Here is a 72089-nt window from a genome sequence, read left to right on the forward strand (position 1 = left end):
TCTTCATGTCAGTAGCCTTGGGATCTCTCTGAAGTCTTCCTATCCTGGCTATTTCATCGATTTCTGGTTGTATGACTTCGGGATCGGGATCGGGATCGCCGTGATTGTGAATGTTCTTCTAGCTTACATCCTAACTCCTACATCTTACACTGTATTTCTTGCATCTTATGACGCATTTCTTGTATTGCATGGGCATAATCTACCGGTCCTATACCGACGATGCGGCGAGCTCCAATATTGTGCTCAAACCCTGGGGGCACTTGATGTTCTTCGGTGGAATTGGAGTTAGTCTCACGACCATCCTCGTGGTGCGGTTCCTTGTGAGGTGTGTTTTTGTCAATGGTGGATTGAATTTTGTGATCAGCCATAGTATGAAATAATTTTAGGGTCTCCATAGATGGTGTCAATGTTCATAACTAGAGGTTAATATGAGTTTATGAGTTATCGAGACTCCGAGATGGATTGTTTTCACACTAGGCTGGAATGGCAACCTGCAAAGGCACTTCAAAACTTAAGTTAGTAGTGCGCTTAGTAGGGATAAAAACTGTGTGTCTTACCTACTTTTGGAGTCCCCGTTTTATATCTCTCTTTAGTATTCGTTAAATATTTATTACTTTGAATATATGTTTTATTCCGTTTTGCCGTATTGTCGATTTAATAATCTATTGGTACATTATCCATATTCTTTGCGTGATGTCCGTAACGTATGAATCTGTGTAATTAGATTCTTGATGCTTATTCTTGTCCAAAACAGCCTTCTACATCAAAATAATTGCCTTAGTGTTTTGTTTGTTAATATGGCATAGCCACAATAGCAACTACTTTAATGTAATCACAAAAAAATCTCCGACCATGTAATGAAACTTACCACATACACAACTCGTCAGACGTTAGATTCGATAGTTACGAGCCCCAATTGAGTTGGAATGAGAGGAAATACCCTCAAATTATGATAGTATTGTCATCTCCATTTTTTAATTCATGTAATAGTACAACTTAAATTGTTTATTTCCTTAGATTTTTATGGTTTCAGCACCACTATTAAACATGGGGGCTTTTTTATATAAATAAATAAGAGAAATACATTATTTATCGAAATACGCACCAAGAAAAATGCTTCTAGAAATACATAGGACCAAGTCAGGGAGGGCATCCACGAAATGGAGTTGCACTCCAATCCCTGTCCGGCGCCCATGAAATGGATCTGACAGCCGCAGGAGGCATATCAGGGTCGGCGACCACGAAAGGGGGGGAACCAAACAAAGAAGGAAGGGACAAAAACCATAGTACACCAACTCCTGTTTCTAAATTTTCTCAATTGATAATCTCTCTGGCCTAAAATTGGCCACTTTTTCCACAAAGACTCAAACTTGAGCAACAAATTCAACTTCTTTCTTTCTTATAGCTATTTTTTTTTTGTCTCTATGTTGAAAGCTCCAGATAAGTAAGCTGAATATAAAGTTTGAAAATTTTCAAGGAATCTTTTTACAAGGTTCAAGTTTTCAAATCTGGGTTTTGCTCATTTGTCCTTATCTTCCTGAGTTGCAAATTCTTTGTTCCTCTCAGGGTCTTCAATTTTCTGGGCTTCTAATGGTTTGAGGCTTTTGAGAAGATAGTTATGGAGGTTGGGTGAAATGGGTGGTGGAGGGTGGTTTTGGAAATGGGTTTTCCTTTTTAATGAATGCATTGTTACTACACTGTTATCACTTGTAACTTCATGATTGTTAGGTTAAAGGAGGGAAGTGAAACTTGAAGGCGAATTGCTTGAGTACTATGGTTTGAAGGAGCAGGAATCAAACATTGCAGATTTACAAGGGCAGTTATAAAATAAGATGGTGGAAATATATATGCTTAATGTAACCATTGATTCCTTGTTGGAAGAGAGGAAAAAGCTACAAGAAGAGCTCGTAGACCGAGCTTCAGCTAGGGACGAACTTGAGGTGGCTAGAAGCAAGATCAATTTGCAGATGCCGCCGGCGAGATGGACCCAATTCGCTGTCGCTGCCCCTGATGTGGTCCAACTCGTGTGCACCAGGACTGAGATGTTCCATTTCGTGCATGCCAGGAGCGACTTGGGGAGCTGCATGCCTTCTGTTGCTTGTCAAGCCTATTTCGTGGTCGCCGGATCCGGATTGGAGTGCAACTCCATTTTGCGGGAGTCCCCCTGAATTGGCCCTGCATATTTGGGAAAATATTTCTTCTGCTGTGTATTTTGGTAAATAAATTTTTTTATATTATTTATATAAAAAAGCCTAAATATGGATATCCAAAAGAGGTTAAAAAATTTTGATATGGAAATAAAATGAGTGATATATTTTAATATGGTAATTTTTTGTGTTTTTTAAAATTGGGGGAGTACACAAATCGAACCCTCCGATTTGTGTTTAAAAAGTTAAAAAAATTCAGAGTACACAAATCGGAGGGTCCGATTTGTGTTAAAAAATTTGAAAAATTCAGAGTACACAAATCGGACCATGCGAGTTGTTTGATTTTAAAATTTTGCTTAACAAATCGCATGGTCCGACTTGTGGGTAGACAAATATGAATTTCGGAAGCTAGAAAACGGACCCTCCGAATTGTTTGTTGTTATCAATTTTTTTATGAAAGGAAGAACTCGCATGGTCCGAGTTCTATTCACTAACACCACATGACTGTAAAGCACCTAGATTCCTCACATCTGAGTCTAACACCACTTTTTCCTCCATATTCAAATTAAAAAGTGTCCAAAAGAAGGATTCATATATGCTTTTCAAATTGAGACAAAATCCAAGCAAAATAGAACACAAACATACTTGTAGAATGTTTTGCTTGTGTTTCTTTTTTTCATATTTTTAGTATTGTTATTTTTGGGATTTCATAAAAAATAATAAAAACAATATTTTTTATTAATAAAATCACGTTTTGAATTTCATTTCCTATTTTTATATTTTTTATAAAATTATAAAATAAAAATATTAAAAATAAGAATACAACCAGTCATAAATTATTCACAAACTTTTTTCACATTCCCTCTCATTGTCTTTTCTTTACCAAATGCATTTTTAGTGATTTAATTTCTTATAATATGTATATGATGGCGTCTGATTTAATGCTCTTTGAAGTTTTGGAGTATTAAAACTTCCTTTAAAAAGTTAAACAAAAGTTAACACTTATATTTATTTTTTGTCTTTTTTATTTAAAACTTGTTTGGACTAAGATTATTATTTCGATTTGTGCCATTTTAAGTCCGTTATATTTTTGGATTAATATTCTCATATTAAATTATTATAATAAAAAATTATTATAACATTATTATAAAAGGTTTAAAAAACTGAAAAGTCAAACATATTTTTTGGTATTAATTTTAAAAGACTAAAATATTTTTTAAGATTAAAGTTATTTTATTTGAATTTTAAAATTTAATTTAATTTTAAAAAGAACAAAACTAAAAAACTTATATTTAAATTTAAAAAGATAAAATTATCTTTTTTAAAGATTAATTTTAAAATTATAAAATATTTATTTAAATATTAATAAAAAGACAAAATTATCTTTTTGGTATTGACGTTGTTTAAATGCATCAAAAAACTAAAAATTTAAATAATAAAATTATTTTAGAATTAGATTTTTTTAAATGAATTAAAAAATATAATTTTAAATTTTAATTTATCAAATACTCTTATAGATAATTTTATAAAGTCAAAAATGTCCTTATAAAAATTAAGGACCGACTTACAAACTCGAAAAACAGATTATATAACTTTTATCTAACCTTAATTTCACTTCAATTATCATTCGGCTTTTTTTTATTCATATTTTTTTGTTGTAGAAAATTTTTTTCTTTTATTTAAAAATCTAATTTTAATTTGGATTGATATCATTTAATAAATTTATAATGTTAAAATTTAAATTTAAATTTAAAAGACTAAAATGCACTTTTTATATAATTTTAAATGATAAAAATACTTTTTAAATAATTAAAGTTATTTTATTAAATTAAAAAATAAAAATTTGAATTTGAATTTTTTTTCTTTAGTAACTAATTAAAAGAAACAACACAGAAATGTGAATTTGAATTTAATTAATAGAACCAAATATATTATTTAGTATTAAGTTTAAATATTAAGATTTTTTTTAGGATTAGATTACTTAAACGAGTTAGAAAGTAAAATTTTAAATTTTAATTTAGAACACTAAAATAGAAGAAAAATTAGAAGACTAGAACAATTAAAACAGGAGAACAACAGAGAAGTACAACAGCATCACCACTCACACCACATGGGAGAAGTAGGCAGCGAGTGAGGCGAAGTGCCTCCGAGACGGCGGCGACGCGATGATAGAAACGATGAAGGAGATACGACGTTGAACGAGACGCCAGTGACAGTGATGATGGATTTGGTTAGAAATGAGATTTGAGAAAGAGAGCTATGAGGTAAAATAAATACAAAGAATTTTTTTAATTTAAAGCAGAAGAAGTAAAATAAATATAAGGAAAATAATAAAAATTTTAACTGCGAAAAACTAATTTAAAAATATTTAAAAATAAAAATATATGGAGTATTGATTTATTAAATAATTAAAGACTTTATAGACTATCGATTCACCAAATTATTAGGGAGTATTGTAAACATAGTCATATTAAAAATAATACGAGTATATTAATTTTTTTAATTTATAATTAATGATTTTAAATAGTTTTTTTTTAAACTGAATAAATATAATTAATTATATAAGTATAATAATATCAATACGTTTATTTTTATCAAATTAAATTAAGCTATTAATTAAATTATATTTATTTAAAAAAAATTTATAATTTTAATTTAAAAATTTTATAATTTTAAATTTTAAATTATGTGAATAAAATTAGATTAATTAAAAATAAAAATATACCAGTACGATTTAGATCGTACTGTAATAAATTTATGAAATTCTAAAATAAAATAAATCTTAAAAGATAAAAATAAAAAAAATGTTATGGGAAACAATAATTTTTTTATTTTATTTCAGTAAAAAAATTAACACTAATAAAATACTAAACTTAAAAAAACGTTGCTTAATAAATAAATAAAGATGAGAGATTAATATTTTATGATTATTTATATTTTTTATTTAAAAGTATAATTTTAAGTTAGTGTTAATTTTTTAAATATTAATTTTTTTTAAAAATATAATTTTTTGATATTAATTATTTAATGATATTATCAATATATAATAAAAGTTCTATTAATAAAATATTTTTTAAAATATTGTGCCAATACAAATTATAATATTAATAATATAAAAAAAATTTTAAAACTCCAAACAATATAAAAATATTGTAACATCCACCATGTATGATAACCCACTTGACTTGTCTTAAAATGGAGATTAATCACTGTTTGTCAAAGATAAACACGTTTTGGGAAAAAGAAAAGGGAGAATATATTTGGTTCTCTTCCATGGATAAGGCAAAAGCTGAAAAGCCGGTCCAAAGAAGGAAGAATGTAACAAAGTGTCTTCTCTTTTTCTTATTGCAAAACAAATGTCTTTTACGATGCGGATAAAAAGTAGCGTATACGTGGCTAACTATTACCGGCTTTAAAAATTCTGATTCTCGTAAAAGGTAAAAAAGGGAACGTAAAATAATTGACATAAAATGTTTGGTTCGGTAGAGAGTAGAGACTTTGGTATGGGTGACAAAGCCGGTCGGTCCATTTCAATCCACCCCATTTCGTCTAAGTTTGTTTCATAAACGGGACAGGCTGTTTCGTCCCATTAACTAAAATAGGTTTAAAATATTAGTCTATTTTATTTTATGGCGGATTAGTGAGTTGGTGGACTAGTCCGTTTGACTCTATTTTTTTTTACAAAATAAAATTCATTAAAATTAATCAAAAAATAATAATTAAAAAATTAAATACAAATAAAAAATAGTTAAATTATAATATAATTTTTTTATTATTATTTTTTTATTTTTAATTTTAATAAAATTATTTAAAATAATATTTATCAATAGAATCATCTTTATTTTAAAAATAAGTCACATAATTTGAGCGTATATACAAAATTGTAAAATAAAATAAATAAAATTAATAACTAAAGGAAGAATGAAAACAAAAAATGAAAAAAAAGTGTTTAAAAATTTTATAATTATTAATTTTATAATAGTAATCACTATTTTATTTAATAAAAAAAGAAAAATAAAATCTTCGGACCGGCGGACCGGCCCATCCCGCCCCGCCAATTTGGCGGTGCGGGTTTGAGGAGTTTTTTTAATTTGACGGGCTCTAAATCCTAACCCAACCCGCTTTTTTAGCGGGTTTAGCAAATCGATCCGATTGGTTCGACCTGTTTTGCCACACCTAAATTTTGGCATAGTGATAATTTCTTTGTCTTATGAGCAACCAAACCACACCTGAATTTGAATAGGAATATTAAAAAGTGTTGTGCGTGAAAGTATATCAATATTTTGAAAATCGAATCGGACCAGCTAATAAAGCTGGTCTGACTGAAAATTATTTGCCTCTTCAGTTCAGCTCATTAAAAAATTTGTCAATCTAAAATCTATTGAAGAATTGTTAAATTAGTTAGTTGGATTGAATTGAAGTCCGGTTAGTTTTTTCTATCTTGTCCTAAATGATATTGTTTGAGATTTATAGGAAAAAATAAAAATTGAAAAAGAAAAAAAAAACCCTCACGAACCTTCTTTTCTTTATTTTTAAGTAATGTTTGTTTTTAGAGATTTAAACTGAAATTAAAAAACTGAGACTTAATATTATATTTAATTATTAAAAATTGAAATTAAAATTTCTATTTTTAAATATAATATTTTAATCTCTTCAATACCTCTAAAAAATAAAAATATAAAGAACCCAAATTTTTGAACACAAAATTTAAAACTTTAATAATATTTTTTTTTGAAAATATCTTCATTTAACATTTTAAATTTTCATTTTATCCCTTCCACCATCTCCACCTCAGCACCTCTTCAACCTTCGCTCACTTTATCCGGCACCTACTCCCACCATCTCCTCTGTCGCAGCCTTCTTCTCCTTCCAGCGTCCTTCTTACTAGTGAGCACAGCGATGACGGTGGCAAGCACAACTTTCTTTCCCTCCCCAATAACATTGCCACCTCTCTCTCTCTCCTCCTTCTTCCAACCATGATGCCTTCTTTTTCTATTTTTGATGCTTTCTCTCTTTGTCACCACAAGAACAGTACACTCACTTTCTCTCCCTGACCCTGCAAAACCAATTCTCGTCGGATCTACCATAAAGATTCAAGTTTCACGAAGGCATAGAAAAAAGTGAGCCCAAACATAGAAGTCAAATTCACCTACTTTTTATTATTGTAGCATTTTTGCTTCAAAATGTATAATATAATAGAGAAAAATTCTAAACGGCTCCTAATAATTACTTCGAAAGATAACGAGGTCTTTAATAAAAAAATATTCTTTTCGATCCCTGATCTTTATTTTTGTGGGACTGATTAGTCCTGTACCAAAAAAAATTAATGTTTTTTTAGCATAAGAGCTAATTAGTCCCATAAAAATAAAAATGAAAGGTATTTTTTGTTTGAGAGCCTCATAGTCTCTTCAAGATAATTGTCAGAGATTGAATTGGATATTCACTCGTAATAATATATTCAAAATATCTAATTATGATTTGGAACATAAATCTAAAATTCAACACAAGAGTTGTTGTCAATGTTAAATGTTTAGTGTTCCTATGTTAAATTTTTAAGATAAAGTTAATAAAACTGATTATTAGTTGTGTGATTTGATACTTTTTGTTCAATATAAATTCAAACAAGAAGCAAGAAAAGACAGAAACCAAAGAGCAAAAGCTACACCAACAATATAGATTAAGAAATAGATGTGGGTTTCATTAAAAATTCAACAATAGAAATATATTTGACAACACTTCAACGAGTGATGCTGTTGTAATTTTTTCCAATTTTGATGTAATGTGTTTATTATTCAAATGGTCCAACCAATGCTGAGGCTGATCCTGGTGAAAAAGATGATGATGATGATGGAGAGAAATTAAAATTTTTTTAATTAATATGAATATTTAAATAAGAATTTAATTTTGATATACTGTCAGTGAAATAGTTTTATACATGCATCTAATTATATAATATTATATCAGCAAAAATAACTAGTTTTCATATTTATTTCATGAATAGTCATCCAAAAGAATGGATGTAATTGCACAATTGTGTAAAATATTGCCATATACAGGTCAAGGATCAACAAGTAAGGTAGAAGATGATTACTGGGTTGTTTATGCAAATCGGTGATGGTAGAGAAACTCAGCTCTAGAAGGATATATGGCTGCGTGGTGGTTCTCTGAAAGATCAATATCCGATACTCTTCTCAGTTTCAAACCAAACAGGATCCGTTATACGTAATTATGGGTTTTTGGAATGGGTTAGAGTGGAGATGGAACTTCCAATGGAGGTGAGAACTATTCCAACGGGAGTTAGATCTAGTGAACCAGCTCTATGATACTTTAAGACTGGTCAAACTTGCTTATGACAGAGAGGATAGAGTTGTATGAAAATTTGGTAAACAAGGTGTATTTTCTACTAACTTCTTTGTGCAGGTGTTGCAGGCGGAAACGTAGCAAGTTATAGCTTTACTATGATAGTTTGGAAGGTGTAGTTCCACCAAGAATTGAGTTGTTTGTCTGGTTTGCTCTGGAAATGTCAATACGAAAGAGGGGTTGAGTTGGTTAGGGGTGGTAAACCAAGAAGATGTTGTATATATGTTATGTAATAAAAGAGTTGAAGATGGTCACCACTTGTTTATTGGTTGTAAATTTTTTTGGCAGGTTTGGTGTGCATGGTTGTCTTTTGTTGAAAGGGAATGGTCGTACCCGGTGACACTAAAGAAATATTTTCAAAGTTGGATTGAGTTACCAACTCGTAAGGAGGAGTGCAAGAGATGGATGGTGTGTTTCTGTGCGATTATCTGGAGTATTTTGTTAGAAAGGAATAGAAGAATTTTTTAGAATAAAGGAAAAGGGGTTGAGGATATTATCCATCGGTCCTTTATGAACTATAAGGAGTGGCGTGGATATCTTTTGTTGTTGATGACAATATCGAAGATGATAAAAGGATATCTATTAGTGTTTTTTGCTTTGGTTGCTTTCTTTTATTTGTTCTAGGTTGGTGCTTTTTATTGTTTTCTTATGCTCCACTTGTTGTGTTGCGCTCTTTCTTTCAAAAAAAAAAACTTTACATTATCGATACATTAAAATTAAACTCTTTAAATAATTATACTTGTTTTAATATCTATATTTATCTTAAACTAATTAAAATATTAAAATATAACTCATTTTCATATACTTTATATCAAACAAAATACATAAATTTCTCTATTTACTAATTTTTGTCTCTCGTCCGAATACATAACTCATTTCTATATTTGCGACTTGTGTTATAGTACTAGAAGAAATGTTGAATGTAAAAGAGTATTTTTTAGAAGTCTATTAAAATAAGATAGATTTAAGCACAATTTAAGATTTTTATTAGTATTAGTAATTTGATTTAGTTCATAGTTTTTGTGGCATAATCGAACCGATAAAAATAGGGGGGAAAATAATCAATTTTTCGATTTTTTTGTTCAATTAGCAAATTTTGTTTTCGGTTTGGTTTGATTTTAAATATTCTAGTATGTAATATATGTGAGTTTGTGATGTTGTAATGTTCAGAATTAAAAGTTATCTAAAAAAATACTCGTTAAAATTAATAATTAGAGCATGAATAAAATATTATTGAATAATGTCTTTAAATTTATTTATTGTTAGATCATTTTGAACTTTTGGCAAATATCTTGTATCTTTTGAAATTTTTTAATTATTTTTTGTTTTTCGAATCTTTGTTATTGTTGATAAAATTTTTAGGTCTATTTCAGTGGTTCACACAACGAATGGCTATTAATGACGATTCTCAGCTGCTCACAGAAAAACATTAAGAAGATTATTTCTTCCAATAGTAGGATGTAAATGGAACAATTTTAGTATCATACTTAACTATTAGATTTTATAGTATTATTGAAAATTTTAGAATGTATATTATTAATATAGAAAAAATTTATTGTCATATCCCTAAAATTTTAAAAAAATTATAAAATTCAATAATTAAGTATTACATTAAAATTTGATTCATATCTTAAAAAATATATGGCAAATGGAAATGAGCACCTCATGTGAAAGCTTTTGACAAAAAAGAGAACATATATATGTCACTTTTTCAGTTTTTTGTAATAATATACATGGCATATATATAGACGGATTAAATAATCAGATAGCGAATCTAGGGTACGGTGTTTATTGTTTAAAGAATAATTAGAAACCGATTAAATAATCAGACGGCGAATCTGGATTGTTTATCAAAGGATAATTAACAAAATGATAAACATTGTAAATAAATTTTTTAGTCAATAATTAATTAATAATTTTTATAAAAAAATATAATTTTTTAACTTCTATTTATCTATTACTTTAAGAAAAGTCTAGGAACTAGTCATTTTTGTATTTTATAGTCAGTATTTAACCATTAAAAGAAAAGTGAGTAATTTCTCATTATTAAATATAATCTCACATCATTAAAAAGACTATTAATGACTAATTGATAATTACAAAACATAAAAGTTAGTGTCCCTAACACTCTCATTACTTTATTAACTGATTGTTGATAAAAAAAGAAAAACAATTGTATGGTAAAACCAGTGACGAATCCAAAAAATTTTGATAGTGGGGCAAAATATAATAATAATAATAATAATAATAATAATAATAATAATAATTTTTATAATAAAAATATTATGTGTATATAAAAATTAATTATTAAATTATTCATTAATTATTATGTATTTATATATAAATATGTGTATTGTTTAATTTATTTTTAATATATATTTTTATTTTAATATATATATACAGGTGGTTATTTTTTATATACATATAACATGATTAATTTTTAAAATATCTAATTTACAAATTAAAACATTATAATAGTTATTTTAATAATAACATATAATTTAAAATTTTATTATTTAGATTTCATATTTTAAAAAAATATTAAGTAATATTTTTCTTAATAATATAATTAAAATATTTGTCTTTTTATATAGGATAATGCTACATATTTATGTTTTTTTTGTTAACCAAATCCATCCAAGTTAGTCTAAGATAATAAAAATTTGTTATGACTAATATTATTTCAAGTCTTATTATTTAATTTGGTTAGACATAGTTCATAAAAAGACTTGAATGCGTAGTATTACTCTTACATATGTATAAGTAAATACTTATTTAAAAATTCACTTCTCATACAATTAGAAGTCAATTTTTATTGATATTCATAATTGAGAAAGTTCTTTCAATTAATGCAGCTGTTATAAAAAAAATGAAAACTAATATAAAAAAAGATAAATAATACTCTTTTGAGTCGATTTATAAGAAACAATATAAATTTTATTTAAATTGAAAATTGATAATTTAATAACATCTAATATAAAATTCTTAAATTAATTATGAAGTATCAAAAATTAAATAAAAAATTATTGTGAGGTCAAATTCAATAATTTAGTGGGGGCAAATAAATATTATTATCATATACTACTAAAAAAATTTTCAAATTGTAGTGGAACAGTTGCCCCCACAGTGATATACATGCATCCGTCCCTGGGTAAAACTGTTATGAAAATATGTATAATAATTTGTTGGCAAATTTTATGATATAGAAATAAAAATTTTTTTACACATTTTATCGTAACATAAATTTAAAAGTGACATATATGGAATAAATTTTTATAATGGTCTTCGAGATTAACGCCGTACACCAAAATCGTTTTTGATATTCTAATTGCACCAATTATGTTTGTGAGATTGAAAAAATTGCATCATAGTAGTCACTGACCCATTTTCTGTTAATGACGCGTTGACGTGGCTTGATGATGTGAATCTTTGATGATACGTGTTACCTCATGGTTTGACCACGTGTAACGGTATGATAATGTGTCGGTCAACAACACGTGGCATGCTGACGTGGATGTGTATGTCATGTGTCACAGTGCTATTTGTCCACGTGTCATCCACTATGTTATCGTTACATGTGCACTAAATTGGTTTCTTACTTTGCATCAAATGACTCATTTTAGTCTCTTAAATTGAATGCTGTGTACCAAATTAGTCCATTCGTCAGTTTTTTCTCATTTTTTTATAAATTTAAAATTCTCAATATTTTTTATTCACTAATTTTAATTATATTTTTTATTATACATATTTTATAATAAATTTTTTAATTAATAATGTTAACTTGTATTATTAGAGTACATGTTAACTAAAACCAAAACTTTATTATTGCCTCTTGTGTTTATTTGTATCTGTTTTAAGTCATGGTTATAATAAGTACTTATATTGATTAATAGAGTAATATATGAAAAAGCTCTCTAACTAAGTTATAGATAAAATGAATTATTATAATCGACAGTATAAATCTATCTTATTAATTTAGTGAGAAGTTAATTATATGAAAAATCGGACATTCTTAAAATGGATGGACATAATGAATTTATATTAGTTAATAAGTGCCTTATCAAGTATTCTTAAAATATTTATTAAAGTGTTAAATATTAAAAAAATTGTATTAAGAAATATTATTATACTCTTAACTTACACTCTTTATTAAATCAATATCAATATGTCACATAATTATTTTAATAAAATATTGTAGAAAAAAAATTGTATAATTAAAACTAATATTTTAAAAATATTTTATAAAAATACTTGTATTTAAATATCTTATTAAAAGATAAAATTAAAATTAGTGTATTCAAATATATAATGAGAATTTTAAATTTATAAAAAAATGGGAAAAAAACTAATGAAAGGACTAATTTGGTGCATCACATTCAATTTCAGGAATTAAAATGAGTTATTTGATACAAAGTAAGAGACCAATAATTTGGTGCACATGTAAGGATGAGATAGTGGATGACACGTAGACAAATAGTATTGTGACACGTGGCATAATCTGACATGTGACAAAATAGCATTGTGACACGTGGTATACTCATCCACGTCAGCATGCCACGTGTTATTGACCAACACCTCATCATACCATTACACGTGATCAAACCATAAGGTGACATGTGTCACCAAAGGTCCACGTCATCAAGCCACGTCAGCGCATCGTTAATGAAAAATCCTATGGTGCTATTTTTCTAATCTTAAAGACATAATTGGTACAATTGAAATCTCAGAAATGATTTTAATGCACAGTATAAATCTCAAAGATTACTATGGGAATTTATGATTTTATTCTACATATATCTCTTATTATTATTACTTTATTTAGATTTCTCTAGACAAATGCATACAAATTCAGATTTTGTCTTTTGCAATTAAACACAATGATTCTAATAAAACTTTAATTAAAGATATATTTTTGTTGTATTGAGTAAAAAAAAAAATTTTTAGCTGTAATGGATTACTATTAAAAGAATATATTTTATTCTGTTTACTTCATCAATAAAATTAATTAATTTTTATTAAATATTCTAAGTATACGATAAATAATGTTAAATACTATAAACAGTAAATATTAAAAAATTAACTATTTAAATTTAAATTTTAGTCTCTAAATTACTGTATACAACATTTTTTTATATTTTGCATAAAAAAATTAATAGGTGTTATTTTTATTTTGTGAGAACAATTTTAAAAATTTTTGTCATTTGATTTATGGATTAGTTAAAACAAAATTCCTTATAGTCCATAAATTATTATTTTTTTCAAATTAATTTATAATACTTTGATATTTTTATTTATAGTGCGAATGATAATTTATTTAAAATTACAAATATTTTGATATTTTAAACTCCGAATAATTAAATTAGTTGCATTAATTGTGCAACAACTTAATAATAATCTTACTTAAACATTGATGTTAAATTAATGCAGATTTTTTTGTGTAGAAATAGTTTTATTTATTTATTTGGTTTTTAAGTCATAACCTAGCTAATAGATTTCTTTCTTCTAAAAAGAGTGTTCTGTTTCCGTCTATCTCACATGAAGTCGTTTATAGTTTTAGGCTCTATACACGACAGGGCTACAAGATTTACGATTCTAAATTAAAATATCAACATATTATAACTTAAATTGAAAAAAAAAATGCCGAGTAGAAAAAATCTTTAAAGGTGCCCTCAAAAAAAAAAAAAAAAATATCTAACATCTATTGGATCGTAGCTTGATAACAATCTAGTGTAATTAGTCGGACACTATTTTTTCTAAATAATATCACTTGTTAAAATTAAGATGTTTAGTTTAACTAGGATATCAAATGAAAAAAAAAAAAAGAGTTTAGCGTTGTATACAATAATTTAGAATTTAAAATTTCACTTTAAATTATTATTTTTTGATACTTATTGTATGTTTGGAGTATTTAGTAAAAATTTATTAAATATTATTTGTTTTTTTATAAATTTAAATATTATTAGTTTATTAATAATAATAAAATAATTTTTTTCGAATCTAAAAATCAATTGTACATAACCTTATAATAAGATATGACAAATTTTTTGGTGTCTATAAATATAGTAGCGAATTTGTCAAACTTATCTTTTATGATAAATTTTAAATATTAAAAATTATTTAATTTTATATTTTTAAATTAAATATTAACTTTTATCTTTATTTAATAAATTAAATAATTATATATATAGACAGCATAGCATACACCATAAAATATTTATTGAAACAAAAAATGTATCTTTATAATATCTATGTAGCGAATTTGTCTTCAAATTACAGTCTAAAAAATAGTATTTGTCTTAGCCCAAAACATCTAAAACAGTCTCTTAATTAATTTTTTATTAAAATCATTAAATTTAGTTATAAAAGACAAAACTTGAACTTATACTTTTATCTGTGACAGGTCTAAATACAACAGCAATAACAGAAAACACATATCACTTTTAAATTTGTGCCACATTAATTCTTTATGTGTGAAAAAATTTTTACTTCTACACTATAGCAGCATTCACCTCATTTAAAAGATGAATTTGAAGAATGAAAAAACTATGTTTGCCTCCTAAAGTTTATATTGGAGCGAGTAATCCATAAGGAAGGTTATCAGGTGTACCGGGAACATCGGTGTTCCAGTTGTTTTAACGGTTGATTTAAATTATAAAAAATATATATAATATATATTAATTAAAATCAACGGTTAAAACAACTGGAACACCGATGTTCCTAGGTACACCTGATAACTTTCCCACATAATATGATTTAGTATTATCCGTATGATCATATGTTAATATCGTGACAAGGAATTGCTAATCATTTAATTAAGCACTATACAATACAAGTCATGTCACAAAACAGTGTCATATCATTCAACCACATCCAATGAAATGAAGTCACGTGTATATAGAATTTTAGCATTAATTGTGTTATGCACAATCAAACAAGTCTGCAATTGACCTATGAGATTGGGAAGCAAAAGGAACAAGTTGGACACTTGTAGTTGTGAGTAGTTTACAATAAATCGTGGCAAATTCTCATTAATTATAATGTTTTTGCCAGCTAAGATGTCTCTTGACAGTTAACACTAGCTAAACCGTGGTGGTTTTTTATAATGTATACAATTTTTTGGTTCTAAGCTAAATCGTGATAGTTTGGTTTTAACTTTTAATTTAAATCGTGATATCTTGATTTAGTTAAAAATCTTAAATCTTTTAGTTGTAACAATTTATATTCATTCAAAAAAAAAACGTAATAAAATTTCATTTAAGACATTTATGTAATATTGTAACTAGTTTAATTTATATATATTAATTATTTGCTGCTCAACATTAAAAAATTGATTGATGTAGCTAATAATTCTTTTAAGGGTATTCGTTAGAATATTAAAATATAAAAGTTTGATCTTTTTTATTATATTTATATCCTAAAAAAATTCAAAAAATTTATGTACTTTTTATCTTTAAATATTAATTATTTTTTTTATTATGTACAAGTGTAATAACTCGTACTAGCAACGAAAAGAATAAATAGTCATTTCTAACCATAAAAAATTAAAGCGTTGATAATACTCACTACAAAAAAAAATTGAATATCGTCAAATTTACCAACAGACATTAGCAACAGAATTACTAGCGGATTCGATTTCAGAAGATAAATTCGTCGGTAATATTTGAAGGAAAAAAAATTGGTGTGAACATTACCAACGAAATTACTGGCAAATTTATCCACCAGTAAATCTCAATTAATGGAATATTGAGTTTTGGTCAGGTGCAATACATTACCGTCGGATTTATTCACCGATAAATCCGACAGTAAATTTGTCCTAAACTAGAATCGCCCGTCTCTCTCTCTCTCTTTATATATATATATATATATATATATATATATATATATATTCAACTATTGTTAATATCATATTAATAATAAAAATATTTAAATTAATAAGAAATAGAGTAATAAAAAGTATTGTCAACAGGATAATAAAATCTAATAAACTAATAATGAACTAAATATTAATACTCACTTGATGATGGAGTAATATGAACTTCTATTATAATTTAGAGTCTTGAACCAAAATACAAAGGACTTTTAATACAAAGATTACAATGAAAGTTTAAAAGTGTTTCAGAGTATGAGAGCTAGGATGTGTGTAAAATTGTGGATGATCTACAACTAGGGATGTCAATGGGGCAGGGCGGGGCGGGGGATGTCTCCCTGCTCCCCATCCCACCCTCAGATTTGCTCCCCATCCCCGCCCCCATTCTCCGCCGTGGGGGAATATTGCTCCCCATCCCCATTCCCCACGGAGCCCAATTCCCCACGGGGATCCCATTCCCCATCTACATAATAGTTCTAACTAATTATTAATTTCCATATGAATAGAGCTGCAAGTATCTATCTTATACAAAAACTGCAAGATTTTATACAAAAAGTCTAAATGACACGATGGTGACTTCTTTCGAAATAACGCAATGGGGGGACGCAACGATGAGCCAAAGGAAAAAGCAGTGGACGAGGTGGGAGACGCGACAACAGAGAGGAGAATGGACATGACAGCAGAGTTACGAAAAGGATCGCCGCAAATAGAAATTACGACGCAGTAAGGGTGATGGCATGGTGAAGTGTGACGATGCGGTGAGAAGGGTGACGAGGGGGTGGTTGCAGAGAGGTTGGATGGAGTATGGACAGCCTTAGGGATATCTAAATTGAAGAAGGGTTATGCACATAAAGATTAGGAGTTTTGGGTTTCTATATATATGTGCGTGTGAGAAATGACTAAAAAACATATATGAGAAATAAACTATTAAGAATAATTCAAGGAATTCATAAATTTCGGGGAATAGCAGGAACGGGGCAGGGATCCCCGCTCGGGTCCCCGCGCCTGCTTCGGGGGAATTTTATCCCCCATCCCCATCCCCGCGGGAAAAATTCCCCACAATCAGATCCCCATTCAGGGCAGTCCCCGCAGGGATCCCCGCGTCTCGGGGAATTTTGCCATCCCTATCTACAACCCCCTCCCCCTCCCTTTTTATAGTGGGCTACGCCCTCTATTCTTTTACATTTTAAACCCTAGTTTTGCTAATCCGCTTGCTCTTTCTGTGGGCTAATTCAGAGGCTCTGTCTCCGAGTTAATGTCTTATGTTCTAGTTTTTTGAAAACTGGTAGCTGATTTTGTCTTTTCTACTGTGATTCTATTGGAATCCTGCTGATGACTTTTGTTCTTTTCTGCCAGCGATGCTTTTGTTGCTTTCTGAGTTTGGCTTGACATCTTTTTTCTTGATTTTGTACAAGTGTCTATTTTCTGATTTTGGGACTCTTTATTTTTTTTATTCTTCAAATGGATCTTGGATATCTAGTATGTACAGTCTTGGGCTGGACTAGACTTCTTCATCTTCGTCTGTTGGCTTTGCTTTTATTGCTTTTAGAGAATTATGAATTTCTTCTTCTGAGGAAGCTGCTGCAAGGGCCGCCATAATTTGTTTTTTATGGGCTAGAAAGCGTGTTTCCTTTTCGAATGATATTTTTTCGAACTGTGAACTGTGGCTTGGGGGTTCTGCTCTTTTTTGGAATATAGTCATCCAATTATCAATTGCTCTTTTACTAATTAAATTCAGGTCAAATTTATTCCACCATCTCACTTTTATGTTTCTAATTAAATATTGCATGCTTGAAGTGTCTTCATATCTTGCGGAGTCATATTCCCAGGTCATTACCCAGCATATTCCCATAGTGGAAATGAAGGAAATCAGCTTATATCCATCCAGAAATGATGTTTTGTTTTTGAAATATTCATAAGCCACGCTGGCTTCTTTTGGAAAAATTGCTTCTATTGGTCCAAACTCTTGAAACATATCTGGAACCATTTGAAAAACTGTAGAGAAATTCCTTTGCGGAACCATATGAACCAAGAGTGGGGATTTGGAGAAAGATACAAGGCATTCCATCAGGCATCTATATAATCATAATAGGAATAGTGTTGTGGTTCAAATTTTCTAGTAAAACTTTTACAATGAAAGGGAGGTTTTTCCCATTTTGATAATGTTATTACTTTCATAATCTTAATTTTTGAGAATATTGTATTTGTGGTCGGGTCTTTATTATGAGTTAATTCAATAGATCCTGTGTCTACTAAGATAAACTCATAAAAGGTTCGGATTTTTTGGATGTTTGTTGGAGGGTAATGAAAAGTATTTAAAAGAACTATTTTATAAAGGGTTCTTCTATCCATCTTAAATCACTCTTTCTCTAAAGCCATTATTTTTAGAGATATTGGCTTTTCATGGTAAGGATATTCTTCAGATAATGGTTTAGTTTTAAATAAATCTAATAGCTGCAATAATGTATATATGTTAACTGTAGGAACCTCATATAAGTTTTTAGTTGATGCTGATGATTTTTCACTTTTAACAACTTGTGACATCGTCAGGGGTTTAATAGATAATTGTTTAGCTTGTATTGAAGTTGCTGGTTGGTCAAGAGGTTGACCAGAATCTTCACTGCTTGCATGTTTCTTTCTTATTTTTACCTTGCAAAAATTCTCTTGTTAGAAAATCAGGAAATGTATTTGATTCTCCTTTAATATGCTCCATAGAAAAATCAAAACATGATAATATAGCTTGCCATCTAGCAAATATTTGTTTAGAAACTAGATTTTTAACATCATTCTTTAATACACTAGGAGCTGCTTTGCAATCAGTTCTGATAAAAAAAGTTTTATTGAACAAATCTTTTTGAAAACATGAAACACAAAGGAAAATGGCTAATATTTCTTTTTTAATGGTAGCATAATTTTTTTGGGCTGAATTCCATACACCCGAATGATATTTAACTATTTGTTCTTTTGAGGAGTTTGGAAGAACTTATTTAAGTATTCCTCCACATACCCTAATTTTGAAACATCTATTTTTACAATTAGACTTGCCTTAGGATCTGTTATGCTCAAACAAAGAATTTTTTATTAAATATTTAATTTTTTAAACTATTTTAGACATGTCTTCTTTTCAAGGAGGAGGCTGTTTTGTTAGCCTTTTATATAAAGAGTCACATAAAGTTCTTATTTCTGGTAAAAATTTGGCTACATAATTAAGACATCCTAAGAATCTTTGTAATTGTTTCTTTCGATAATTTTATTTGAAAATTTTTCTGCAAATTCAACAGATCTCTTAATCGTAGTAATTGTTCCTTAAAAAATTTCATATCCTAAAAACTTTACTTTTGTTATAAATGTATTAATTTTTTTTCAAATAGGACAAGACCATTTTTTTTTATAATATTAATAAAATTTTCTATGTGTTGAATATGTTGGTTTATTCTTTTAGAGTATACAAGAACATCGTCTAAGTAGACTATGATAAAATCTACATATGAATAAAAAATATTATTCATAATTTCTTGAAATTCACTTGGTGCATTTTTTAATCCTTGGGGCATTACATTCTATTCATAATGTCCAAAGGATAATATAAAAACTGTTTTATATCGGTCTTCTTTTTTTACTGATATTTGATAGTATCCGAATTTTAAATCAAATTTAGAAAATACAGTAGCCTTACTTTGTCTTTTAATTAAGTCATTTTTTTTATAAGGGGTATCTTATCTATTTTAAGACTTTATTTAAAGGTTTGTAATTAATTACTAACCTTGGAGCTCCTCTTTTAATTTCTGAAGCTTTCATTACATTGAATTTAAATATTTAAAATTATATATTAAATTTTTTAAATAATTTTTTTAATTAAATTAAAATATAAGTTTATTGTTGGATTTATTGTCGGTTAAATTCTCTGGTAATTATTAATTAATAATATATTACCGCCAGATTTATTGAAAAAAATCTGATAGTAAAAATTATTGACAGAAAATTTTTTGTTAGTAATTAGCAGCGGATGAAAAAATTTGCCGATAAACAATTACTGGCAAGGTTTATACGTCATATTTATTTCAATGCTAAATTCGACGGTAAACATATTACTGACGAATTTTTTTGGTAAATCCATCGGTAAATCCGACAGTATTCGACAAATTTTTTGTAGTGACTAACCATAACTAATTTAAATAAACTTTGTAATCATGAAAGATTATATTCATTTGACATTTCTAACCAAAAGTTAGTCTATGAAATATGAACAGACTAACTCTCACTCTCTCTTTCTGTCTCTCTCTACAACAACAACAAAGAGTAACAGTTTTTCCTTTGCAACCTATTAAGTATTAACCATCCTTCTCTCAATTCATAACATTATCCTAAAACAAAAACATTCATTCACATATTCTCACACTATTACTATTCATCATGCATAACTCCGCTACTGTTAACCACAAACCATGTTCTCTCTTCGATTTAGAAACCCAAATCTATTGCTTCACCTTTAATTTCATTCTCCTGGACCAGACACATGCTCCTCTTCTTCTTTCCTCCACTTCAAGTCTTCAACGCACGTGCGCCAAAATTAAACGCACCATTTTAAATTGAAGGTCAGGGCTTTCGCCTTTGTGACTTTCATCAATGACTTCAATAGAGCGGTTACGTTCTAGAGTTTCGATTGGCTTCACTTCGTTGAGGATTGGTTCATTAATATTCTGATACATCAATGACAATGGAAGTGGTGATGGAAATGGAGGACGTGTTGAGAATGGTGACAATGGAAATGAGAATGAAGCAAGGAAAGATGGTGATTTAGAGTTTTGATTTGGTAAATAAGATGAGAAGAAGGAAAGTATTCAAAGAGAAAAAAGGGATTTGAATGACATTATTAACAGCGTTTTTCATAGACAAACGTATAGTTAGAAATGTCAAACGAATATAATCTTTCTTATATACAAAATTTATTTAAATTAGTCGTGGTCAGTATTGTGAGCGCCTCAATATTTTATGATAAAAAATGACTATTTATTCTCACAAAAATTATCTTTTAATCAATATTATTATATAATTTGAAATAGATAATATATAAGATTAATTAACTCAACTGAGCAAGAAAGGAAAAATAATATAATCCCAAAATAAATTTGACCACATTTAAAAATTTAAAAGATAATAATCACAGTTGTCATAATATTCGACTATCATGACTCCATAAAGAAATTCTATATATTTTTTAACCCGTATATTGTCTTATGTCCAAAGTAAAATGACTAAAACAAATATGAAGCACAATATGCCTTTACACTCTTTATCTCTTAGTGAAAAACCTGTGTAATGTACGAAAATATTATTTTAAATTAATATATGATGTATTGTATACCATAAAATGTTTGATAAGAAAATGTCTTAATATAGCTAAAATTATTATTTAAGCAATTGCTGTAAAAGATAGTGTTGCAAGTAATTCATTTATAAGAGTATTATTATTATTATTATTATTATTATTATTATTATTATCTAATAAAGTCACTAATTTATAATAAAAAATTAAGTCAATAATCTTTTGTAATAAAAGATACTTTATATATAAATACCACAAATTATATTTCTACTATATTTTTTTGCCTATATTTATACAAATTTTATGTAGAACTTTTTTACAAAATAATTAACTATCAAAATAATAAAAATTTTCACCATAAAATAATCAAAATTTTTTATACAAAAGAATGAACCACCTCTATATTTTTATTCATATTTCAATTATAAATATAAAGAGAATTCAATAATATAATCTATAAAGTTTGATTTTACATGTACACATATTTAATTTGATTATTATACTATTTTTATGAAGTTTGATCATAAATAATTTTAAGTTATAAAAGAAATCTATTGCTACATAATAAACACATAAAATTATTATATGTTAGTAAGTGAAAACTCACATGCAGTTGTTTTCAATTCTTAATTTAATATAAAGATAATTATATGTGAGTGTTCACCATATTACTAAGGTAAAATATATCACAACATCAATGATATTCAAAAAAATGTAGTTTAAATTTATATTTATCCATTTACATAAATTGGGATAATTAAATACTTTTAATTTATATTTTAATATTGAAAATTAGAAAAACTAAAGTATATTACGTGAAAGGAATAATAATAATAATAATAATAATAATAATAATAATAATAATAATAATAATATAGTAATAAATTTGTAATTATTTTTTAATTATGTAGATATTAAATAAATAAATAGATCTTATAAGTAAAAATCACTAGTTTATCTCTCTTTTCGGAAAAAAATTCTGTTAAATTATAAGTCCCAATAATTTATTTCACTACATAATTTCTGTGAGTATATATTTAAATAGGTCATTTAGAAATTTTACATCGAATGTTTTGGTCTTAAAAAAAATGTTATTATGTTGAGATTTTTGAACTTTATAAAAATAAGATATATAAATCATTTCGTCACATTTTTAAGAATTTATTTATCCGAATAAAAATAATAAATCTAATTAATGTAGGAATTTATATGTCTTATTTTTATAAAATTTAAGAATATAATAAATTTTTTTTATAGACAAAAACTTATGATACAAAATTTTTTAAGAATTTATTTAGGTATATACTCTAATTTCTATAGTTAGGGATTTTAAATTTGCTCGAATTTGGGATTTGCGTAAGAAGGAAAATTGTCGAAGTGTTGATCGAGTTAGTCGAGTACCTGAGCCTGAGGTTTACACACCATTTTTCTTTTTCCTTTTTTTTTTCTCTTTCTAGGTTTTCTCTTTTTAAAATTGCATTCGGAAAGTGACTGCTACCTTTTTAGCTTCAGCTTCAGCTTCAGCTTCGGCCTCCATCATATAGCTTTGCGCCTACACATTAACAAAGAAAGCCTCTTCTACCACCCCATATCTAACCAACTCACATAAACATAACCAACCAACTAACTAACTAACCATTTCACAAACACAAACAAAAAATGAAGTACGTTTTGATCAGTGGAGGAGTCGTTAGTGGCCTTGGGAAAGGCGTCACAGCAAGCAGCATAGGAGTGGTTCTCAAAGCGTGCGGCCTCCGCGTAACTTCCATCAAAATTGGTTACACCTCTCTCTCTTTCTCTCTCTCATCAATGCTTCTTTTTCTTTCCACTTAAAAACATTCTGTTTTTTATTTATTCATTTTTATTATTATTGTATGCAGATCCGTACTTGAATATTGACGCTGGCACCATGTCTCCCTTTGAGCATGGAGAGGTTTTTGTTCTCGACGATGGAGGAGAGGTTTCTATTCTTCTTTCTTTTATTAATTTGAATTTGAATTTGCATGTCTTGTAGTTGCTGTGCCGTTGGAAAATTACTTTATTTTAGTCGTTTTTGGTTTGACTTGGAAAATTGAAAAAAAAATTAATTAAAGGTGGATTTGGATTTGGGAAATTACGAGCGCTTCTTGGATGTTACGCTTACGAAGGATAACAACATCACCACGGGGAAAATATACCAGGTGCTTGTGGAAGTAATTGTTCTGTGGAAATTGATTTTATCTTCTTCTTTTTTTTTTATATATTATTTTTGTGGTTTAACGCTTTTTTGTTTTGATCAGTCTGTTCTTGAGAAGGAACGTAGAGGAGATTATCTTGGAAAAACTGTTCAGGTGATTTTTAGTTATATATTTGTCGTTACTTGTTTGTTTTGCTTGCAGGGCTGCATGTCGACTCTTATTGAGTTTCATGGTGTTTTGAAACAGGTTGTTCCACATATCACTGATGCCATTAAGGATTGGGTTCAATCAGTTGCCGCAATTCCGGTCGATGGGCAGGAAGGGCCGGCAGATGTTTGTGTGATTGAGCTGGGTGGTACAGTTGGTAAGTTTTTTCTTCCCCCACCTCCTTTTTTTTTTCTTTAAATTAAATATGATTCTGTTTATGCGGCAATATCCACTACAGTTGATAAAGGAGGAGTCTGTTTTTCTTTATGCAGGGGACATTGAATCTATGCCATTTATTGAGGCTCTAAGGCAGTTGTCTTTTTCAGTGGGTATGACACTAGATTAGCATGTTTATGATTTTAGAATAACGTTACTCGATATATTTTCATACTATTCACTGCCTTTTTTTTTTGGTTTTGTGGAAATTATTGATTAATTTAATTTTATCATTGGCTTATTATTCTATGGTGAGAAGCATTTTCAATTTTCTATTGAGAAAAAGCATTTTCAATGATTCCTTAGTTATATAAACTTCTATGGTTACCTCTTGTGCAATTCATATAATCTTGGCAGGGGTTTAAAACGTATTTGATAACTTCAGTGTGTGGACATTTCTTTTTCAGGGCAATTTGCTGCATGATTCTTTTATTTACATGCTATATCATTGTTCCAGTTATGTATAATGGTGTTGCATCACTGCATCATTAATTTATTATGCATAATGCTATTGTGTGGTTCAGTGAAGTCATTAATTGATATGATTCTTTTTTTTATAAAAAAACTTTTTCTCTACGTGGCTATGAAGTGTATGTATCTTGTCATATAATACATCTCTTGCATTTTTCTCAATATTCTTTCTCAGGGCCTGACAACTTCTGCCTCATCCATGTTAGCCTGATACCGGTTTTGGGTGTAGTGGGAGAGCAAGTAATACTTAGTTATTTGTGGACTACTGTTGCATACTTTTATTTAAAACAGATTTCTTTCTCATTTATTGTGTACAATATCCTAATTCCAGAAAACAAAGCCTACACAACACAGTGTCAGGGAACTTAGAGCATTAGGCCTGACCCCTCATCTCTTAGCATGTCGCTCTGCAGAGGTATGTCATTCCATATTTTGGTACCTGGTTGTATTTCAAAAGTCTTACTCTATGTAACAATTGTTTGCTAGAGTCTTATAGATAGCGTACATAAAAAATGCTTTCTGATCTCTTTTAATGGTATAAACGTTTGTTATAAAATTCAGATTCTACTTTGAGCATTGAATATAAATGATAAATATTTTCTTTGCTGTATTTTTCATCTTAACTGAATTATGTTTGACCTTAATAGTTTAATGTTGAACCTTTGTGGAGCAGAGTTATTCCTCCTTCTAATTCTAGAGTAATAATGTTTGATTCTCCATCTTAGTAATAATGGAATTTAGATGCATTATTGAAATTTATTGACCTTTTATTCGTGCATGTTTTATATTCAGAGATACTAGAAAATATGCTCATACTAGTATTTCACCAAATAAGTAATATAATATTCAGGGGATGAAAATTTTTGCTAACATTTTCATTTGAGTTCTGTCCAACTTCTACTACAATCATTATACATATACAAGGGCACATGCTCTGTTATTGACCCTTAGACTTTGGTTTCCAAAATTATTGGTTGTAAATACCTTAGAAATTATGAATCCGATAGAGCATTTAAATTTCTTTACAATTTTAAGCCGATAGGGTAAATATGTTTGCAGAGAAACTGAGTGTTGGTATTTTAGGAAATATTCACCAGGTGTCAATATATAGTGTAATGTACAGTTTAATCATCCGAAACACATACACTTCTTCAATTTTCTTACAATTTCAAGTATAGCGCTATTTCTCAAGCTACTTATTAGCTTATCTGGATATGGCTTTCGTGATGTAGGAAAAAGTAGTAGGAAATATGATGGTAAAAAGTAGTTCTTTCTTAATTAATTCTAGATTTGGGAAAACATGGAGGTTACTTGAATTTCCTTAAGTTGTAGGAAATTCCCAGTGTTTTCCGGAATCCTTCTATTTTGACGTTTGTGTCTTTGGTGTTATTTTGGCTATATTTGTTGCTGAAAACCTGTTACTCAATATGGCAGCCTCTTCTGCAAAATACAAAGGATAAACTCTCACAGTTTTGCCATGTTCCAGTAAGTTGTTGGTGAACATAGCTTGGCTATTATCTGAATAATGCTTCACTGCATCAGATATTGATGCATATCTTCTGCATGTTCCCTTGCAGGTTGAAAATATACTGAATATCCATGATGTACCGAATATTTGGCATATTCCCCTATTACTTAGGGTGGGTTTCCAGCTAAGTATTGGTTCGGTTGTAGCTGGACTGTCTTGATTTGTTTTGTGTAATGTTTTTCTTTTTGATTGGCTTCTATTTTCAGAACCAAAATGCTCACCATTCAATTCTGCAGCAGCTGAACTTACTGGAGTGAGTTATTTATTTAGTTTCTATCACTGCAGAAAGATAAACAGTTTTACTTGTGAATGTTGTCATGGATGCAACTTATGGTAGGATAAAATCCGTGTCATAAAATATGTAGCAGTCTAGAAATGGCTGTTTTCCACTTTCCCATCCGGAAAAATGAAGAAAACTAACATTCTTAGCCCATTTGTCCACCCAACCTCACCCCATGCCTGCAGTCTCTCTCTCTCAATGAAAAAGATATTCACTGTTAATCCTAGCTGTATACTACATGCAATAGTATTCACGCTATAATTTTATGAAAGTAGTCCAATAGATAGTGGGTCTATATATCTTGGGGCCATTTGGGATCTTTGCATAAGATTTCGTTTGTGACTGTGCAATTTGTCTTCTTGTGTAAGCATTATTTTCTATTAGCTACCTCTCTAGCTTTTGAAAGTCCAAGTAATGTTCTGTTAGCTACCTCTCTAACTTTTGAAAGTCCAAGAACTCTTGCAGCAAATGCCATTATAGCTGAAGTGGAATGGACTTAGCCCTCTTCAGTTCGTGGTTTTCTAAACAGCCAAGGGAAAGAGAAGAAAACTTATTTTACTTTAAAATCAATTGATAAATTCCTTCGGAGATATCAAAGTCAACCCTTTCATAAAGTATTACATTGCTGCTTTATTCCTGTAACTACTCTAGCATGAGCGGTGCCCATGCTACAGTAAAATTAACTCTAATCTAACATAACTAAATGCATTTCCAGATTATACAACATGACTGGAGTATGAGACAGCAGGATATATTCGTCTCTCTCAATATAGTTGATTATGTTTGGGCACTACATGGTGGATATGTCATTATCTGTTTTTTGGCTTTAAAGGAAGATAATAATAACAGGAAACTTCAATCTAATTCACCATCATAATTGTTTTTCAGAAAGGCTACATCTCCTGCTTTACAGCAATGGACAAAGATGGCTGAGACATATGATAATATTACTGATTCTGTTAGTACAATATGTTTACTTTGCTGTTGATTTACCTAATGTTATTATAATATATTGTTCAGTGTTTTAGAGCCTATTTGACATTTACAGGTGAGGATTGCGATGGTGGGAAAGTATGTTGGTCTAACAGACTCATATTTATCTGTTATAAAGGTGCGTTTTATACTTTTACTTATGTTTATACATTAAGATCTGGATGAAGTGTATTTGATGGAGAATTTGAGCAAAGATTATTTGGTATATTTATATTTAGCTGTCAGCATAGTTTAGAAAATGAGGCTGAGGAATTTATAGACTACCTGGTAATTACATTCAAATTTTTGTCTATAGTTTTACTGAGTCTTGCTCTTTCTATAAATCTGATGCCCTTGTCTGCTAGTAAAAATTTGGACATTCTTACACAACTGTTGTTTTTAATTGTTTAATTCCTGTTTTTATTTCTCACCCTTTCTGGGTACATTGTCTATTCTGTTGTTCCACATCAAGTGTAAGCATTGTTATATAGATCATCAACTCACTTATATTTTGTCTTGGTAAGGTAATTAGCTGTTGCTTTTTTCCAGAGATGGACTATAACTCAATAATAGGGAGTGGCTTGTTGCTATTATCACAATGGAATACACTAGTTCTGTTTTGTCCCCCCCCCCCCCCCCCCCCCCTCTTTTTTTTTTTTTTCTTTTCCCCCTCTCTCTCTCTCTCTCTCTCTCTCTCTCTCTCTCTCTCTCTCTCTCAAAGGATCTAACTATGTTTTCAATGTTTGTTGTGTCTTCAGGCCCTTCTGCATGCTTGTGTTGCATTGTCATTGAGGCCATCAATTGACTGGATTGCAGCTTCTGACCTTGAAGATGACAGTGCTAAATCTGTAATAGTTCCTTTCAAATTGCTTCTCAAGAAATTTGGTTATTTGTCATTGTGAACATAACAACAATTACTTTATTTTGTCATTACTTGTTCAGACACCACAAGCATATGCTACTGCGTGGGAGACTCTCAAGGTATGTGTACTGTAGCACATGCAGTTTATGGAATGTAATTAATTATATTTGGAGTACCATGGTAGATGCTTGGGGATTTTTTTTTTTTTTTTACCTTATTAATGTTGCTAGATATAGCACTTTGTTGATACCTGTTTGTTATTTGAGACTATCAATGGAATTGTCAGACCATCTTTGAAATTGGATTCATAAACAAATATGTTGCACTTGAATCAGTAGTCACATACTCAGTCATTGTTGGAAAATTGTCACTTGCAGAGGGCAAATTGTGTCTTGGTTCCCGGGGGTTTTGGAGATCGTGGTGTCAAAGGTATGATGCTGGCTGCCAAATATGCCAGAGAGAACAATGTTCCTTACCTGGGCATTTGCTTGGGAATGCAAATTTCTGTTATCGAATTTGCTAGATCCGTAAGTATCATTTCTGTTTTGCTTTAGAACTGTATGCTTTTGTTGCTGTATAACTTGACATTCTATCTTAGGTTTTGGGCCTGGAAAGAGCAAACAGCGTAGAGTTTGATGCCCAAACACCAAACCCCGTAGTGATTTTCATGCCAGAAGTATGCATTTCTGACCCCCTCACCCTACCTTCCCCCCACCCCAACCACCACTATATTTGACATTTATTTTCCATTTTCTTCTTATAAACAGGGTTCACGGACACATATGGGCAGTACCATGAGGCTTGGATCTCGAAGAACACTTCTACAGACACCTGATTGTATTACTTCTAAGCTGTATGTGAAGTAGCTATCTGGTCATGTTTTATTATTTAAGTGATAGTTGAATAAATAACAAATATCTAGATGTAGCTGCCCTTTAGTTAGTTATCTTTTCTATTACGAACCTATTCAGTTATAACTTATAAACCAGGTGTATACATAATTCTACTTGAGCGTATCACTGGTTTGGTTGGTTCTTGTAACTAATTTGCCAACCCGGCAAAGCAAGAGATGTATTCTGTTATTGGAGAGGTGAGGAGACTATTTTGGGCAGTTAGAAATAGAATCATAATAGAGGAGGCTGGGAGCCTTGAAAACCCATAGTACTATATATTAACTAGGTACAGTTGATACAGAAATACGTTATAGCAGTTTGCGTACATTCTTACCTAAATTGATACCATTTTCGTATGCTGTATTTCCCATTATATAGCTTTTGTGGTGGTATCATTGTATGTTAATATCTCGAACTCCTTGCTTTGGGCCAGTGGTGTTTCTGGAGTACGCCTATAAGTAATGTGGTTGTTGATATTGATAATCATCATTTAGTTTGATGTTGAATTTTAGGGCCTGTTTAGAATTCTCAGCATTGCTCTAGTTTCAAAGGGCACGATTTGGTTATACCCTAGTCAGTGATGACAGGGAAGGAGTAGCTCACATTGATTAACCAGTCCGCCCACCAAACACACAAATCCTTCCTCCCTTCTTGCTACCTTTACCATAGGAGCATGTGTAGCATCTGCAAGACTATAGCCTGGCTTTGAATATCTAGTGACAGCGTTATTTATGGTTTCCTTAATAACTGCTATAAAAATTATATGATTGGAATGCGTTGTCAGCACTCACTATGCTTGCTGCTGTTTTCTAGGTATGGCAATTCAGCATATGTTGATGAACGGCATCGGCACAGATATGAGGTTTGGCCTTGTACCTTTTTTTTTTGGTGATTGCAAGAGACACATGTAGTACAACTCTTGTAATTTTGCATTAACATTATGCAGGTCAATCCAGATGTTATCAGAACTTTAGAAGAAGCTGGACTGAAATTTGTTGGGAAGGATGAAACAGGAAATCGGATGGAGGTTAGTTTTATGGCTGAGAAATGTTTTGAGGCAAAACAATATTTACTAGAACCAAAGTGGAATTGGATACAGATCTATTTGTTATTCCTACACAGAATTCATTTATTTTATCATTTTTTATAATAATTTCTGGATTTTTATATATTTTCTTTGGCACAGATCTTAGAGCTTCCAAGTCATCCATACTATGTAGGTGTGCAATTTCATCCAGAATTCAAATCCCGGCCAGCAAGACCCTCTGCTTTGTTTCTAGGTAGTGGCCACTCTCAGAATTGTCTTTTCATAACTTACAACTCATGAGGCATAAACCAGGAGCCAAGAAACCATTAATATTAGCTTGTGTGACATGCGGATAATACATTAACCTTTCGCCTAGTATACCTTGTCAAGGATAATTTCCGGAGTCCCTTATATAGTTATATTACATAATCTTATTTAAGCCTAAAAATACTTATTGCATTCTCATTTGAATTGATACTTGAATTTTTTTGAAATGTGAAAATAAAGACGGGGCAGTGGTTACATATAGAAATATAAAAGCAGTAGATACAGAAATTCGTTTGGTTGTGGAGACAAAAATGGAGACACAATTATTTTGTCCTAGATACAGAAAATTCTTATATTTTCTATACTTCTTAAGTTCTTAAAAGTGGGAACATAAAATATCTATTTTTTGTCCTTTGTCTCTGTCTCTTCATTTCTTTTTTTTCCCAGACAAAATCCGAACGCAACCTAAAGTCCGTATGTCATTTAACTTTCTTTTAACCATCTTCATGTCCTGTTTGAAAGTTTCTTACATCTGTCTATACTATGTTAAGTATCTTCTGCTGCTTCCCTTGTAGGTCTCATATTGGCAGCAACCGGGAAGTTGGAAGCATATGTTAGTAGACGTCAGAATGGAAGTTAATGTACTATTTGGTACTATAGGACCCAATTCCGATCATGACATTCTAAGGTAAAGTTCTCGAAAGAGAAAAAAAGAAAAAGACAATTGCTTAAGAGGGTAGAGCATAGGAACTGAATAAGATGGGGTAAACCTGAAGTAGAGTATGCGTGCCATGAGCAGCTGCGCATGCTTCTGTAGGTTGGTAGTCATATGGGTTAAGCACCGATATGGATTCTGAAAAGTTCTAGCGCTTATAAAAAGGACCATAAGAAAGAAAGAACAAAATTCTCCCCCAAAAGATATTTGTCATTTGCCAAAATAATAGTTAAACCATGAGTAAATTATTAGGTAGTATGTCTATGCTTATAGTAGCTAAGGTGGCTATGTAAGTGCTGTTTAAATTAAAGTCACGTTTTTTATAACATTTTGATTTCACTTTTTTTTAGCAACCTCTTTAAAAAGCATTGTTAAATAATAAAAAATATTATTTTAATTTTAACAACACTTTTTGAAACACCATAGCCACTGTAATATAGGCATACTAGAATGCACCAAATTATTATTAAACAAACACGGAATTTATTCATGATTGAACCTTTTTGACAAGCATCCTATATCTTTTGGGAATTTTTTTGTAGTTTCTTTCTTTTGGAATCAATTTTGATGGGGCAAGAATATTTCAGTGCCCTTTTGGTGTTCATCTCATTTTCATGCGCATTAGATGCAGACTAATATTATTTGCCAATACAAATTCATTAGTTTGCCATCAAAACTGACATAATCTTTTGAATTTAAATTAATAAAACTTATGGTAGGATGCTTAAAGGTGGTTGCAAATACTAGTATATCCGATGCTTGAAGCATGGCAGCTATATTAATAGAGGGTAATTAGTTGACGAAATAGCTTAATCATGAACTCATCCATTTTCGTTATTGTCAGGGTCTATTTTTCATGTTGACTGGTATCTCAACAATATGTGAATGATAAACCCTAATTAACCTTAAATCACTTTTTAGGAGTCACAAGGTGGTTTTATTCTTTTGGAGATTATTTTGTCAAACAGTAGATATCTTTTGAAGGCCATGGACTAGTTTCAATCATTTAGGGGATTATTTTGTTGGTGACAAAAATCTTTTGGGTGCCATTTTAGTCGTGTATACTTAACAGTAACTTCGTAGTGTGCTTCCGAGGGTTCTTTCCTTGCAAATACCAGTACGTCATGGTTACAACTTGTTACAACTAAAATTTGAATTTTCATGTCTTCCTAAGATTACACATTACATTCTTGTCATCATTTTCAACCTTCCATGCAGACTACAAAAAATATTGATGGTTATTCGATATGCATAATCGAGGTCTGAAGCAGAGCTCATTCTTTTGCTACACTGAAGAAGTTACTTTACATTTGAAAGCTGATCATTAACCTTTACATTTCCAGACCATACTGGCTTATCTTTTATTCTTTGAAATTGTTTCCATGTTGAGTTTACCACACCCCAAACGTGATGATTTTCATGTAAGTTCGCCTCTCTGGTTATTTTTCCCCCCAAGAAATGTATGTAGGAGAACCAAGAGGTGATATAAGCAATTTTTGTTTTGGATTTGTTATCTACTTGTTCTAATGTTTTATTTGAGGTTTAAATACATAGTCACGGGTCACGATGCGTAAACGTTTTAAAAATTTTCCAACGAAGCAATTCAAAACATTGCAAAATAACACTGGCCGATGCAATTGCTGTACTTTTACTTAGGAACAATTATTGCACTTTGGTCCTGTTTGCCCATATCAAACTATGAAAAAATACGTCGATCCGATTGTAGCTTTAAAATTTAGTTCCTACTCTCTACTCTCGACTTTTTTTGGTTGTACGTTGGTCTTGATAGTGTTTACGAGTTTGATTTTTGAAGAGAAGAAAAATGTTTTGAAGGGTTAAACATATTCACAAGTTAAACATATTTGGAGAGCGAGAATTTTGAGGTTTTTCTTAGCCTTTCAAAACTTTTCAGGTGTGTCTTTTTAACGTTTCTCGAAGTTAAGGGGTATTTATCTTTTCTTCCTACTAATTATTATATTATCAATTTTTTATTCTTAATACTTAAGGATAATAAAATTGTGAAATTAAATAACACACCTTCCAAATTTTTCTTTTACATACTTTAAATTTGTATAGAAGAAGAGTAAAAATCTTAGGGTGATTTGCGCTTGTATTTTTTTTTTTTGTTTTGAGGATGTTTTTTGTTTTTAGAATTTTATAAAGAAAAATGATAAAATGAGATGAAAATAAGAATTGGTGAATATATTAATGAAAAATACTTTTTGCACCGTAAATATTTAATAATTTTTAATACTGAAAATGAAAAACATATAAGAAAAAGTGTACACTATTAATGTTCTTTTAAGATAAACGACTGAAATGTGTCATCATAACATGTAGCAATTATATTACACCGGTTCACACTCTTTATTCTACAATGATTAGTATATTAATTAACCCGCAGTGTTTTATTGATATAACTAAGAAAAAAAATGTAAATACAAGAATACAAAAATAGTAATACCTCCCAGTATCTACAAACATCTCGCAATAGTTCTCAACTACTCATGTCTCATACTTTTCAAGATCCAAAACTTTCTACCATTAGCCGTGGCTTCAAAAAATTTAAGTGATGGGAAATAATCAAATAATAAAAGAACTGCATATTGTGACAGAAAATGGAAATTCTCAACAAGTAGTAGTGTCTCTGTTTGGTGTCCCATTGTATTGTAGATAAGAAATCTGTCGCTGAAGCTTCATTTGCTCGTAGAACTTAGCAATGAACTCCTCAGCTCTCTTATCAATCCCTTCTTCTTGTTCTTCTCCATCTTCTTTCCATTCTTCTTGATGATTATTGTGGTATCCAATTATGTCGTGGTCGGCATTGTCATCTTCAAAGTCGTAGTCGAAATCAACGTGAGGATTTATACATGGGATGTGAGGCAAGTGAAGGAAGCGCATGGAGGAATTAGGACGGTACATCTTGACATGGAAGATTGGAGTCTTATCAAATGAGAGCTCACGCTCAAAGTAATGAATTTGATTGCTTTGTGATGAAGATGTTGTTGTGTGGCCGAGGCGCTTCAAGTACTTGGGCACAAGACGCAGCTCCATCGCAAGCCTGCGCTTGAACACGCCCCCTTTACGAGCCCATAGCAATGAAACCCTCAACAGCTTCCATGCTCTGTGAGAAAGATCACTGTTCTTCTTCGTCAAAGGCATAATGTATATGTAATAACTAAGTAACTAGCGGCTTAACAGACACTAGCGTGACTGACTGATAGTTATAGAGTGTGATTGGGGTGATGCGAAATTTAGTTTCAAAGTGATGAATGTTGATGATGGAAGATGCCGTTGCTGCTGTTTATATTTATACAAGTATCTAATGGGAGTTTTGGACGCGTTAGTGTGTCTAGGAAGATACACAGTTGTTTGGTTTTAAGGTTTTTTAGTTGAATAATATATTGAGCCCGTAAAAAAGGTGGTTACATTTTCGTTAAAAGGGTTCTACATAACTATTTAATTATATGTTATTTAAAGGTAATTATTTGTTTGTTTCATTTTTTCGGTGTTATCAAAGAATAATAAATGCACTATTTTTTTAATGATTTCTTCGGTATAATAAATTTAAATTACATAACATATAAAAATTTTATATTCTAATATTTTTTATGAAACTTACGAGATATATGAAAAATAGTATAAAAATTATTTTTTAATTTAATTAGATTATTATATAAGGTATTTAATATTTTTTTATTTTTTATTGTATCTTTTAATTTAATAAATTAAAAATTAATTTATCACGAATTAAAAATTTATTTAAAAATTTTTTGTTAGTTAATAAATTACTGTACATTTTTAATGTATCTGATTATTTTTCTTAACGTTTATTTTTCGTGTGTCAAAGATGAGATGTGTGCTGTGGGCGGTGCCAGGTGTCATCTGACAACTCGGGGACACGGCTATGTGCTTGTACGCGGTTGGGATCTAGCTGGATAGTGTATACACAGACTACAAATAATATAATATGATTTATTTATGATTCTCTGTTATTACTAATTTACCCCTAATTTCTCAAAGGGCTGTTATGAATGATCGACAACTATATATACTAAAGGATCTGTTACGAAATCCATTTGCAAGTGTAGGTTATTATTATTGTTATTGTATATTTTTTATTTTTTTCATTTTTTGATGATCGATTTTTTTCCGTTAAAAGAATCTCTTAGGTATATTTAGATAAGTGCAAGTATTACATTAAGATCAATAAAACAAACTGCAAGATTGCTTCTGTGAATGGGGTCATTTTGGTCATATGACACAAGAAGCAAAAGTGGTTATTATAGGACCCGCAGCCACATGAAATGAAGGCTGCTTCTAGTTGGAGTTTGTTGGGATATATTTGATCGCCGTTTACGCTAGCTTTCACACTAAGTAATAGCACAGAAAAAAAAAAAAAAGATGTATCTTCTTTGACAGAAAATTTAGGCACGTTCCTACAAGTAAACGCTTTTCTCTATGTTGGTCTAGAAGTATTGAAGTAAACGCATTTTATTATATTTTTTTTAAGTTAACCCTTTCTTAATAAATAGAATTTCCTAATCAGTGGAAGCGGATCCAAAGATCCACCAGCAACTGTATTTGTTTGTTGAAATTTTGAGGGTTTTTTTGGGCCTCCTTCTAAATAAGATTACAATCAAAATAATCTTTCGATTTTAATTCAATAATTAAAATAGTTTTTTAATTTTTAAAGAGAAAATGACAAATTGATCTCTGATTTTTTTATCTTTAAACATTTAAATTTTTAAAAATTTAAAAATACATTTAAGTCTCTGATCTCTTTAAAATTTAGACATATGGATCTCTGAGTCTAATTTGTCTAATTTTAAATACTCTTTTACATGTGCATCCGTATCAACTAAGTCAATACAACGGGAGTCACGTTTGATTTTTCTATTGAGTCTAACATATTCAAGTGAACATGAGAGATCGATATATCTAAATTTTGAAAAGATTAGAGACTTAAATGTATTTTTTAAATTCTCAAAAATTTAAATGTCTACAAAATAAAAAATCAAAGACCTATTTCTCTTTTTCTCATTTTTAAATTAATTAAAATAATTTTATATTGTAACTAATAAATCAAAATAATCCCTTCGTCAATCATCAAATTAACGTTATTCACAAAAATCTTATATAGTACATTACTTTTCAAGTTGTCATAAGATCATAAAGACTCAGTTTAAAACTTGGGCAAAAGAGAATTAAAAACGATGTTATTGGCGGGTTACAACATTTAAAAACACAAAAAAGAAAAATCCTTTGTAGTGTCGTTTTATTAAGGGTAAAAAACCATAATAAGCCAATTGGCTCAGAAAATTACGTAAATACGCCAAAGCAAAAATCGTTTCAGCAATAAGCCAGATCGTATTTTTATATAATTCGAACCAGGTTGGTTCGAACTGTATTTGGTAGTAAATCGAACCAGGTTAGTTCGAATTAGGGTTTTTTTTTGTTAGTAATTCGAACCAGCCTGGTTCGAATTAGGAATGAAGGTAATTCGAACCAAGGTGGTTCGAATTATAGAGAGAGAATGTCTGCATGTAATTCGAACCAGGCTGGTTCGAATTACACAATCATAGTTCGAACCAGGCCGGTTCGAACTATGTGAGACTGACTGTATATATATGGTTCCAAACGTGAGTTACTCTCATTAGAGGGAGTAGGATGGCTAGTGAGGAGAGTTTTGTTGTTTTGGTGCACCACAGGATCTGTTAATAGAAAAACTCGTTCCGGAGTAAAGTTCACAGATAAGAATCCTCTATGTATTGTCATAACATCTACGACGAGTTACGATGATCTTGTTAGCGCTGTACTAATGAAGCTTGGTCTGGAGGGTGCGAAGCGGGTAAAGAAGTTTTTCTATCGCATTCCAGTCACGGTGCTACAGAATACGATGAAGTATGATTGCTTCACGATTAATAATGATGCGGACCTGCAAGTAATGTTTCTCTGTCGGCGGCAGTTTCCGGAGGTGAGGACACCGGAGTTGTTGGCCCGGCTGGTTGATGTTGTATCCAGCTCCGGCGGTTCGAACAGGAATACGAACACTATAGCGAATGCAGCAGGTTCTAGTTCCCGGCCTGCCGTTGCTTCCTCGTCCGTCCCTGTGTACGAACCAGTGGTCCAACATGTCGCCTCCCCATCTTTCGCTGTTGACCTCAATGCCACCGAAGGCGACGAGGTAGTGGAAAGGGAAAATTTGCCGAACACTTTAGTGGGAGTTGCACCTGTTGGCGTAGGAGACGGTTTTTTGGACGATGAAGACGAGGATGACGTCGAGCCGGATATGATTGACGATGATAGCGCTGATGATATTGGAGCGACTGGGCCTGCATTGGAGGTAGGTGGTTCTAGCTCTGGCACACAGCAGTATCCACCACATTTTTCCTCCTTGGACTTGGACGCCATGAGACATGAGGGGGTTTTAGGGCACACTGTTGGATTCGGAGCTAGAGATGCGGAAGGGACTACTGGTCTGACAGAGTTCCAGGTTGGTCAGCAATTCCAGGATAAAGATGAGGCCCTTTTAAGTGTGAAGACTTACAGCATCCGGCGAGGGGTACAGTACAAGGTGGTGGAGTCGGATCACCGCCGGTATGTGGGCAAGTGTTCCGAGTTTGGGAATGGGTGCACATGGTTGATTCGACTGAGTCTCCGGAAGCGCAAGGGCATTTGGGAGGTCAAACGGTACAATGGACCTCACACTTGCCTGGCCACATCCATCTCTAGTGACCACAGGAGTTTGGATTATCATGTGATTTCAGCTTTCATTATGCCAATGGTTAGGGCCGATGCATCCGTGAGCATCAAGGTGCTCCTGAACGCCACGGCAGCGCACTTTGGTTTTAGGCCGACTTACCGGAGGGTTTGGATGGCGAAGCAGAAATCTATTGCCCTCATATACGGTGACTGGGATGAGTCCTACAACGACCTGCCTAGGTGGGTCTTGGGTGTCCAGCTGACGATGCCTGGGAGTGTTGTGGTCCTGAAGACGAGCCCGGTTCGAGTTGGAGGACAGGTGGACGAATCTCAAGCGTACTTCCACAGACTTTTTCTGGACATTCCCGCCCTGCATCGAGGCATTCCGTCATTGCAAGCCGCTAATCAGCATTGACGGCACCCATTTGTATGGGAAGTATGGGGGAACGTTGCTCATCGCGATTGCACAGGATGGGAACTCCAACATTCTACCTGTGGCATTCGCACTAGTAGAGGGTGAATGCGGAATCCTGGACATTCTTTCTCTCACACCTCGACAGCACGTGACCCCGCAGCCCGGTCTGCTGGTTATATCGGACAGGCACAACGGCATTAAGGCTGCGCTTGAGGCCCCTGACGGCGGTTGGCTACCGCCATCTGCGTACCGTGCATTCTGCATACGACACGTAGCGGCTAATTTTGCCCTAACCTTCAAGGGCAAAGACGCTAGGAGGCTACTAGTGAATGCGGCGTATGCGAAGACCGAGGTTGAATTTGATTACTGGTTTGATATCCTGCGATCTGAAGATCCGGCGATGTGTGAGTGGGCGAACCGGATTGATTACTCGTTGTGGATCAGCATCGTGATGAGGGGCGGAGATTCGGTCACATGACGACGAACATCTCCGAGTGTGTGAACTCTATCCTGAAGGGGGTCAGAAATCTCCCTGTAGCATCCCTGGTGAAGGCAACATATTGTAGGCTTGCGGAACTGTTTGTTCGCAAGGGGAGAGAGGCTGAGGCCCAGATGGGAACAGGACAACAATTCAGTCAGCATTTGGTGAAGTGTATTGAGGCCAACATGAAGACGGCCAGGTGCTTCACGGTGACGCTGTATGACCGGGATAACTCCGAGTTCACTGTAGCAGAGACTACTCCGACTGGTTCTTTCTCCTTGGGTACTTACAGAGTATCACTTGCCTCTCAGACATGTGACTGCGGGTACTTCCAGGCTCTTCATTCCCGTGTCAGCACGCACTTGCGTGCTGTGCATACTCACGGGTCACCTGGACCTCTTACGTTCACAGCGTCTATCAGATTAGCTCGGTCTTCAATGTGTATCGGATGGGATTCACACCTCCCATCCCGGAGGGCTTCTGGCCACCTTACGACGGGCCCACGGTGATTCCAGACCCTGCCATGAGGCGTGCCAGAGAGGGTCGTCCTAGATCCACTAGGATACGGACGAATATGGACGAGGCGGATCCGAATCGGCCAAAGAGGTGCGGCCTATGTCGCCAACCCGGACACACGCGACGTAGTTGCCCACAGGTTGGAGGCTCGTCTCAGACAGGACACCGTTAGTATGCATGTTGTTAGTGTTAGCATTATCTACATTAGTGCGCATCTTGCTAGTCTTAGAGTTATTTAGATTATATCCCATGTTGTTAGTGTCAGTATTAATTACATTAGTGCACATGACTTTTAGTTTAATTGTTGTGAGTAGTAATGAATATGGCTTTTTTAATTATGTATTTTTTTCCTTTAAAGTTCAATCATGTATCATCCTGGTTTGTACTTTTTTTGTTATGTTATAGTCTGTTTACCTATGTTTTTTTTTAATTTGTGTTCTGGGACATTCATTTTGTATGATCAATGAATCTTGAAACAGTTCAGCGTTTATTTTCTCTTATTCAACTGTGTCCGGGTTGGCGACATAGGCCGCATCTCTTTGGCTGATTCGGATATGCCTCGTCCATAGATACACAGCTTAGTCAGTCTCACACATAGTTCGAACCGGCCTGGTTCGAACTATGATTGGTGTAATTCGAACCAGCCTGGTTCGAATTACATGCAGACATTCTCTCTCTATAATTCGAACCACCTTGGTTCGAATTACCTTCATTCCTAATTCGAACCAGGCTGGTTCGAATTACTAACAAAAAAAAACCCTAATTCGAACTAACCTGGTTCGATTTACTACCAAATACAGTTCGAACCAACCTGGTTCGAATTATATAAAAATACGATCTGGCTTATTGCTGAAACGATTTTTGCTTTGGCGTATTTACGTAATTTTCTGAGCCAGTTGGCTTACTATGGTTTTTTACCCTTTTATTAATTTCAATATTTCATGCACTAGTCAATGATTAGGATTTTTCCTCTTTTTTTTTTTTTTTTCATCAATAGAGGAGGGACAATATGTAGTTCTTTTTAATAGGAATTGAACAATTTTAGGTAAGACATTGTATTATGATTCATTGATTTAGTGATTCAGTAATGTCAGTTTAATTATTTCTATTATTAAAATGTAGATGAATTATCCTCCATTAAAACCTGCATCCACCAAAACTGTTCACTCCAAATCTATCCTTGCCAAAAATGTGGATGAGTCTTTTGATGACTATGACAGTAAAAATAGTTTTGTACAAGTACAAGCACCCTATACTCTTTGGTGAAGAAACTATCAGCAGTAGTTATGAAGATTGAACGTGAGCTAGGATTATATTAGAATATGAGCTATCTTTTAATTTGGGCCCAATTAAAAATTTTTCCTTCTTATTTCTTACTAAGATTTATTTTTTCTAATATCTATTTAGTTTAATTTTATTTTTGGAACCTTAAAGGACACCAATTCAACTAAGGTCTTCTCTCCCAACATTCCTAAATGCTATTTCAACCGAGGTATTTAAGGAGGTTAATACTAGAACTACTACGAGAATGACTCATTTTATAAAATTGATCCCAACCCAAATTTTAAACCACCAAAAAAAAAACCTAATTTATTGATATTTAGGCACTTGTTCCATGTCTTATTGCTTATAGGGCTTTATTTACACATGTTTAGAGTTGAATTTTACTTGGAATTACTAAAAAATAAACCTGAGTACCATTAGATTTATTGGTGGAAAAACAAAAAAATATGTTGATACTATGTTTACCGACAATATAAATCTCGTTAATAAATGTCTATTATTGGATTTTGATATCTGCCGATAATTTACGACAAATTTAGTATCGAAATGTGATGTTTTATGCGCAAAAAATCTGAGTAATGTTACCGGTGAAAAAATCTAATGGTAACATTAATACCACAAAATGAGCCTTTGCATCACCTTATCGTCAGACAAATCCGATGAAAAATATTTTTTTTTTGTTTTTTTATTTTTAAATATGAATGATCGCTACCGCCAAAATTTTCTGTAGGTAGGGTGAATATTTTTATTTTGTTTTCAATCTATGATGTATCTCGATAGTTAACAACTGATAGTCAATTCTCAATTAACATCAAATAAATTAGTATTTTATCTGAAAATAGTGATTACTATATGATGTAAAATATCAAATATATAGAATGTAAACATGAAACAAAAGTTTGATAATAAAATACATAAGATAGAATTATGTTTTCATTAATCTTATTCAGATTCATCATCTTTTTCTCTGGTTTATTATCCTTCTCTTTTGAGGTAATTTTCTGATCATCGAACTCGTCTTCTTCTTCTTCGTCTCCATCAACCCTGTCTTCATCTTGAAGATCGTCGTTGTCTAGTGGTAGTGTGTCGTCATCTACCCTGAGGTCAATGATGTCATCATTCATAACAGTTGACTTAAAGGTGATGAGAACACCAATATTAACCACCATTTTCAAAGGAATTGGGTCATGAATTTGGAAAGGTTCCTGACTCTCTGTCCCATTAGACTCGATGCGACCTCTTGACGTAGTCTTAACTATAACCACCTAACTAGACTTGCATGATCCCAAATAAGGCAAATAGTATACTTATCGTGCATTTTGAGGTAGAATAAAAGGATCATAGTGCTTATATTTTCTAGTCACATTTACTTCAGTGATATTGTAGTCCTTGTACTTTCGTGTTCCTTGTTGCGAACTTGGATCATACCATTGATATTTAAACACAAACACCTCGTATCTAGTGCGACCAAAATACTCTAATTGACTTATATTGTGCAACACACCATACCAATCAGAATATCCACCACTTGAATTTTCACAAACCCAGACTCCGATGTTATCTGTTTTCTTTTCAATCGACTGTTGTAAAAAATGGAACCGATATTCATTAACATTGTATATCGGGTAGCTTGTGCCCTTATTCATTGGACCCTAACTAAGTGCAAGTAGTTCCAAATCTATTGTATCAGCTAGATGTACTCTGACGTATTCTTTGAACCAATTAAGAAAATTGTTCAATGATGCCTCAGAATTTATTTCTTGGAATAACCTATGATAGGATAAATAAGAAACTTCAGTGTAATGAAGTTTTGATTAGACGAGGAAGATAATATCTTACTAAGTGCAATAGTTACAAAAGCTTAAAAACTCACATCAAATAGAGTAAAACCTGGTCACAGTTAAGCAAGTGTACGACATCGATTACCTTTTTCTTTAACTAATAGTCATTATTCGCGCGCATTGCAACTCCTTCCAAAATAAATATTAGATACGTTGGTCATCCTGATGAGGATTCTCTCCTCTCATCATTACTTCTAACTCTTGTTCTACGTGACTCAACATGAGACTCAATATAAAAGGAGGTAAATACAGATGTTTCTTTAGTTATGAATGCTTCGTAGATACTATTCTCGATCTGAGCTATATTCTTCACGGTGCGCTTGAATAATCCAATCATTCTCTCAAATTGGTACATCCACCTAAATTAGACTAGCTCACATAATCTTGCTTTATACGACAGGTGGATTGCTAAGTGTTCCATGACGTCAAAAAGGAGGAAATATCCTCTCTAACTTACAAAGTATGATTAGAATGTTCTTCTCCATTACTGTGAGATCATTTACGTTAAATTTTGGGGTACATAAATTCCTAAAAAATTACTTATTTCTATAAGTGGTTTTCAAATGTTGGTAGGAAGTTCTTGGAAAGCAATGACTCCATAAAGATATGACAACCATAACTCTTCAACCCAGCAAGCCTACCTTGTGAGACGTTTGTACACCTACCAAAGTTAGAGGAGTACATTGGGAAATCTCAGTCCTCTAATTCGTTTGTCCCACACCGTCTTTGGTTTAACCCACCGGCCGTTATCAAGTCTTGTTAAGTTCAGATCTGGCCGTCTGCAAATGTTTATCAAGTCTAACTTTATCTTATCGTTATCCTTTATCCTCTCATCGTTCATTACCGTGTGCATGATATTGTCAAACATGTTCTTTTCAATGTCATCACATCAAGACAATGTCGAAGTAAATTGTCTTTCCAATAAGGCAAGTCCAAAATATATTCTACTTAGTCTAATTATGCTTCTACTGACACGATGCCAAACTTGCAAATCACTCAATCTCACGGGTGTCTCTTCTTATTCAGTTCTATTCTTCCTAAATGAGTCTTTCTTGTGCCAAAAAAGATGATTAATATTGAGGAACCTTTGATGACAATTAAACCAGAAATTCTTACTCCTATTCATCAGTCAAAATACTTTTGTATCCTCTATACAGATAGAACACGATATTCTGCCTTAGGTGGACCAACCTGGTAAGATCCCATACGCAGAAAAGTCGTTGATGGTTCACATCAACACAGTATGTAGTTGGAAGTTTATCTTGGTTGAAATATCATACGTTTCTACACCATTAATCTACAACTCCATCAACTCATCCACCAAGAATTGCAAAAAGATATCTATTTTGGTTTTTGAATTTCTTAGACAAGTATGATACAAGTTAGAAATATGTATGGGTCCTTCATGCATATTTCAGGAGGTAGATTATAAGGAATCACCACTATAGGCCATCAAGAATATGCGTTACCGAAATTAGAATTTTATGCAAACCCGTCAGAGCACAAAGCTAATCTAACGTTTCTAGCTCGCTCACAAATGTAGAGTGGACCCTATTAAAGTACTTCCAAGCATCTCTATGTGACAGATGTGTCATAAAACTATCATCTCTCTTGTTATTATGTCAGGTCATGTGAAGGACCGAATCCATCAATGCATACAACCGTTTTAGTATAGGGATTAAGGACAAGTAGTGCATCTATTTGTTCGAAATTCTCTTTAACCACCGTTTACCAATCCGTTCTCTCTCGACTTGAAATCTCGGTACATCACAAAATCTATAAGCAGTTAGATCTACGTTCTCCTTGTAATACAACATACAACTATTCAAATAACAATTAATTTTACTAAATTTAGACCCAAGTTTGAAACTAACTTCTTTGCTTTATAGTGGCTTCGGGGGATGCCACTAGCCCCGACAGGTACTAAGTCGTTGTAAAGGGTGGCTCACTTATCAAAAGACTCTTGGGTGTGATTTGACTCAGGTTTAATACTTATCATTCTAAAATATGCAGACAATTTTGAATGAACAGACTCATTGTACAAGGGTTTCGTGACAGATTCTAATAGATGATAAAAGTTCTTTGCATACAGGTTAGACTCTTATTCAGCTTCTTCTGTAGTAGTAACACCTATTGCATCAAATACCATCTCGTTGTATCTCTCTTGATTATCCTCCCAATTCATTTCTTCCATATTTGATTCTTTAACCACCCAGACCCTCGTCGATCGATTCCAGCCATATTGAATTCGAGGTAGACTAGTTAATTCTCTGCTCATCCACTTTTTTGTATTTCATTCACATCCAATACCCATCCTTGAACCCATTATGGTAGAGGTAAAGTGTTATATCTAAAGGACCTAACCACTTAGTCAGCCCATACTTATAGCACGCACACCTAGATATCCCTTGAGACCTAAAAGGTTCCATGTTGAAGACATACGCCACGAATGCGTCAACCCCCTCAAAGAATTCACTGTTGTCCCTATCATGCATCTACAAATGATTACTTGAAATCATCTTGCAACAAACACCATGAAATTCATCTTACTACACAACTTATTAAAATTTTTAGAAAATTCGAGAGGCTGTCTCCTATAATTAGAATCTCCAACCAAATTTGGTTATTGTTTTCTCACAAACTAAACATGTTTTAAATGTTTTGGCAGAACTTTTTCTTAATTCAGAGACCTCCACCAAATAAATTTAACAGTTTTTATGGAGAAAACAGCTGCAGATGTAAATTAGAACAAACACGAATTCAATAACACATCAAATCCTAACCGTTCTAGTGCACAACCCCTTATAACTCCACAATTTTCTAGCAAACAAGTGTTTCGAGAAGGCGCCTCTATGCGACCTTCTCCCACTTCCATCTTAAAATACTATCCTAGAAAAAGTAAGTCAAACATAAAACTTAAATAATTGATTATATTTAGAGATAGAAAAACTTACCTGAAACTCGGATGCATAGAATATGGAAAAAGTGAACTCCAATTGATCTAAGAAAAATAACACCGTCCTAATAAAAAAAAACTTATTAAATTTACAAGGTAAAACTAATTCAACAAACTAAACAAATTCTTCTAACAGCTCGAGCACTCTCAATCTCACCATACTTAACCTACCTTAACTTAATTTAATTTTTATTTACATTAAATTAACATAAAAAATCCTAATCACAAACTTCATTATACTAATTTAATCAATAATTTGATAATAAAATACCTAACAAAACTCTTAACTCACAAAAAAAAATGAAAAACTAAAAAAACTAAACCAAACCCTAATCACAAATTTCATTACACTAATTTAGTCAATAATGTGATAAAATACCTAAATAAAATCCTAAATTCACAAAAAAATTAAAAAAAAAAAACTATACCAAATCCTAATCATAAACTTTATTATACTAATTTAATAAATAATTTCATAAATTACTTAACAAAATCCTAAACTCACCTAAAAATTAAAAAAATAAAAAAATATGCCAAAATTATCTCTAATGGTGGCTGCAGGATGGTAGAGACGTGGTGGTGACAGGAGGCAGCAATGACCACGAACGCAAACAGCAGCGGCGTTCTTGACGGCTACAGTAGTGACCGACAACTCTAGCGGTAACAACGTCCAGTGGTGGCGATAGCAGAGGCTCCAGCTGGTGGCGGTAGCAAAGGTTCCAGCTGGTGATGGTGATGCCGGCAACTTCAGGACAAAAGAGAGAAGACGAGAGGAGAGAGATAGAAGAGAGAGAATGAGTTTCCGTTTGAATTTTATTCCTATTTTATCGTCGAATTTACCAGCAGAAACTTTTGACAGTAAATTGGATAAACGCAGCGTTTCACTAAAACGATATATCATTGGTCGAATCCACAGAAGATCTGTGAGTAAAGTTGGCGCCACTGAAATAAGATTTCATGTTACTTATTACTGTCGGATTTAGTGTCTGAACATAAAATTCAATGGTAACTAATTTAAAAAACTAAATCTAACTTGTTTCCATGCAAAAGTCACTACTAAATCTGATAGTAATAACTACTGTTAAATCTGTCGATAAATTTGACAATATTCAATATATTTTTTGTAATAGATATAACTTTATTTTGCAATTTGCATAGCTCCTCTATTGTAACTAAAACTCTTCAAGTTGAATATAAATAGCTATTTATCTTGAAAAGTTGTTAATGGAATGTTGAATTTGGTTACATGAATTGTTATTTACTTATTTAAGATTTATAAGTTGTATTTTCACATACTAAAAGATGAAAAAATTTGACTTATTTGCAAATATGATGAAAGGATCATTTTGATTTATTGGTTAACATTAAAAGATTATTTTGATTATTATCTCTATCTACTATTATATATGCCAACTTAAAAATTAACGTGCCACGTATAATTTTAATTAACGGTGTTAATTTATTTGGTGATTAATAATGGAAGGATCATTTTAATTTATGGTTTAAAATCAAGGAACCATTTGATTAGTTTAAAAATTAGAAGATCATTTTGTTTTTCGAGTTAAAACAAAGAGAACATTTTGATTGTTATCTCTCTTCTGAATATGTAAAACGATGAAAGTTACCAGAGTTGAATAGCAGATTTAACGATTAAATAATAGATCTATTAAGTTTGAACTTTACTCTTATTTCTAAGGATGTTTATAAAAGTTTTAATATTGTTAAGATTTTTATTTTTGTTGATAGTTACTATTATAAAAACTTTACTGAATAAAAAAAGATTAATTTATTTTTTTAGATTCAATATTTTATTCTTGATGTTCGTCAACTTCCAGAAATAAAGAATTTGTCAACTATTCATAAATTGTGTAGATATTTAGTAGAAATAAAAAAATTAAAAGTGTATTACTTGATTGATAGATTAATTCGTATAATATCAACTTTTTCAGTTTCTACAGCTACTACAGAGCGATCATTTTCAGCAATGAAGATAATGAAGACAAGATTAAAAAACAAGATGGAGGACGACTTTTTCGCGAATAGTTTGGTTATTTATATTAAAAAAGAAATTGTTGAAAATTTTAGTTCTGATTCAATTATTGAATATTTCAAGTCACTCAAGACTCAAAAAGTACCATTATAAATAATTTTATATTTTTTATATGTAGAATTATTTATTTATTATCTTATTAGTAACCAACTTAAAGAATAATTATATTTATAAATTTTATTTTAATATAAATATTATTATGTAATTTTTATGTTAAATTTTTTGTCCATAAAATTTTTTTTCATGCCAATTTATTGACTAGCAATAAACTTTTTAATGGAGCTACAATTCGTGATAGATTAGTCATTAATTTGTTGAGAAATGCTCTGAGAAATTAAAAACAATTATATCAAAGAAGTAGCTCATTGATTTATCTTGATTTTTTTTAGTGACTTTTGATTTATCTTGATTGAATTAATTGAATCGATCATATAATATAATTATATGTAATCCTAAAAAATTAAAATTAAATAAATATATAAATTACAATTTAATTGAAACTTCTAAAAGCATTTAAAATTAGTATGACAATGTTAGTAACTTAGTTTGGTGGCACATGAATACAAGGCCATGGAGCACAAGGTCCATGGTTTCACTGAACTTTTAGAATTAATAACAAAATCCGTTGTACTGTCCAAAAAAAAAATATAAAAAACCAAAAAATCCATTGTCCTTTATTTGACTCCTCTTCTTCAAGAAGTAGTGAGGTGGTATCTAGGTTCCTCTCACTACAGAAGGAATTGTGTTTCTCACACAGTGCACTATATCTTCCTCCATGGATCTTAGCAAAAATGGCCTAAAATTATTTCATATTCAATTTTGCTTCTTTTGCATTTTCTTCTTCATCTTCAACGTTTTTTCCTTCTTCTCATGCAATTTTTTTACAATAAATACATAAATTTCTTCTTGACAATAGATACATATATAAATTTTTATGGCAAATAAACAAATTTTTGTAAAGAAACATAAGAAGTAGTGAACATAATTTTTTTTTGTTAATACATAAATTTTTTAAAAGGAAACACACAATTTTTTTAAGAGAAACATAGGACACAATCACATAATTTTTTTACCATAAGTATATACTTTTTTAACGGTAAATACATAATCTTTTTAAAGATAAACACAAAATATTTAAAAAAAATAGAAAGTAAACACATAAATGTTTTTTACAATAAATAGAAACTTCTTAACATAAATATATATATTTTTTAAGATAAACACGTAAATTTTTGAAAAGAAATATAAGAATTAATCACATATTTTTTTTACGATAAACTTATTGATTTCTTGAAAGCAAATATAATTTTTTTTTAAAGAGAAATATGACAAACACAAATTTTAAAAGAAAAATGACTAATTAAAAAAAGAGAGATCAAAATCAATGGTGCAGATTAAAAATGGACTTTCATAGGTCATACGTCATACCCTATAAAATTTAATAAGGAATGTTAAGAAATTAGCAAATTTTATTATTTGTAATCATTAATTAGTCATCATTAATATTTTTAATAGTATAAAATTATATTTAATAGTATAAAATTACTCTTTTTTTTTACTAATTAAGTACTGGACAAATTTTAATCAAAATACTAATTTTTAAAATTTTTTCAAACTTAATTAAAAAAAAGTAAAAAAAAAAAACTATTTCCGGTTAGTGCATTATGATATCATCAAAGCAAAAACTCAAAAATTGCCCGGCGTGATCAAATTACAATTTTACCATCGCTCATTGTTTCCCACATTAGAACACTCTAAATAATAACTGTCCTTATTTTCTAAGGTTGGGCTATTATATTGTCATTCAAAGAGAACACGGAACACTCAAATCATTTTGGTTACAAAAATAAAACACAATCAACAGTGTTGCCTTTCTTTTTCCCTCTTTCTTTCCTCCTCAGTCTTTCTTTCTTTGGGCACAATTGAAAGTTTGCAACTAACGGTTCTAGCTATCTCTGCTTAATTAGTATTTAAAACTAATTTTCTTCACGTTGTTGCTAAATCTTTGTACCTTTCTACATTAATCTCCCTGGCTTGTACCTCCTTCATTAAGAAGCGTTAAGCCAGGGTGATGAACAGAACAACATTGATTTATTATTATAGTTATTAATTACCACAAATAATATAAACACAAGAATAATAAACTCATTTATTGAAAAAAAAGGATAAATTTACAAGAAAGATGTCAAATCTAGGTGGTGGATGTTTCTCTCCTGGTCGTGAAATAATCGAAGCTAAGCCTCGCCTTAAGAAGCAACGATCTAGGAACATTTTCAAGGTGGCATTATCAAAGATGAGAGGGCGATCTGAGAAGCCAAAGGCGATTCAAGTTGATGATGATGGATCAAAGAGTAACACGTGGAGGAAGCTTGTGGGGTCAATGAGGACATTGCAAATGCAAGATGATGCTGCGGATTATTATTCTTCGGCAGCAAGCAGCCCTTCAAACCCTAACATGGTGAAATCGCCATCCGTCGACCGATTTGAATCCTTTCCTAATTCTCCTCTCTCAAACTTCGCCTCGAGTAGCCGCTACTCTTCGGCCGTAGGGCTGGACAAGCTTGTAGAAAATGACGAGAGCCTAACCAAAGAAGAAGACATAACGAAGAAGCACGATGATGATCATAGTGATGGTGATGACATGATTGATGCCAAGGCAGAGGAGTTCATTGCTGAGTTTTATCTACAAATGAAGTTGCAAAAATTCAATAAAATGGACCCTCATTATCGAAAGATTAGTCAGAGATCATTAGGTCTATGAGTTATTATTCACGCCCACTTCACTACTCACATGAAGTTCTCCCATACGAAGGATGATAGTTAATTAAAAAAGAAACTTAAAATTCAATTGTAGTTAATTTTATGTAAAGTTGATAGTTAAAGTTGTTAAATAATTTAATAGGTACGAGCAAATTATTATTTAACAATTTTTAATTATCAACTGCATATGAATTCTACCTAATTAAAAATAATACAATTTGCAATTTAGTCAAATAATAATATTAGAAAGATAAAAAAATTTAAATTTATTTTATTTAATATTTATTAATTTTAATAATAATTAATAAATATTAAATAAAATAAATTTTAATTATTTTTTAATTAATTTTTTTATCAAATAATATGTTAAATTATCTAGCAATCTTCACTTACCATCTTCTACTTCATGTGAATAGTTTCCTTTTTCCATGCTATTATCCATATAATGCATGGAAAAGATAAAACACACTTTTTTTTCTTTTTAAATTTATTATATCTTGGTTTATTATGTATATATTCTTTAGAAAGACCGGGCAAAGTGGAAGCCCTTCTCGAAGAATATGAACATTTATCTAAAAGATTATTGTACTTTAATTAAAGGAAAAAAGGTTTTAGTAGTTAAATTATAGTCTTGTATTTCTAGCTAATTTAATCATTTTGATCCTTTAATTTATAAATTACATGCAATCTTATTTTGAAGAATATGTATTATAAAACATATATTTAGGTTTAAGTGTATGCTAAGATTGGATTATATGTTTTCATATTATATTCATCGTGAATTGATTAAAGTGAATTAGGATATATATAACATGGATTAATTAAATTTAATTTTTTTATTAATAATTATTTTTAATTAAGAATTTATTAGGTTAAGTTTCTTATGTTATTTTTATTTGCTATTATATTTATAGAATATTAAAACTACAAAAGTATAAAAATTATATTATTCATAAGTTATGTATGTGAAGTAATAAATAATATGATTATATTTAATTGGGTTAATTGACCTAATTCGATTTATATGGAATATAGTGGATACTAATAAATCGAGTTGACCTAATTCGATTTATTATTGAACAGTCCATATATAGTAAATCGAATCAACTTAATTCGATTTAGTACTGGTATAGATTATTAGCATTTATGTTCTAAAGTTAATAGAAAATAAAATACCTCCCATTTGGATTCAAATAAAATACAAAAAAAAAACGAATAAGAATAAATATCTAATTTTTGTGTTTTAGTTTAAATGTCAGAAAATCTATATTTTTATAAACTTATGAATTTATTTTAAAAATTCATTAAAAATTATTCATTGATTCATTAGCATATAAAGAATCATTATCAGAACTTTTGATTTTGAAAATATTAATATAAAGGATAGCCCTCCAAATTGGCATAGGACTTAAAACTTAATTTTTTCAGAATTAGATATAACAAATAGTTATACATTATGATACGACTAACTATATATATTTATATAATATGTAATTTGAGAAATAATATATTTAAAATTTTAATTGAAATTTTAATATATAATTAAAACTTTATATATATTATTTCTCAAATTATATATTGTATATAAATATATATAGTTAGTCGTTTTATAATGTTTAACTTTCTGCTACTTCTGACTCTAAAAAAATTCAAGTTCTAAGCTCTATGTCACTTTGAAGGGCTATATTTTATATTAACTTTTTCAACATTAAAAATTTCGGTAATGATTCTTTACATGCAAATTAGTCAAGGGATAATTTTTAATGAATTTTTAGAAATCGTTTATTGTTCCGTTTTAAATTCATAAGTTTATGAAAATGTAGATTTTCTTGAATTTGAACTAAAATACAAAAATTGGATATCTATTCTTATTCTTTTGATTTTTTTTGACATTTTATTTGAATTCAAATAGAATGTGTATTTTATTCTATATTAACTTTAAAACATAAATGTCGATAATCTGTACTAGTATTAAATCAAATTAAGTTAATTCAATTTACTATATATGAGTTGTTCAGTAATAAATCAAGTCAATTCGATTTATTAGCATCTACTCAGTTTTCTTATAAATCAAATTAGGTCAATTCAATTTATTAATATCTACTATGTTTTATGTAAATTAAATTAGGCTAATTTAAATTAAGTCAATTCAACTTATATAAATAAATATGTGCATGAGACTTTTGACCTAACGATTTTTATTTTGAGACATTCATAAAATATTAAAAATAGTTTGGTTTAACTATGTGTTTTACTCTAAATTTTGGGCTGATTTAATATTAAACTAATAATACACAAACCCCACAATGCAAGTGACTTTCGAACAGGGACAATGCTTGAGTAGGAGAAAGAGAATGTGGCACAAGAACTTTTTCTAAAATTGACCGCCCAAATAAATGATGATTTTGTCCTCCACACAAATAAATCTCTAAGTACACAGTACTACTGTACTAGTATAATTTAATTTATCCCCTACTTTATTTTATTGAATTTTTTATTATATCTGATCTAAAATTGAAATTACATTGCATAAGTGAATTATAATTTAAATAATAATTATTATAAAAATTTTACTTTTATTAACATAAAAAAATTATTCTAAAATACCACTTAAAAATTAAATTATTAAAATTTTTTTAATATCTACATTATTAAGAATGATTAATATTTGTAAAATTTAGAGACAATAAATGTAACAACCACTCCTTCTAAAAATAAAATTAAATTCGAATTTTAAAAATCAATTAGGAGATGAATTTAGAATTTTGAATTATGGATAGAAATCAATTTTTGGCGCCATTGCCGGGGAGTTGCAACAGTGTGCTAAATTATTGATTAGTGTAAATATTTTTATATTTACATATTTGTTTATTTTCTTTTTATTACTATGAGCTGTATGTTTCTTTCATTGAATGACACGTTCACTACCTGATACGAGCTTGGCCACGTTTAATCCGAAAATTGAAAGAACTATTTCCCGTATTAGGCGAGTTCGGCGTCGGTTAGCCTCTGAGGGTGGTGAAGTGGTTACTACCAATTCACCAGTCTTATCTGAGGGCGAATCTACCCTATTTGAGGAAGAAACAAGCTTCTTTTCTACTGAATCTGTTGATTTACGCGCAGGTAATATGGCGGAGCCCAGAAGGATTACTCTCCAGGAAGCAGGAGCTCCAGACTTTACACTGCCACCGTTTCAAGCACGTCAACCAAATATGGTGCAGATTTTGAACTGAAAACCACGCTAATCAATCTACGGCCTAAGTTTCATGGCTTATCTGCCCAAGAGCCTCTCAAGCATCTCAGAGATTTTCAGACAGCTTGCTCAACTGTTAGGCGTCATGGTGCAGATGAGACCACTATTTTGCTATCCGCCTTCCCGTTTTTTCTTGAGGGCAAGGCGAGGGAGTGGTACTACACTCAACCTGAAGCAATTGTTACTAATTGGGATACGCTCAGAAGAGAATTCTTGGACAAATACTTTCCAGCTGAAGTTACTGATAAACTGAGGAAAGAAATCTCCTGCATTATTCAAGGTGAATCAGAGACTCTTTATGAGTATTGGGAACGCTTTAGGAACCTCCTAAACGCATGTCCCCACCACATGATTGACCAGTTGGTGTTGATTAGCTATTTCACACAATGTATGAAGCCTCAGGACAAGACTACATTAGATGGTCCGAGTAATGGCTCTCTGAAGAAGTACAAGATGGCGGCAAAAGCGTGGCAACTGATCACCGATCTAGCTGAGTCTACTCGGAACACCAGGCATAGGAACAACCATCCCAAGACTGTTGCAGAGGTTTTCTCTAGCAGTGAGACTACTACTCTCACACAGACTCTGAGTGAGATGACCAACATACTGAGGCAGATACAGCTGAATCAACAACAACCTCAGCCTCCTCCACAACAACAGTGTCAACAGCTGGCCCCTCAAAGAGTGTGCGGAATATGTGCATGCTATACTCATTACACTGATGAGTCCCTGCAACTCCAACAAGAAGACACCACCTTGGCAGCTACCCATAACTTCTATGACCGCCCGAATCAAGGATACTATCAGCAAGGCGGTAATTATAACCAAGTTGGGAACTACAATCAAGGTTGGTAAGATAACTCCAACCAGGGATGGAGGGATAACTCCAACCAGGGGTGGAGAGGTAACTCCAACCAAGGATGGAGGGACAACTACAACCAAGGAGGTAGAGACAATGGTGAAAATCAGAGGTGGAACAACAACAACAATCAGTAGAACTGGTCTCAGCAGAACCAAAACCAGCCTTACCGAGCACCTCACCAAAGGCAAGTCCAAGGACCTCAAAACAACCAACAGCAAGTCCTTCAAGTCACTTACCCACCTCCCTCTTCCAATGATGAGTTACTTCAGTCTATTGATCAAAGACAAAAGGCCATGAAGAACACGCTTAACTCTACCTTGAACGGTCTGACCTTTGCTTTACAAGCTCTGTCTCCCAGATGGGATCATCAAATACCTCAAACAATCAACCTGCAAGCTCTAGTTCACTTCCGTCTCAGCCTTTACCCAACACCAAAGGAGGAATCAATGCCATTACTTTGAGGTCCGGGACTACACTGCAAGAGAGGAGTCATGAGGAGCCAAGCTCAAAAGAAGACGTTCCAGTTGAAAGCACTGTGGGGGTAGAGGACGCTGAAGAAGAGGATGCAGTACAAGACATGGTTGAAGAAGAAGCAGCTCAACCAAGGAATGGAGCACCAAGGGAAGAAGAAGAAATAAAAGGTGCCATTCCTATCCCATTTCCACACCTTGCTAGGAAGCCCAGAAAGAAGATGGAGCTAGACCCCAAGATGGTGGAGATCTTCAAAAAGGTTGAGGTAACCATTCTCCTTTTTTATGCTATTCATCAGGTACCTAAATATGCTAAGTTTCTAAAATATTTATGCATGAATAAAGATAAAATACAGGATTTGGAAACTATTCCTCTAGGTAGCTCTATTTCTGCTTTAATGGGTGCCATACCGAAAAAATGTGGGGATCCGGGTCCATGCATGGTTACTTGTACTATTGAAGGTGTACAATTTTTTGACTGCATGTGTGATTTAGGTGCGAGTGTGAGTATTATGCCATTATCTGTATATGATGCCTTGAGGCTCCCTCCCTTAAAAGGTCGGCAACATGTTTTGTTTTGGCAGATAAAAGCATAATCTCAGTTGTTGGAATTGCTGAGGACATGTTAGTGAGAATTAAGGTGCTAACATTCCCTATTGACTTCTACATTTGGAAATGCCCCTAATGACTCAGGAAGACCATCATCCATCCTGCTTGAAAGACTATTTCTGAAGACTTCAAGGTTCAAGCTGGGATGCCTTCTCAAGAACTTACCCGTTTAAGATAGATGGCAGAACATTGAGCTTCAATCTAGATGAAGCTATGAAGCACCCACCGGAAGATCACTCCATCTTCCAGTGTGATATTATTGATGAAACTGTGGCTGAAGTCCATCAAGAAGAAGTAGAAGAGATGCACATGGAGCAAGGTGCAAGTGTGGAGAAACTCTCTGAGCTTACTGAAGACACCTTGCCACCACAAATAGCTCCTGATGATCAAGTGCCTAGCAATGAGCAGAAAATGGAGTTGAAGCCCCTTCCACCTCACCTCAAGTATGCTTACCTTGAGGATAATCAGACGCTCGAAGTTATCATTGCAAGGGAACTCATTTTCCAACAGGAGGAGCAGTTGCTTAGTGTGCTGAGAAGACACAAGAAAGCTATTGGGTGGAGCTTGGCAGATATAGTAGGGATCATCTCTCAAGTCTGTGAGCACCATATATTTTTAGAAGAAGGAACAAGGCCTGTTCGTCAACCTCAAAGGCGGCTGAACCCCACTATTCTGGAGGTGGTCAAGAAAGAAGTGACTAGGCTGCTTGAAGCTGACATCATTTATCCAATCTCGGATAGTGAATGGGTCAGCCTAGTGCAGGTGGTGCCAAAAAAATCTGGCGTCACAACAGTGAAGAATGATCATGGAGAGCTCATTGCAACTAGAGTGAAAAATTCCTGGAGGGTGTGCATTGACTATAGGCGTCTCAACCAGGCTACCCGCAAGGATCACTACCTGCTTCCTTTCATCGATTAGATGCTTGATCGCCTGTCAGGTAAATCACACTACTATTTTTAGATGGTTACACTGGCTATTTTCAAATTCATATAGCTCCTGAGGATCAGGAGAAAACTACTTTTACATGTCCCTTTGGAACGTATGCATATAAGAGGATGCCTTTTGACTTATGTAATGCACCGACTACATTACAAAGATGCATGATGAGCATTTTCTCAGATCTTTTTGAGAACTGTATGGAAGTTTTCATGGATGACTTTAGTGTGTATGGTGATTCGTTTACCCTTTGCTTGGATAGTTTATCTAGAGTATTAGACAGGTGTGTTAGTTCAAACCTTGTATTAAATTTTGAAAAATGTCATTTTATGGTACAATAAGGTATTGTTCTAGGACATGTTATTTCTAATACTAGTATTTCAGTTGATGCAGTAAAGGTGGATGTCATTTCTGGTTTACCTTATCCCTCATCCACAAGGCAAGTCCGCTCGTTTCTTGGTCATGCATGTTTCTACCGGCGATATATCAAGGATTTCAGTAAGGTAGCACTGCCTTTATCCCGACTAATGCAGAAGGATGTTGAGTTTGAGCTGAGTGCAGACTGCAAGGAGGCGTTTCATAAGCTAAAGATCGCCTTGACCCAAGCCCCTATTGTGAGAGGACCCAACTGGAGTCAACTCTTTGAGACAATGTGTGACGCCTCCAATTACGCAGTAGGAGCGGCACTGGCTCAGCGCGAAGGTAAGGGCCCTTTTATAATTGCCTATGCATCTAAGACCTTAGACGTTGTTCAGTCTAATTATACTACCACTGAAAAAGAGCTTCTGGCTATTGTTTTGCTCTAGATAAATTTCGAGCCTACTTACTTGGTACTAAGGTGGTAGTGTACTCAGACCATGCAACTCTAAAATATTTATTAGCTAAGAAAGTGTCCAAACCAAGGCTAATACGTTGGATATTGTTGCTGCAAGAATTTGATTTAGAAATTAAAGATATGAGTGGTTCCTAGAATTTGGTGACGGGCCACTTGAGTTGCCTAGAGCACATTAAGAATGACTCCACTCCTATCAATGATGCTTTTCCATTTGATAGCTTGCACGCAATATCTAAAGTAGTTCCTTGGTATGCTCCTATAGCTAACTATTTGGTTAGTCATACCTTCCCTCTTGATTTTACTAAGCATCAAAAGGACAAGCTTAAAAGCGAGTCCAATATTTATGGGATGACCCATATTTATGAAGATGTGGTGCTGACCAGATAATTAAAAGGTGTGTACCACAGTCAGAATTCCAGTCAATTTTAGAGGCCTGCCACTCTTCAGAGAGTGGTGGATATTTTGGTCCTCAAAGGACAACTAGAAAAATTTTAGACTGTGGATTCTGGTGGCCCACACTATTTAAGGATGCCACTACTTTCTGTGAATCTTTCCCACCATGCCAAAGGTTTGGGAGTATATTCATCAGTGCAGGTAAGAATTGCTTCCACCCATTTAGAACATAATCAACAGTTAACAATACGTATAAGAAACTATTAGAGTTTGGAAATGGACCCATGAAGTCAATGCCCCAAACATAAAAAATTTCACAGAACAACATAAGTTATTGGGGCATCTCATCCCTCTTGGATATACTCCCAAACCTTTGGCATGGTGGGCAAGATTCAGAGAAAATAGTGGCATCCTTAAATAGTGTGGGCCACCATAATCCACAGTATAAAATTTTTCTAGCTGTCCTTTGCGGACCAAAATGTCCACCATTCTTTGAAGAGTGGCATGCCTCTAAAATTGACTGAAATTCTAAATGTGGCACACAGCTTCTAATTATCTGGTCAGCACCACATCTCCATAAATATGAGTTATCCCATATATAATATTTGGACTCGTTTTCAGCTTGTCCTTTTGATGCTTAGTAAAATCAGGAGGGAAGGTATGACTAACCAAATAATTAGCTATAGGAGCGTACCAAGGAACTACTTCAGATATTGCGTACAAGCTATCAAATGGAAAAGCATCATTGATAGGAGTGAAGTCATTCTTAATGTGCTCTAGGCGACTCAAGTGGTCCGCCACCAAATTCTGGAAACCACTCCTATCTTTGATTTCTAAATCAAATTCTTGCAGTAACAATATCCAACGTATTAGTCTTGGTTTGGACTCTTTCTTAGCTAATAAATATTTTAGAGCTGCATGGTCTGAGTACACTACCACCTTAGTACCAAGTAAGTAGGCTCGGAATTTATCCAGAGCAAAAACAATAGCCAGAAGCTCTTTTTTAGTGGTAGTATAATTAGACTGAGCAGCGTCTAAGGTCTTAGATGCATAGGCAATTATAAAAGGGCCCTTACCTTCGCACTGATCCAGCGCCGCTCCTACTGCATAATTGGAGGCGTCACACATTATCTCAAAGGGTTGACTCCAGTTGGGCCCTCTCACAATAAGGGCTTGGGTCAAGGCGATCTTTAGCTTATCAAATGCCTCCTTGCAGTCTGCACTCAGCTTGAACTCAACATCTTTCTGCAGCAGTCGGGATAAAGGCAGTGCTACCTTACTGAAGTCCTTGATATATCGACGGTAGAAACCTGCATGACCAAGAAACGAGCGGACTTTCCTTGCGGAGGAGGAGTAAGGTAAACCAGAAATGACATCCACCTTTGCTGGATCAACTGAAATACCAGTATTTGAAACAACATGTCCTAGAACAATACTTTGTTGTACCATAAAATGACATTTTTCAAAATTCAATACAAAGTTTAAACTAACACACCTGTCTAATACTCTAGATAAACTATCCAAGCAAAGGGTAAATGAATCACCATACACAGTAAAGTCATCCATGAAAACTTTCATACAGTTCTCAAGAAGATCTGAGAAAATGCTCATCATGCATCTTTGGAACGTAGCCGGTGCATTACATAAGCCAAAAGGCATCCTCTTATATGCATACGTTCCAAAGGAACATGTAAAAGTAGTTTTCTCCTGATCCTCAGGAGCTATATGAATTTGAAAATAGCCAGTGTAACCATCTAGAAAACAGTAGTGTGATTTACCTGACAGGCGATCAAGCATCTGATCGATGAAAGGAAGCGGGTAGTGATCCTTGTAAGTAGCCTGGTTGAGACGCCTGTAGTCAATGCACACCCTCGAGGAGTTCTGCACTCTAGTTGCAATGAGCTCTCCATGATCATTCTTCACTATTGTGACGCCAGATTTTTTTGGCACCACCTGCATTGGGCTGACCCATTCACTATTCGAGATTGGATAGATGATGTCAACTTCAAGCAGCTTGGTCACTTCCTTCTTGACCACCTCCAGAATGGTGGGGTTCAGCTGCCTTTGAGGTTGACGAACATGCCTTGTTCCTTCTTTTAAAAATATACGGTGCTCACAGACTTGTGGGCTGATCCCTACTATATCTACCAAGGTCCACCCAATAGCTTTCTTGTATCTTCTCAGCACACTAAGCAACTACTCCTCCTGTTGGGAAGTGAGTTCCCTTGCAATGATAACTGTGAGCGTCTGATTATCCTCAAGGTAAGCATACTTGAGGTGGAGTGGAAGGGTCTTCAACTCTATTTTCTGCTCATGGCTAGACACTTCATCATCTGGAGCTATCTGTGGTGGCAAGGTGTCTTCAGTAAGCTTAGAGGGTTTTCCCAAACTTGCACCTTGCTCCATGTGCATCTCTTCTACTTCTTCTTGATGGACTTCAGCCACAGTCTCATCAATAATATCACACTGGAAGATGGAGTGATCTTCTAGTGGGTGCTTCATAGCTTCATCTAGATTGAAGCTCACAATTCTGTCATCTATCTCAAAAGAGTAAGTTCTTAAGAAGGCATCCATCTTGAACCTTGAAGTCTTCAGAAATGGTCTTTCAAGCAGGATGGATGATGGTCTTTCTGAGTCATTAGGGGGGCATTTTCAAAATGTAGAAGTCAATAGGGAATGTTAGCCCCTTAATGCTCACTAGCACGTCCTCAACAATTCTAACAACTGAGATTATGCTTTTATCTGCCAAAACAAAATGTGCTGTCGACCTTTTTAAGGGAGAGAGCCTCAAGGCATCATATACAGATAATGGCATAATACTCACATACGCACCTAAATCACACATGCAGTCAAAAAATTGTACACCTTCAATAGTACAAGTAACCATGCATGGACCCGGATCCCCACATTTTTTCGGTATGGCACCCATTAAAGCAGAAATAGAGCTACCTAGAGGAATAGTTTCCAAATCCTGTATTTTATCTTTATTCATGCATAAATCTTTTAGAAACTTAGCATATTTAGGTACCTCGTGAATAGCATCAAAAGGGGAATGGTTACCTCAACCTTTTTGAAGATCTCCACCATCTTGGGGTCTAGCTCCATCTACTTTCTGGGCTTCCTAGCAAGGTGTGGAAATGGGATAGGAATGGCACCTCTTATAGCTTCTTCTTTCCTTGGTACTCCATTTCTTGGTTAAGCTGCTTCTTCTTCGACCATGTCTTGTATTGCATCCTCTTCTTCAACGTCCTCTACCTCCATAGTGCTTTCAACTGGAACATCTTCTTTTGAGCTTGACTCCTCATGACTCCTCTCTTGCAATGTAGTCCCAGACCTCAAAGTAATGACATTGATTCTTCTTTTGGGGTTGGGTAAAGGCTGAGACAGAAGTGCACTAGAGCTTGCAGGTTGATTGTTGGAGGTATTTGATGATCCTATCTAGGAGACGAGAGCTTGTAAAGTAGAGTTCAGACCGTTCAAGGTAGAGTTAAGTGTATTCTCCATGGCCTTTTGTCTTTGATCAATAGACTGAAGCAACTCGTCATTGGAAGAGGAAGGTGGGTAAGTGACTTAAGGGACTTGCTGTTGGTTGTTTTGAGGTCCCTGGACTTGTCTTTGGTGAGGTGCTCGATAAGGATGGTTTTGGTTCTGCTGAGACCGATTCTGCTGATTGTTATTGTTGTTCCACCTCTGATTTTCACCATTGTCTCTGCCTCCTTGGTTGAAGTTGTCCCTTCATCTTTGGTTGGAGTTACCTCTCCACTCCTGGTTGGAGTTATCCCTCCATCCCTGGTTGGAGTTGTCTTGCCAACCTTGATTGTAGTTCCCACCTTGGTTATAATTACCACCTTGCTGATAGTATATTTGATTCGGGCAGTCATAAAAGTTATGGGTAGCTGCCAAGGTGGTGTCTTCTTGTTGGAGTTGCGGGCACTCATTAGTGTAATGAGTATAGCATGCACATATTCTGCACACTCTTTGAGGGGCTAGCTGTTGACACTATTGTTGTGCAGGAGGCTGAGGTTGTTGTTGATTCAGCTGTATCTGCCTCAATATGTTGGTCATCTCATCTAGTAACCGCCCTTCTTTAAAATTATCCCAACCATCCTATCACCCAAAATATATAAATAGGTATGCACGTAGAAGATCACCCATTTTAAACACTAATCCTCCCCCTTCTCTTTCTAAAAAAAATATTCTGTGTGCAAATACAAGAGGCAAACTCATAGACAATAAAGAGGCATTAGGAAAAGAATAGGAAATTATGCTTTTTCTTACTTTTATGTTTGCCATGTATTATGCTCTATTATTATTTTTTTACCATCTATACATGTTATCTTATTTCGGTGTCTTATAGCATTAATTATCTTCTTTCTCATCTTTTATCCACAATGATCATGTTTGTCCATTATGTATTCATGTCCTCTTAAAGTCATTAGTACATGCCTTCTTATAAGTTTTATTCATTATATAATATACCCTATTTTCATTATGTGCATTTATATGATCTTTTATGTCATTATATTATTAATATTCTTTTAAGATTGAGAGTACATACCCTTTTTATAAGTTTTATTATTTAATATGTCCTATTTTCATTATAAGCAATTATATAATCTTTTATGCCATTATGTTATTAATATTCTTTTAGGGTCGAGAGTACATACCCTTTCATAAGTTTTATTCAATTATGTAATATGCCCTATTTTCTGTACTTTAATATGACCTTACAACTTATGCCATTATATTACTAATATCTCTTTAATTAGAGAGTACATGTATATCATGTGCCATATAACTAAGATCTCATTGTTTTTCGTGTCCCTTTTATCACCACATTTATCCATCTTCTTGCAAGATTTTTGTATGATTTTCTTCATGTATATGCCTAAATAACTCTATTTGTAAATTGAGTTGAGGGAATGATCTTTCGGTAAGGGAAGGTGACCCCAAAGACAAGATATCGATATGATCCCTCGGTAAGGGAGGGTGATCGATCGACATGATCCTTCGGTAAGGAAAGGTGATCGACAAAACATTCGTGATAAGAACCTTCGGTAAGAGAAGGGGATTCCATTTTTTTATACCGGTTTGAGCTCAATACCTTCCATAAAAGCTACCCATTAAGAAAGGAGAAGTATAAAGAAAAGTTTGATTATAATTATATTCTTAAGATTATTTTACATGTTGATGTTTCTTAAGTTATTATCCTTTCTATTTGGCTTGCCTATGTCAAGAGTATGTGCTTTTCTTTTATGCCTATTATGTTTTAAGTTTTACAAGGAAGGTTTATAATACATGTCATGTCATATGATTTTTTTAAAATCCCTCATGTGGATTGGGGGTAGATATAGAGGTGTTACATAGCACTCATACTGAGACTTTTTTTAAAGTTCTCATCTCTTCTTTTTTCCATACGAGGAACATGGCGCAGAGAATAGAGACGACGCAGTGTCCCCGAGGGTAACTTTTGAATATGACCCCTCGAAGCACGCGTGGGTAGCTACGACCACTACTACCGTACTCCAAACTATTTACTTAGGTCGAGATTTCGTAGAAAGAGACCCCAACTGCCTGTCGTAACCTTCCTAGATACGAACGCTTCAGCACTCAAGAAACGGTCACCCGAAGTGGCATGTCTCGACTCAGATTCCGAGACAGAAGAAGAGGAATCCAACAGCCGTAGCCAGGAGGAGGACCCAATGGAGGAGGATCCAGACGAGGAGTTGACCGCGAAAATCCAAAGGTAAAGTACGTGCCCTATTACTCAACTTCGGCACCTCGTCGGATCTTAGTTCACCCCCACACAACGAAGTCGGATCTTCACTGCGTGAAAAAGTGTTGGAAGAAGGCTGCTAGTACCTCGATTCATGAAAGATTGAAGGGTCCTGACCAAGGATAGGAAAGAAACTCCTGTCCTTGTATCATATTCTTCCTTATCCTTGGTCAGAACCCTTCAGTCTTTCACAAATCGAGGTACTAGCAGCCTTCTTCCAACACTTTTTCGCGCAGTGAAGATCTCATTTCGTTGTGTGGGGTGAACTAAGATCCGACGAGGTGCCAAAGTAGGGGAATAGGACACGTACTCCACCTTTGGACTTCCACAAGAGGTCAACTCCTCCTTTGGATCCTCCTCTATTAGGTCTTCCCCTCCTGGCTAGGGCTGTTGGATTTCTCTTCCTTTGTCTCGGAATCTGAGTTGAGACATACCACCTCGGGTGACCGTTTCTTGAGTGCTGAAGTGTTCATATTTAGGAATGTTACGACAGGCAGGTGGGGTCTCTTTCTACGAAATCTCGACTTAATTAAATAATTTGGAGCACGATAGTAGTGGTCGTAACTACCCACGCGTGCTTTGAGGGTCATATTCAACAGTTACACTCGGGGCATTGCGTTATCTCTATCCTCTGCGCCATATTCCTCTAAAGATAATATGGAAAAAAGAAGAGATGAAAATTTTAAAAGTCTCAATAGGAGTGCTATATAACACCTCCATATCTATCCCCAAATCACATGCGGAATTTTAAAAAAAAATCATATGGCATGATATGTATTATGAATCTTCCTTGTAAAATTTAAAACATAATAGACATAAAAGAAAAGCACATTCTGTTGACATAGGCAAACTAAATAGAAAGGATAATAACTTAAGAAACATCAACATATAAAATAATCTTAAGAATATAATTATAATCAAACTTTCCTTTATACTTCTCCTTTATTAACTTGTAGCTTTTATGCAAGGTATTGACCTCAAATCGGTATAAAAAATGGGAGTCCCCTCCCTTATCGAAGGTTCTTATCCCGAACATTTTGATGATCACCTTCCCTTATCAAAGGATAATCTCGATCGATCACCCTCCCTTATCGAGGGATCATATCGATATCTTTTTTTTGGAGTCACCTTCCCTTACCGAAATATCATTCTCTTAGTTCAATTTACAAATAGGATTGTTTAGGCATATACAAAAAGAAAATCATACAAAAATCATGCAAAAAAATGGACAAATGTGATGATAAAAGGGACATGAAAAATAATAAGATCTTAGTTATACATGTACTCTCTAATTAAAGAGATATTAGTAACATAATGGCATAAGTTGAAATGTCATATTAAAGTACAGAAAATAGGGCATATTACATAATTGAATAAAACTTATGAAAGGATATCTCGACCTTAAAAAAATATTAATAACATAATGGCATAAAAGATCATATAATTGCATATAATAAAAATAGGACATATTAAATAATAAAACTTATAAAAAGGTATGTACTCTTGATCTTAAAGGAATATTAATAATATAATGAATAATGGCATAAAAGATCATATAAATACACATAATGAAAATAGGGCATATTATATAATTGAACAAAACTTATAAGAATGCATGTACTAATGACTTTAAGAGGACATGAATACATAATGAACAAACATGATTATTGTGGATAAAGGATAAAGAAAAAGATAATTAATGTCATAAGACACTAAAATATGATAACATGCATAGATGGTAAAAAAATAATAATAAAACATAATACATGTTAAACATAAAAGTAAGAAAAAGTATAATTTCTTATTTTTTTTAATGCCTCTTTATTGTTTATGAACTTGTCTCTTGTGTTTGCACACAGAATATTTTTTGTAGAAAAAGGAAAGAATTAGTGTTTGAGAGGAGTAATCTTCTACCTAGTAGTGCACCCTTATTTATATATTTTTGATGATAAAGTGGTTGGAATAATTTTAAATTAAAAAAGGACAGTTACTAGATTCTTATCTATAATTCAAAATTCTAAACCCATCTCTTAACTTATTTTTAAAATTTGAATTTAGTTTTATTTCTAGAAGGAGTAGTTGTTACCATGAACAATTCTTTTTCCTCATATTGTCAGATTCACATAAAATTATATTTCTTTACGTTAAAATATTTATTTCATACTAATTGGAGTTTCACATAAAATAATAGTCTAACTTAATCAAAATACCAATTATATCATTCATGTACAAAATATATATACAACTAAATTTCAAGTATGATATCAAATACCTAATTCTTAAATGTAGTAATTACTCATTAAATAATTAATAATGACATAGACTAACATTTTTTAAACAAAGTTAATTACACTATTCATCCTCATATATTTGATAATATATGCACTCATGATTAGATTATTATTTTCTTTCAGTTAACAAAAATACTGTTATAAGTGCTTGTTATATTAAAAATTTATTCTTAGTTTTTATATTTTTTTAATTAGTTTACTTTCTTAAGTAATATTGTAATAGTAAATTATATTTTTATCCTTCATGCCATAAAATAATATACAATAAAATAATATAAATAAATTACTTTAATAATTTTATTATATATATTTAAAATATATACGTTAATAAAATATATAAAATATAATTATTTTAATTAAGTTACTTAATATGATATATAGTATCATGACAAAAATAAATAAATTTTAAAATACTTTACTTTTTTTAACATCTAATTATATGTTTGTTATTATAAATATTAAAGTATTTTTATATGATAATAGGTGTATAAATTTTGAAAAAAATATTTTAAAAAAATTTAAATAAATTTTTTTCTGTTTTTACGATATTCCTCAACCCGATAAGTTAAGGACTAATCTGTCATGGATTTGAGCCCTATTTAAGGGTATGCCGCTGACCAATGAGTTGCTGCATGCACAAGACGAGATTCAAACTCTCGACACTTATTTAAGCGGACGAGTAAGCTATTACACAATTGCTATGTACCTACGGATCGCAGCAGAGCCACCAATTCAACATATTTTTCAATTGTCTTTGGAGGACCAAATTCACATTTTCTCACTATAGACAATTCCTTGAAACAAAATAAAATTTAAAAATATTTTTAAAATTTTTACTAAACTTTAAAGACAAAAAATATATTTTATTCTAAAAAAAATTTATTCAAAATTATTTTGTTGGATGATTTATTGTATGAAATTGTTGAAATTTTGGTAGAGATTATTTTTATATAGTCTATCATTTCTTTGTATGTTTTATCTATAATTATAGCATATGCTTGAATTTTGATTTAGATTTTTGGATTTGATATTATCTTAAATACGTTCGATTATAATTAAATTTTGTAATATAATTTTGAGGCGTATTTGATTATAATCTATTTATAAAATGAGTGTAAACTTTGATTTCGATTTTTGAATTTAATTATTACTTTGAACACATATAATTATAACCAAATTTTAAATATAATTTAGAACGTATTTAATTATAATTTTTTAAATCTCACAAAAATAACAACGGCGGTGAAGGAGGTGAGGGATGCAATTGATCATAGAGACACTATGATGACCTGGGTTTTTTTATTAATTGTGGAAGAACTTTACGCAATAATAAAATTGTATTGTTTTATTTTAGCGCGTGAAGGATAAGTTAAATAGCTAATTCATATTGTATTTATACACGTATAAAATATATAAATACAATTTTAGTAGTTGATTCAAGTGAATAAAATACTATATCAATACCAACAAATCAATAATTATGTATTTAGCATGAGTTATTCATTAAAATGGTGTCCCCTCCCAAATTCCTTAGAAAAAATTAAAACGATAATATATTTTGGATCAATTGAAATATTGAATTTTGTAGAATGAATCAAAATAGAGACGAGAGAGAGAGAGAGAGAGAGTTCGAATTGGCATGAATCTAGCAGCCATGGACAATGCGAGAACACTGATGTTTAATCCACCTAATCCCATTCCGAAGAGATTCTTTAACCTTCCCTTCCAGAGCGTAAACTTTGTACCTCGCAATCCTTTTTCTCCTTCTCGACTCGGGGTCCCCGAAGCTCCAAGGCTTCCCCACTGAGGCCGCACCGTTGTGACTCGCCCGAGTCAACTCGCTGGGATTCGCCGCCACATAGTACCTTTTCCCGCTCACAATCTCAACTCTACTTGACCCGCCTCCGCACTGCGACTGACCCGACCCGTACCCCTCCATATCTCTTTGAAATATTTAAGGCTTCGAGAAGGGATAGAAGGTGGGATGTATAAATAGTGAAGCGTGGGAAAGTCCGAAAGTGTGCTTGGCGAGGAATGTGGCAATGTGCAATGTATTTTTCATTTTAATTAAGGGAACTAATTGAACTTGAAAGAAAGTATTAAAGCGTTCAGAGAGAGGGAACCAAGTTACTGCTTGTGATGATTAATAAATGCATGACTTTTGTCCATTTTGATTGTTTCTTTTGTAGCTTTAAGCCTTGGAGAAATACATGCATCTAAATTAGGGAAACATTAAAAAGGAAATAATAATAAATAAATAAACAAAAAAAAGGGAAAAAACGAGGTATTGTTTATTACTTTATTTGGCATGACTTTTGATCAATGTTGCAGGAGAGGTATAGGCCTAGTTTTGAGTAGCCAGCAAAGAGGTCCTGGAAAGTGAAAAGTGTGATCATGATGAAATGTAATGATAGGTTCAAATGGAGCGGAAATGGGGACGGGACAACCAAACTCAAGATAGTTACAAGTTTAAGTTGATAATAAGTGAATTCTAATATGCTTTTATTTATGGTGATTACAGTAGTATTTATGTAATTGTTGTTAAAATTAAAATGGTTGTAAAATAAATAAATAAAGAAAAAAAATAAATATAAAATAAAAAATATAAAAAAAATTATAATATTAATATTTAATAATATTATTATCTCAATATAATATAGATGATTCATATATATTTATTAATATTATATTAAAATATATATATATATATATATATATATATATATATATATATATATATATAAGATAAAGAGTATTTATATATTATTGTCTTGTTGTGTATGTATCTCGGATTATGTTTCCTATTTATATAAGTACAATGTTTACTTTTTCAAATTTTATTAATTCAATTCATATTGAAAACTTAAACCATTCACAGGTAGAAAAATTGAGTCGCCCATTTTATAAAGAAAGTCATAAGTCATTAAATTAAATGGGCATTTATGCATATCACAACAAAAATTATATTTTTTTATATTTTGACAATATTTTGTTAGTAATATTTTTAAAAAAAATTTATTAAATAATAAAAAATATTATTTTAATTTTAGTATTATTTTTTAAGAATTTAATTATTTTGTTGGCCTTATAATTTTACTAAATTTACAATTAGTTCTCTATATTTTTTATTTGAATTTTTACATTACTTTTAATTTTGTAACAAAGTTTTTATTTGTGCAAAAATATTATAGTTAATAGAATATTTATTTACAAATTGAAAGTACCTACAATTAAGAACCTAACTAAATCTTTGACCGAACATTTTTTAAAAAAATATTTCGTTAATTTTAACATTTTTGATATAATTACAAAAGGATAAACCACTAAAAATGTACCCGAATAATTTTGTCACTGACAAAAATGCACTCAAATTTTGTTATCGACGAATTAAAATGCCCTCAAATAACTTAATGTCGCGACAAAAATACCCCATATTAAATATGTATTCTCAAAAATACTTTAAAGATTGAATTTTGATGTAATTTTTTGCAAACATGATTAAAAAAATGGGATGTTTTTATCCTTAAAATTTGATGATTTTTCGCTACGTATATATTTTTTGTAAATTTTTTGTCAACAACCAATAATACTTTTAAAAAATCACAAAAAAATACATAGTTGGTGATAAAAAAATATCTCATTTTTTTAATCTTGGATGCAAAAAACGGCATCAAAATTCTATCTCTAAAGTATTTTTTGATAAATGCATATTTAATGTTGATATTTTTGTCGCGTTTTTAAATTATTTGAATCTATTTTTGTCGATAGAAAAATTCGAATGTATTTTTATCGGCAACAAAATATTTGAATGCATTTTTAGTAGTTTACCCATTACAAAATTAAAAGTAATATAAAGACTTAATTAAAAAAATATATATATAAAATTAATTATAAATTTAGTAAAATTATATAAACTATAAAATAATTAATTTTTTAAAGTACTATAGTCATTATAATTACTGTAACATAAATATACTAAAATTATCCTTAATAATATTATTTAGGGGAATAATATATTAATAATTCTTTTTTCTATTTCTTCTTTTTAGGAGGACCACATCATCTTTTACAAAAATTATATGACTAAGCAATTTCAAATCATTATTACCGCGAAACATATTAGTTTGTTCCTCACCACATGTATGCGTATAAGTACACGAGGTATCTATTTATCACCAACTAGTGCATTAGCCCGTGCGTTGCACGGGAACGGTCTGTGAATTTGGAAAATCATTCGAGAGTAATTTTTTGGAGAATTAATATGACATATATATTGGTGCCTTACACGAAGCAGTGTTGTACAGAGTATAAGTTATAAGTTTTTCCAGTTAATTTGTAGATTGGATTAGCAAGTAGAGGACATTTGAAGGCAGATATTGCCTATGATAATCTCACTATTTGACGATTTTACTATGACATGAATATGAACAATTATCATTGTCACTATCTAGTGAATATTCTCGAAAACTTTCATGTAGACCACATTAATTGTCGAAGTGGTCACGTTGCAGCTGTTGTTCTAAATTAACATTCTGAATTCATTCTTTGACTTTACTCTTAATAGTGCAACATACAACTGGCCGTGTGAAAAAACTAACCTTGGCAAGTACAATCCAACCGTGGTCAAAGTTTGTCCTTACAACTTATTAATCGTCATTACAAAGGACACAATGATTGGGACTTGTCTCCTCTAAAATCTAAATGGCAGACCTTGGTTGCTAGGAATCATGTCCATGCAGGATTTATGACTACCTGACCAATCTTGTTTCCCGTTAACGTCATGCATTCAATGACATGATTTTTTAGTCTCTGTACTTGTAATCTTGTCTCGTTACATAGACTATTAGACTGGTCAATATTGTACAATAGCATGACTGGTACACCTACTTTTAGAGTTAATTGATGTGGGAGAAACCAGAACAGCTAATAGCATTAAGAACATCTAGTATAATCATGTCCAAGTCTGACTCCATGTTTCCTTCCTCAACACACAAACTATCACAACTTAAATATATTTTTTCATCCCCTTCCAAATAAGCCATTATGAGCATATTCACCTCATTGACCATCTCTAATGTAGGACCAAGGATGGATCGATGTTTAAAGTACGATGGTTGATTAATATTAGCCAAGAGGTTAGGGCATACAAACTCAACCATATCATCAAAGGGACGAATTGAATCATATATCAGTATGTCTGGAGGAATATGCACCTCTGATTCCCCATCCATAGAATCCCCAACCAAGCCATCCCCAATATCCAGCAGCCATTTTGAGAACTCAATAACATCATCCACCGCTTTATCTGTTGGTCCAACCATTAAACGCATGTTCACTGTCAGGGTTAGAATAGTACAGTGTTGCCATAGATACGAAGCATTGATAGCGGAATGAACAATATCCTGACGGGAGCCCATTGGAATGACGGAAGAATCTGTCTAAAATCACCTCCTAGTACCACCACCTTACCTCCGAAAGGTAATTCTGCATTATAATATAGTTCTGAGCTCAGGATGTCACGAAAGCACTTGTCGAGTGCTTGATGAGCGGATATTTTATACGCTTTTTGGGAGTAATTTCATGTAGATTTTAGTTTGTCTTAGTTAGTTTTTAGTACAGGGTTGGAAAGTAGACATCCAGGGCTTCCAGAAATATATAATAGTTCATACTTTGCGTGAAGATAAACGACGTAAACTGGCGTTTAAAGGCAGTTTCATGTTGCATTCTGGCATTGAATGCTAGAAACAGGTTACAAGTTGGAGTTGAATGCCAGAAACATGTTACAACCTGACGTTTAACTCCAGAAACAGCTCAGGCACGTGAGAAGCTCAAGTCTCAGCCCCAGCACACACCAAGTGGGCCCTAGAAGTGGATTTCTGCACTATCTATCTTAGTTTACTCATTTTCTGTAAACTTAGGTTACTAGCTTAGTATTTAAACAACTTTTAGAGATTTATTTTGTACCTCATGACATTTTAGATCTGAACTTTGTACTTTTTGACGGCACGAGTCTCTAAATTCCATTGTTGGGGGTGAGGAGCTCTGTAGCATCTCAATGAATTAATGCAATTATTTCTGTTTTCTATTCAAACACGCTTGTTCCTATCTAAGATATTCATTAGCACTTCAATATGAAGAAGGTGATGATCCGTGACACTCATCACCATTCTCAACCTATGAACGCGTGCCTGATAACCACCTCCATTCTACCTTCGATTGAATGAATATCTCTTGGATTCTTTAATCAGAGTCTTCGTGGTATAAGCTAGAATCCATTGGCAGCATCCTTGAGAATCCGGAAAGTCTAAACCTTGTCTGTGGTATTCCAAGTAGGATTCAGG

The 72089-nt window shown here is 32.2% G+C and overlaps 5 protein-coding genes across 5 annotated transcripts; 4 read left to right on the forward strand and 1 right to left on the reverse strand.

The window, feature by feature from the left end:
- The first annotated feature begins 23187 nt into the window (after nucleotides 1-23187).
- On the forward strand, nucleotides 23188-33142 carry LOC130948712 (uncharacterized). The gene is made up of 23 exons (XM_057877556.1): nucleotides 23188-23477; nucleotides 23581-23660; nucleotides 23794-23880; nucleotides 23980-24030; nucleotides 24124-24241; nucleotides 24357-24413; nucleotides 24947-25011; nucleotides 25103-25186; nucleotides 26206-26256; nucleotides 26349-26411; nucleotides 26506-26552; nucleotides 27468-27537; nucleotides 27628-27690; nucleotides 28310-28399; nucleotides 28494-28532; nucleotides 28791-28940; nucleotides 29012-29089; nucleotides 29181-29266; nucleotides 30120-30168; nucleotides 30253-30333; nucleotides 30493-30586; nucleotides 31176-31288; nucleotides 32534-33142. The coding sequence occupies exons 1-22, from the start codon at nucleotides 23360-23362 to the stop codon at nucleotides 31238-31240; spliced, it is 1686 nt and encodes a 561-aa protein (XP_057733539.1). The 5' UTR covers nucleotides 23188-23359; the 3' UTR covers nucleotides 31241-31288; nucleotides 32534-33142.
- A 560-nt stretch (nucleotides 33143-33702) lies between these two features.
- On the reverse strand, nucleotides 33703-34594 carry LOC130948713 (uncharacterized). Its single transcript, XM_057877557.1, has one exon. The coding sequence runs from the start codon at nucleotides 34475-34477 to the stop codon at nucleotides 33944-33946; it is 534 nt and encodes a 177-aa protein (XP_057733540.1). The 5' UTR covers nucleotides 34478-34594; the 3' UTR covers nucleotides 33703-33943.
- Nucleotides 34595-37136: 2542 nt separating this feature from the next.
- On the forward strand, nucleotides 37137-38913 carry LOC130949201 (uncharacterized). The gene is made up of 2 exons (XM_057877990.1): nucleotides 37137-38260; nucleotides 38313-38913. Exons 1-2 carry the CDS (start codon nucleotides 37137-37139, stop codon nucleotides 38911-38913), a joined length of 1725 nt encoding a protein of 574 aa, XP_057733973.1.
- Nucleotides 38914-49745: 10832 nt separating this feature from the next.
- On the forward strand, nucleotides 49746-50324 carry LOC130949202 (uncharacterized). Its single transcript, XM_057877991.1, has one exon. It carries the CDS (start codon nucleotides 49746-49748, stop codon nucleotides 50322-50324), a length of 579 nt encoding a protein of 192 aa, XP_057733974.1.
- Nucleotides 50325-54796: 4472 nt separating this feature from the next.
- Nucleotides 54797-56435, forward strand: LOC130949203 (uncharacterized). Its single transcript, XM_057877992.1, has 3 exons — nucleotides 54797-55174; nucleotides 55404-55411; nucleotides 55643-56435. The coding sequence occupies exons 1-3, from the start codon at nucleotides 54797-54799 to the stop codon at nucleotides 56433-56435; spliced, it is 1179 nt and encodes a 392-aa protein (XP_057733975.1).
- Nucleotides 56436-72089: the final 15654 nt, after the last annotated feature.

The sequence above is a fragment of the Arachis stenosperma genome, chromosome 9 (genome assembly GCF_014773155.1).
Source record: "Arachis stenosperma cultivar V10309 chromosome 9, arast.V10309.gnm1.PFL2, whole genome shotgun sequence".
Lineage (NCBI taxonomy): Eukaryota > Viridiplantae > Streptophyta > Magnoliopsida > Fabales > Fabaceae > Arachis > Arachis stenosperma.

Coding starts and splice junctions, on each gene's coding strand:
- LOC130948712 (XM_057877556.1), top strand. CDS start 23,360: ATGAAGTACGTTTTGATCAGTGGAGGAGTCGTTAGTGGCCTTGGGAAA. Junction 25,187..26,205: donor TAGCATGTCGCTCTGCAGAG/GTATGTCATTCC, acceptor TCAATATGGCAG/CCTCTTCTGCAAAATACAAA. Junction 30,587..31,175: donor ACCCTCTGCTTTGTTTCTAG/GTAGTGGCCACT, acceptor CTTCCCTTGTAG/GTCTCATATTGGCAGCAACC.
- LOC130948713 (XM_057877557.1), bottom strand. CDS start 34,477: ATGCCTTTGACGAAGAAGAACAGTGATCTTTCTCACAGAGCATGGAAG.
- LOC130949201 (XM_057877990.1), top strand. CDS start 37,137: ATGAAGCTTGGTCTGGAGGGTGCGAAGCGGGTAAAGAAGTTTTTCTAT. Junction 38,261..38,312: donor TCCTACAACGACCTGCCTAG/GTGGGTCTTGGG, acceptor GTGGTCCTGAAG/ACGAGCCCGGTTCGAGTTGG.
- LOC130949202 (XM_057877991.1), top strand. CDS start 49,746: ATGTCAAATCTAGGTGGTGGATGTTTCTCTCCTGGTCGTGAAATAATC.
- LOC130949203 (XM_057877992.1), top strand. CDS start 54,797: ATGGGATCATCAAATACCTCAAACAATCAACCTGCAAGCTCTAGTTCA.